The following is a 72,089-nucleotide window of genomic DNA, read 5'->3' as shown; positions in this document are numbered from 1 at the left end:
CCATTCCATTCCATTCCATTCCATTCCATTCCATTCCATTCCATTGCACTCCATACCATTCCATTCCATTCCATTCCATTAGATTCCATTCCATTCCATTCCGCTATACTCGGGATGATTCCATTCCATTCCATTCCATTCCATTCCATTCCACTCCGTTCTACTCGGGTAGATTCCATTCCATTCTATTCCATTCCATCGCATTGCATTCCAAACCATTCCACTCCATTCCATTCCATTCCATTCCATTCCATTCCATTGCTTTCCATTCCATTCCATTCCATTCCATTCCGTTCTACTCGGGTTGATTCCATTCCATTCCATTCCATTCCACTCTATTCCATTCCATTCCATTCCATTCCTTTCCGTTCTACTCGTGTTGAATCCGTTCCATTCCTTTCCATACCATTCCATTCCGTTCCATTCATTCCGTTCCATTCTAATCGGGTTGATTCCATTCAATCCCATTCCATTCCATTCCTTTCCTTTGCATTCCATGGCATTCCATTCTATTCCATTGCATACCATTCCATTCCGTTCCATTCATTCCATTCCATTCTAATCGGGTTGATTCCATTCCATACCATTCCATTCCATTCCATTCCATTGCATTCCATTCCATTCCTTTCCATTCCATTCCATTTCTCTCGGGTTGATTCCATTCCAATCCATTCCATTCCACACCGTTCCATTCTATTCCGTTCTACTCTGGTTGATTCCATTCCATTCCATTCCATTCCATTCCATTCCATTCCATTCCATTCCATTCCATCCCATTCCATTGTATTCCATTCCATTGCCTTCTATGCCATTCCATTCCATTCCATTCCATTCCATTCCATTCCATACCATTCCATTCCATTCCATTCCATTCTATTCCATTCCGTTCCACTCGAGTTGATTCCATTCCATTCCATTCCAATCCATTCCATTGCTTTCCATTCCGTTCCATTCCATTCTACTCGTGTTGAATACATTCCATTCCATTCCATTCCATTGCGTTGCATTCCATTCCATTCCATTCCATTCCATTCCATTCCATTCCATTCCATTTAATTCCATTCCATTCCATTCCATTCCATTCCGTTCTACTCGGGTGGATTGAATTCCATTCTATTCCGTTCCATTCCGTTCCATTCGGTTCCGTTCTACTCGGGTTGATTCAATTCCTTTCCATTCCATTCCATTCCATTCCATTCCAATTCTCTCCACTCTGGTTGATTCCATTCCATTCCATTCCATTCCATTCCATTCCATTCCATTCCATTCCTTTCATTCCATTCCATTCCATTCCATTCCATTCCATTCCATTCCATTCCATTCCATTCCATTCCTTTCCATTCCATTCCATTCCATTCCATTCCATTCTACTCGGGTGGATTCAGTTCCATTCTATTCCGTTCCGGGCCGTTCCATTCGTTTCCGTTCTACTCGGGTTGATTCAATTCAATTCCATTCCATTCCACTCTATTCCATTCCGTTCTTCTCGGGTTCATTTCTTTCCATTCCATTCCATTCCTTTCCATTCCATTCCATTCCATTCCTTTCCATTCCATTCCATTCCATTCCACTTGGGTTGACTCCTTTATATTCTATTCCATTCCATTAAATTCCATTCATTTCCATTCCGTTCTCCTCGGGCTGATTCCATTCTGTTCCATTCCTTTCCATTCCATTCCATTCCATTCCATTCCATTCCATTCCATTCCATTCCATTCCGTTCTACTCGGGTAGATTCCATTCCATTCCATTGCATTGCATTCCATACCATTCCATTCCATTCCTTTCCGTTCTACTCGTGTTGAATACATTCCATTCCATTCCATTCCATTGCGTTCCATTCCTTTGCATTCCATTCGATTCCATTCCATTCTATTTCATTCCGTTCTACCCTGGTTGATTCCATTATATTCCATTACATTCCATTCCATTACATTCCATTCTATCCCATTCCGTTCTACTCGGTTTGATTCCATTCCACTCCATTCCATTCCATTCAATTCCATTCCGTTCCATTCCATTCCGTTCTACTCTGGTTGATTCCATTCCATTCCATTCCATTCCATTCCATTCCATTCCATTCCATTCCATTCCATTCCATACCATTCCATTAAATTCCATTCCATTTCATTCTAGTCTACTCGGGTAGATTCCATTCCATTTTCTCCATTCCGTTGCATTGCATTCCATACCACACCATTCCATTCCATTCCATTCCATTCCATTCCATTCCATTCCATTCCATTCCATTCCATTCCATTCCATTCCATTCCATTCCGTTCCGTTCCACTCGGGATAGTTCCACTCCATTCTATTCCATTCCATTCCATTCCATTCCATTCCATTCCGTTCTACTCGGGTAAATTCCATTCCCTTCCATTCCCTTCCATTCCATTCCATTCCATTCCATTCCATTGCATTGCATTCCAAACCATTCCATTCCATTCCATTCCATTCAATTCCGTTCTACTCGGGTTGATTCCATTCCATTCCATTCCATTCCATTCCATTCCATTCCTTTCGATTCCTTTCCATTCTATTCCATTCCATTCCGCTCTTCTCGGGTAGATTCCATTCCATTCCATTCCATTCCATTCCATTCCATTCCATTCCATTCCATTCCATTCCAATTCTCTCCACTCTGGTTGATTCCATTCCATTCCATTCCAGTCCATTCCATTCCATTCCATTCCTTTCCATTCCATTACATTCCATTCCATTCCTTTCCATTCCATTCCATTCCATTCCATTCCTCTCGGGTTGATTCCATTCCAATCCATTCCCTTCCAATCCATTCCATTCTATTCCGTTCTACTCGGGTTGATTCCATTCCATTCCATTCCAGTCCATTCCATTCCATTCCATTCCTTTCCATTCCATTACATTCCATTCCATTCCTTTCCATTCCACTCCACTCCATTCCATTCTGTTCCGTTCCGTTCCATTCCATTGCATTCTACGCAGGTTCAGTCCAATCCATTCCATTCCATTCCATTCCATTCCATTCCATTCCATTCCATCCCATTCCATTCCATTCCATTCCATTGCCTTCCATGCCATTCCTTTCCATGCCATTCCATTCCATTCCTATCCATTCCATTCCATTCCATTCCATTCCATTCCATTCCATTCCATACCATTCCATTCCATTCCATTCCATTCCATTGCATTCCATTCCGTTCCTTTCCGTTCTACTCGTGTTGAATACATTCCATTCCATTCCATTCCATTGCTTTGCATTCCACTCCATTCCATTCCATTCTATTTCATTCCGTTCTACCCTTGTTTATTCCATTATTTTCCATTGCATTCCATTCCATTACATTCCATTCTATCCCATTCCGTTCTACTCGGTTTGATTCCATTCCACTCCATTCCATTCCATTCCATTCCGTTCCATTCCATTCCATTCTACTCTGGTTGATTCCATTCCATTCCATTCCATTCCATTCCATTCCATTCCATTCCATTGCACTCCATACCATTCCATTCCATTCCATTCCATTAGATTCCATTCCATTCCATTCCGCTATACTCGGGATGATTCCATTCCATTCCATTCCATTCCATTCCATTCCACTCCGTTCTACTCGGGTAGATTCCATTCCATTCTATTCCATTCCATCGCATTGCATTCCAAACCATTCCACTCCATTCCATTCCATTCCATTCCATTCCATTCCATTGCTTTCCATTCCATTCCATTCCATTCCATTCCGTTCTACTCGGGTTGATTCCATTCCATTCCATTCCATTCCACTCTATTCCATTCCATTCCATTCCATTCCTTTCCGTTCTACTCGTGTTGAATCCGTTCCATTCCTTTCCATACCATTCCATTCCGTTCCATTCATTCCGTTCCATTCTAATCGGGTTGATTCCATTCAATCCCATTCCATTCCATTCCTTTCCTTTGCATTCCATGGCATTCCATTCTATTCCATTGCATACCATTCCATTCCGTTCCATTCATTCCATTCCATTCTAATCGGGTTGATTCCATTCCATACCATTCCATTCCATTCCATTCCATTGCATTCCATTCCATTCCTTTCCATTCCATTCCATTTCTCTCGGGTTGATTCCATTCCAATCCATTCCATTCCACACCGTTCCATTCTATTCCGTTCTACTCTGGTTGATTCCATTCCATTCCATTCCATTCCATTCCATTCCATTCCATTCCATTCCATTCCATCCCATTCCATTGTATTCCATTCCATTGCCTTCTATGCCATTCCATTCCATTCCATTCCATTCCATTCCATTCCATACCATTCCATTCCATTCCATTCCATTCTATTCCATTCCGTTCCACTCGAGTTGATTCCATTCCATTCCATTCCAATCCATTCCATTGCTTTCCATTCCGTTCCATTCCATTCTACTCGTGTTGAATACATTCCATTCCATTCCATTCCATTGCGTTGCATTCCATTCCATTCCATTCCATTCCATTCCATTCCATTCCATTCCATTTAATTCCATTCCATTCCATTCCATTCCATTCCGTTCTACTCGGGTGGATTGAATTCCATTCTATTCCGTTCCATTCCGTTCCATTCGGTTCCGTTCTACTCGGGTTGATTCAATTCCTTTCCATTCCATTCCATTCCATTCCATTCCAATTCTCTCCACTCTGGTTGATTCCATTCCATTCCATTCCATTCCATTCCATTCCATTCCATTCCATTCCTTTCATTCCATTCCATTCCATTCCATTCCATTCCATTCCATTCCATTCCATTCCATTCCATTCCATTCCTTTCCATTCCATTCCATTCCATTCCATTCCATTCTACTCGGGTGGATTCAGTTCCATTCTATTCCGTTCCGGGCCGTTCCATTCGTTTCCGTTCTACTCGGGTTGATTCAATTCAATTCCATTCCATTCCACTCTATTCCATTCCGTTCTTCTCGGGTTCATTTCTTTCCATTCCATTCCATTCCTTTCCATTCCATTCCATTCCATTCCTTTCCATTCCATTCCATTCCATTCCACTTGGGTTGACTCCTTTATATTCTATTCCATTCCATTAAATTCCATTCATTTCCATTCCGTTCTCCTCGGGCTGATTCCATTCTGTTCCATTCCTTTCCATTCCATTCCATTCCATTCCATTCCATTCCATTCCATTCCATTCCATTCCGTTCTACTCGGGTAGATTCCATTCCATTCCATTGCATTGCATTCCATACCATTCCATTCCATTCCTTTCCGTTCTACTCGTGTTGAATACATTCCATTCCATTCCATTCCATTGCGTTCCATTCCTTTGCATTCCATTCGATTCCATTCCATTCTATTTCATTCCGTTCTACCCTGGTTGATTCCATTATATTCCATTACATTGCATTCCATTACATTCCATTCTATCCCATTCCGTTCTACTCGGTTTGATTCCATTCCACTCCATTCCATTCCATTCAATTCCATTCCGTTCCATTCCATTCCATTCTACTCTGGTTGATTCCATTCCATTCCATTCCATTCCATTCCATTCCATTCCATTCCATTCCATTCCATTCCATACCATTCCATTAAATTCCATTCCATTTCATTCTAGTCTACTCGGGTAGATTCCATTCCATTTTCTCCATTCCGTTGCATTGCATTCCATACCACACCATTCCATTCCATTCCATTCCATTCCATTCCATTCCATTCCATTCCATTCCATTCCGTTCCGTTCCACTCGGGATAGTTCCACTCCATTCTATTCCATTCCATTCCATTCCATTCCATTCCATTCCGTTCTACTCGGGTAAATTCCATTCCCTTCCATTCCCTTCCATTCCATTCCATTCCATTCCATTCCATTGCATTGCATTCCAAACCATTCCATTCCATTCCATTCCATTCAATTCCGTTCTACTCGGGTTGATTCCATTCCATTCCATTCCATTCCATTCTATTCCAATCCATTCCATTCCTTTCCGTTCTACTCGTGTTCAATCCATTCCATTCCCATCCATTCCATTCCATTCCATTCCATTGCATTCCATTCCATTCCATTCCATACCATTCCATTTCGTTCCATTCTAATCGGGTTGATTCCATTCCGTTCCATTCCATTCAATTCCATCCCATCCCATTCTTCTCCTTGGCATTCCATTCCATTCCATTCCATTCCATTCCATTCCATTCCATTCCATTCCATTCCTTTCCACTCTGTTCCTCTCGGGTGGAGTCCATTCCATTCCATTATATTCCATTCCATTCTATTACGTTCCATTCCATTCCATTCCATTCCATTCCATTCTATTCCATTGCATTCCATTCCATTCCATTCCATTTCATTCTATTCCATTCCATTCAACTCGGGATGATTACTTTCCATTCCTTTCCATTCCTTTCCATTCCATTCCATTCCATTCCATTCCATTCCATTCCATTCCATTCCATTCCATTCCACTCCATTGGATTCCATTCCATTCCTTTCCGTTCCACTTGGGTTGATTCCATTCCATTCCATTCCACTCCATTCCATTCCATTCCATTCCATTCCATTCCTTTCCATTCCATTCCTTTCCATCCAATTCCATTCCATTCTATTGCTTTCCATTCCATTCCACTCGGGTTGATTCTTTATATTCCATTCCATTCCATTAAATTCCATTCATTTCCATTCCGTTCTACTCGGGTTGATTCCATTCTGTTCCATTCCTTTCCATTCCATTCCATTCCATTCCATTCCATTCCATTCCGTTCTACTCGGGTAGATTCCATTCCATTCCATTGCATTGCATTCCATACCATTCCATTCCATTCCTTTCCGTTCTACTCGTGTTGAATACATTCCATTCCATTCCATTCCATTCCATTCCATTAATTTGCATTCCATTCCATTCCATTCCATTCTATATCATTCCGTTCTACCCTGGTTGATTCCATTATATTCCATTACATTCCATTCCATTACATTCCATTCTATCCCATTCCGTTCTACTCGGTTTGATTCCATTCCACTCCATTCCATTCCATTCCATTCCGTTCCATTCCATTCCGTTCTCCTCTGGTTGATTCCATTCCTTTCCATTCCATTCCATTCCATTCCATTCCATTCCATTCCATTCCATTCCATAACATTCCACTCCATTCCATTCCATTCCATTCCATTCCATTCCATTCCATTCCACTCGGATAGATTCCATTCCATTTCTTTCCATTCCATTGCATTGCATTCCATACCACTCCATTTCATTCCATTCCATTCCATTCCATTCCATTCCATTCCATTCCATTCCTTTCTACTCGGGTAGATTCCATTCCATTCCATTCCATTCCATTCCATTCCATTCCTTTCCATTGCATTGCATTCCAAACTATTCCATTCCATTCAAATCCGTTCTACTCGGGTTGATTCCATTCCATTCCATTCCATTCCATTCTATTCCAATCCATTCCATTCCTTTCCGTTCCACTCGTGTTCAATCCATTCCATTCCCTTCCATTCCATTCCATTCCATTCCGTTGCATTAAATTCCATTCCATTCCATACCATTCCATTTCGTTCCATTCTAATCGGGTTGATTCCATTCCATTCCATTCCATTCAATTCCATCCCATCCCATTCTTTTCCTTTGCATTCCATTCCATTCCATTCCATTCCATTCCATTCCATTCCATTCCATTCCATTCCATTCCTTTCCACTCTGTTCCTCTCGGGTGGAGTCCATTCCATTCCATTATATTCCATTCCATTCTACTACGTTGCATTCCATTCCATTCCATTCCATTCCATTCCATTCCATTCCATTCCATTCCATTCCATTCCATTGCATTCCATTCCATTCCATTCCATTCTATTCCATTCCATTCTACTCGGGATGATTACTTTCCATTCCTTTCCATTCCTTTCCATTCCATTCCATTCCATTCCATTCCATTCCATTCCATTCCATTCCATTCCTTTCCATTCCATTCCGTTCTACTCAGGTTGATTCCATTCCATTGCATTCCATTCCACTCCATTGGATTCCATTCCATTCCTTTCCGTTCTACTTGGGTTGATTCCATTTAATTCCATTTCACTCCATTCCTTTCCATTCCATTCCATTCCATTCCTTTCCATTCCATTCCTTTCCATCCAATTCCATTCCATTCCATTGCTTTCCATTCCATTCCATTCCATTCCATTCCATTCCATTCCATTCTACTCGGGTTGATTGAATTCAAAAGTATTCCATTCCACTTCATTCCATTCCATTCCATGCCATTCCATTCCATTCCTTTCCATTCCACTCTGGTTGATTCCATTCCATTCCGTTCCATTCAATTCCGCTGCATTCCATCCCATTCCATTCCATTCCATTCCATTCCATTCCATTCCATTCCATTCCATTCCATTCCATTCCATTCCTTTCCATTCCATTCCGTTCTACTCAGGTTGATTCCATTCCATTCCATTCCATTCCACTCCATTGGATTCCATTCCATTCCTTTCCGTTCTACTTGGGTTGATTCCATTCCATTCCATTCCATTCCATTCCTTTCCATTCCATTCCTTTCCATCCAATTCCATTCCATTCTATTGCTTTCCATTCCATTCCATTCCATTCCATTCCATTCCATTCCATTCCGTTCTACTCGGGTAGATTCCATTCCATTCCATTGCATTGCATTCCATACCATTCCATTCCATTCCTTTCCGTTCTACTCGTGTTGAATACATTCCATTCCATTCCATTCCATTCCGTTCCATTCCTTTGCATTCCATTCGATTCCATTCCATTCTATTTCATTCCGTTCTACCCTGGTTGATTCCATTATATTCCATTACATTCCATTCCATTACATTCCATTCTATCCCATTCCGTTCTACTCGGTTTGATTCCATTCCACTCCATTCCATTCCATTCAATTCCATTCCGTTCCATTCCATTCCGTTCTACTCTGGTTGATTCCATTCCATTCCATTCCATTCCATTCCATTCCATTCCATTCCATTCCATTCCATTCCATACCATTCCATTAAATTCCATTCCATTTAATTCCAGTCTACTCGGGTAGATTCCATTCCATTTTTTCCATTCCATTGCATTTCATTCCATACCACACCATTCCATTCCATTCCATTCCATTCCATTCCATTCCATTCCGTTCCGTTCCACTTGGGATGGTTCCACTCCATTCTATTCCATTCCATTCCATTCCATTCCGTTCTACTCGGGTAAATTCCATTCCCTTCCATTCCATTCCATTCCATTCCATTCCATTCCATTCCATTGCATTGCATTCCAAACCATTCCATTCCATTCCATTCCATTCAATTCCGTTCTACTCGGGTTGATTCCATTCCATTCCATTCCATTCCATTCTATTCCAATCCATTCCATTCCTTTCCGTTCTACTCGTGTTCAATCCATTCCATTCCCATCCATTCCCTTCCATTCCATTCCATTGCATTCCATTCCATTCCATTCCATACCGTTCCATTTCGTTCCATTCTAATCTGGTTGATTCCATTCCATTCCATTCCATTCAATTCCATCCCATCCCATTCTTCTCCTTGGCATTCCATTCCATTCCATTCCATTCCATTCCATTCCATTCCACTCTGTTCCTCTCGGGTGGAGTCCATTCCATTCCATTATATTCCATTCCATTCTATTACGTTCCATTCCATTCCATTCCATTCCATTCCATTCCATTCTATTCCATTGCATTCCATTCCATTCCATTCCATTCCATTCTATTCCATTCCATTCAACTCGGGATGATTACTTTCCATTCCTTTCCATTCCTTTCCATTCCATTCCATTCCATTCCATTCCATTTCATTCCATTCCATTCCATTCCATTCCATTCCTTTCCATTCCATTCCGTTCTACTCAGGTTGATTCCATTCCATTCCATTCCATTCCACTCCATTGGATTCCATTCCATTCCTTTCCGTTCCACTTGGGTTGATTCCATTCCATTCCATTCCACTCCATTCCATTCCATTCCATTCCATTCCATTCCATTCCTTTCCATTCCATTCCTTTCCATCCAATTCCATTCCATTCTATTGCTTTCCATTCCATTCCATTCCACTCGGGTTGATTCTTTATATTCCATTCCATTCCATTAAATTCCATTCATTTCCATTCCGTTCTACTCGGGTTGATTCCATTCTGTTCCATTCCTTTCCATTCCATTCCATTCCATTCCATTCCATTCCATTCCATTCCGTTCTACTCGGGTAGATTCCATTCCATACCATTGCATTGCATTCCATACCATTCCATTCCATTCCTTTCCGTTCTACTCGTGTTGAATACATTCCATTCCATTCCATTCCATTCCATTAATTTGCATTCCATTCCATTCCATTCCATTCTATATCATTCCGTTCTACCCTGGTTGATTCCATTATATTCCATTACATTCCATTCCATTACATTCCATTCTATCCCATTCCGTTCTATTCGGTTTGATTCCATTCCACTCCATTCCATTCCATTCCATTCCGTTCCATTCCATTCCGTTCTCCTCTGGTTGATTCCATTCCTTTCCATTCCATTCCATTCCATTCCATTCCATTCCATTCCATACCATTCCATTCCATTCCATTCCATTCCATTCCATTCCATTCCATTCCATTCCATTCCATTCCATTCCATTCTACTCGAATAGATTCCATTCCATTTCTTTCCATTCCATTGCATTGCATTGCATTCCATACCACTCCATTTCATTCAATTCCATTCCATTCCATTCCATTCCATTCCATTCCATTCCATTCCATTCCTTTCTACTTGGGTAGATTCCATTCCATTCCATTCCATTCCATTCCTTTCCATTGCATTGCATTCCAAACCATTCCATTCCATTCCATTCCATTCAAATCCGTTCTACTCGGGTTGATTCCATTCCATTCCATTCCATTCCATTCTATTCCAATCCATTCCATTCCTTTCCGTTCCACTCGTGTTCAATCCATTCCATTCCCTTCCATTCCATTCCATTCCATTCCGTTGCATTAAATTCCATTCCATTCCATACCATTCCATTTCGTTCCATTCTAATCGGGTTGATTCCATTCCATTCCATTCCATTCAATTCCATCCCATCCCATTCTTTTCCTTTGCATTCCATTCCATTCCATTCCATTCCATTCCATTCCATTCCTTTCCACTCTGTTCCTCTCGGGTGGAGTCCATTCCATTCCATTATATTCCATTCCATTCTACTACGTTGCATTCCATTCCATTCCATTCCATTCCATTCCATTCCATTCCATTCCATTGCATTCCATTCCATTCCATTCCATTCTATTCCATTCCATTCTACTCGGGATGATTACTTTCCATTCCTTTCCATTCCATTCCGTTCTACTCAGGTTGATTCCATTCCATTGCATTCCATTCCACTCCATTGGATTCCATTCCATTCCATTCCATTCTACTCGGGTTGATTGAATTCAAAAGTATTCCATTCCACTTCATTCCATTCCATTCCATGCCATTCCATTCCATTCCATTCCATTCCACTCTGGTTGATTCCATTCCATTCCGTTCCATTCAATTCCGCTGCATTCCATCCCATTCCATTCCATTCCATTCCATTCCATTCCATTCCATTCCATTCCATTCCTTTCCGTTCCATTCCGTTCTACTCAGGTTGATTCCATTCCATTCCATTCCATTCCACTCCATTGGATTCCATTCCATTCCTTTCCGTTCTACTTGGGTTGATTCCATTCCATTCCATTCCATTCCATTCCTTTCCATTCCATTCCTTTCCATCCAATTCCATTGCATTCTATTGCTTTCCATTCCATTCCATTCCATTCCATTCCATTCCACTCTGGTTGATTCTTTACATTCCATTCCATTCCATTAAATTCCATTCATTTCCATTCCGTTCTACTCGGGTTGATTCCATTCTGTTGCATTACTTTCCATTCCATTCCATTCCATTCCATTCCATTCCGTTCTACTCGGGTAGATTCCATTCCATTCCATTGCACTGCATTCCATACCATTCCATTCCATTCCTTTCCGTTCTACTCGTGTTGAATACATTCCATTCCATTCCATTCCATTCCATTCCATTCCATTCCTTTGCATTCCATTCGATTCCATTCCATTCTATTTCATTCCGTTCTACCCTGGTTGATTCCATTATATTCCATTACATTCCATTCCATTACTTTCCATTCTATCCCATTCCGTTCTCCTCGGTTTGATTCCATTCCACTCCATTCCATTCCATTCCATTCCATTCCATTCCATTCCGTTCTACTCTGGTTGATTCCATTCCATTCCATTCCATTCCATTCCATTCCATTCCATTCCATTCCATTCCATTGCATTCCATTCCATTCCATTCCATTCTATTCCATTCCATTCTACTCGGGATGATTACTTTCCATTCCTCTCCATTCTTTTCCATTCCATTCCATTCCATTCCATTCCATTCCATTCCATTCCTTTCCATTCCATTCCATTCCATTCCATTCCATTCCATTCCATTGCATTGCATTCCAAACCATTCCATTCCATTCCATTCCATTCAATTCCGTTCTACTCAGGTTGATTCCATTCCATTCCATTCCATTCCATTCTATTCCAATCCATTCCATTCCTTTCCGTTCTACTCGTGTTCAATCCATTCCATTCCCATCCATTCCATTCCATTCCATTCCATTGCATTCCTTTCCATTCCATTCCATACCATTCCATTTCGTTCCATTCTAATCGGGTTGATTCCATTCCATTCCATTCCATTCAATTCCATCCCATCCCATTCTTCTCCTTGGCATTCCATTCCATTCCATTCCATTCCATTCCATTCCATTCCATTCCTTTCCAATCTGTTCCTCTCGGGTGGAGTCCATTCCATTCCATTATATTCCATTCCATTCTATTACGTTCCATTCCATTCCATTCCATTCCATTCCATTCTATTCCATTGCATTCCATTCCATTCCATTCCATTCCATTCTATTCCATTCCATTCAACTCGGGATGATTACTTTCCATTCCTTTCCATTCCTTTCCATTCCATTCCATTCCATTCCATTCCATTCCATTCCATTCCATTCCATTCCATTCCTTTCCATTCCATTCCGTTCTACTCAGGTTGATTCCATTCCATTCCATTCCATTCCACTCCATTGGATTCCATTCCATTCCTTTCCGTTCCACTTGGGTTGATTCCATTCCATTCCATTCGACTCCATTCCATTCCATTCCATTCCATTCCATTCCTTTCCATTCCATTCCTTTCCATCCAATTCCATTCCATTCTATTGCTTTCCATTCCATTCCATTCCCCTCGGGTTGATTCTTTATATTCCATTCCATTCCATTAAATTCCATTCATTTCCATTCCGTTCTACTCGGGTTGATTCCATTCTGTTCCATTCCTTTCCATTCCATTCCATTCCATTCCATTCCATTCCATTCCATTCCATTCCGTTCTACTCGGGTAGATTCCATTCCATTCCATTGCATTGCATTCCATACCATTCCATTCCATTCCTTTCCGTTCTACTCGTGTTGAATACATTCCATTCCATTCCATTCCATTCCATTCCATTCCATTCCATTCCATTCCATTCCATTAATTTGCATTCCATTCCATTCCATTTCATTCTATATCATTCCGTTCTACCCTGGTTGATTCCATTATATTCCATTACATTCCATTCCATTACATTCCATTCTATCCCATTCCGTTCTATTCGGTTTGATTCCATTCCACTCCATTCCATTCCATTCCATTCCGTTCCATTCCATTCCGTTCTCCTCTGGTTGATTCCATTCCTTTCCATTCCATTCCATTCCATTCCATTCCATTCCATTCCATTCCATACCATTCCATTCCATTCCATTCCATTCCATTCCATTCCATTCCATTCCATTCCAATTCTTTCTACTCGGATAGATTCCATTCCATTTCTTTCCACTCCATTGCATTGCATTCCATACCACTCCATTTCATTCCATTCCATTCCATTCCATTCCATTCCATTCCATTCCATTCCATTCCATTCCATTCCATTCCTTTCTACTCGGGTAGATTCCATTCCATTCCATTCCATTCCATTCCTTTCCATTGCATTGCATTCCAAACCATTCCATTCCATTCCATTCCATTCAAATCCGTTCTACTCGGGTTGATTCCATTCCATTCCATTCCATTCCATTCTATTCCAATCCATTCCATTCCTTTCCGTTCCACTAGTGTTCAATCCATTCCATTCCCTTCCATTCCATTCCATTCCATTCCGTTGCATTAAATTCCATTCCATTCCATACCATTCCATTTCGTTCCATTCTAATCGGGTTGATTCCATTCCATTCCATTCCATTCAATTCCATCCCATCCCATTCTTCTCCTTTGCATTCCATTCCATTCCATTCCATTCCATTCCATTCCATTCCATTCCATTCCTTTCCACTCTGTTCCTCTCGGGTGGAGTCCATTCCATTCCATTATATTCCATTCCATTCTACTACGTTGCATTCCATTCCATTCCATTCCATTCCATTCCATTCCATTCCATTCCATTCCATTCCATTCCATTGCATTCCATTCCATTCAATTCCATTCTATTCCATTCCATTCTACTCGGGATGATTACTTTCCATTCCTTTCCATTCCTTTCCATTCCATTCCATTCCATTCCATTCCATTCCTTTCCATTCCATTCCGTTCTACTCAGGTTGATTCCATTCCATTGCATTCCATTCCACTCCATTGGATTCCATTCCATTCCTTTCCGTTCTACTTGGGTTGATTCCATTTAATTCCATTCCACTCCATTCCTTTCCTTTCCATTCCATTCCATTCCTTTCCATTCCATTCCTTTCCATCCAATTCCATTCCATTCCTTTGCTTTCCATTCCATTCCTTTCCATTCCATTCCATTCCATTCCATTCCATTCCATTCCATTCTACTCGGGTTGATTGAATTCAAAAGTATTCCATTCCACTTCATTCCATTCCATTCCATGCCATTCCATTCCATTCCATTCCATTCCACTCTGGTTGATTCCATTCCATTCCGTTCCATTCAATTCCGCTGCATTCCATCCCATTCCATTCCATTCCATTCCATTCCATTCCATTCCATTCCATTCCATTCCATTCCATTCCTTTCCATTCCATTCCGTTCTACTCAGGTTGATTCCATTCCATTCCATTCCATTCCACTCCATTGGATTCCATTCCATTCCTTTCCGTTCTACTTGGGTTGATTCCATTCCATTCCATTCCATTCCATTCCTTTCCATTCCATTCCTTTCCATCCAATTCCATTCCATTCTATTGCTTTCCATTCCATTCCATTCCATTCCATTCCATTCCATTCCATTCCGTTCTACTCGGGTAGATTCCATTCCATTCCATTGCATTGCATTCCATACCATTCCATTCCATTCCTTTCCGTTCTACTCGCGTTGAATACATTCCATTCCATTCCATTCCATTCCGTTCCATTCCTTTGCATTCCATTCGATTCCATTCCATTCTATTTCATTCCGTTCTACCCTGGTTGATTCCATTATATTCCATTACATTCCATTCCATTACATTCCATTCTATCCCATTCCGTTCTACTCGGTTTGATTCCATTCCACTCCATTCCATTCCATTCAATTCCATTCCGTTCCATTCCATTCCGTTCTACTCTGGTTGATTCCATTCCATTCCATTCCATTCCATTCCATTCCATTCCATTCCATTCCATACCATTCCATAAAATTCCATTCCATTTCATTCCAGTCTACTCGGGCAGATTCCATTCCATTTTTTCCATTCCATTGCATTTCATTCCATACCACACCATTCCATTCCATTCCATTCCATTCCATTCCATTCCATTCCATTCCGTTCCGTTCCACTCGGGATGGTTCCACTCCATTCTATTCCATTCCATTCCATTCCATTCCGTTCTACTCGGGTAAATTCCATTCCCTTCCATTCCATTCCATTCCATTCCATTCCATTCCATTGCATTGCATTCCAAACCATTCCATTCCATTCCATTCCATTCAATTCCGTTCTACTCGGGTTGATTCCATTCCATTCCATTCCATTCCATTCTATTCCAATCCATTCCATTCCTTTCCGTTCTACTCGTGTTCAATCCATTCCATTCCCATCCATTCCATTCCATTCCATTCCATTGCATTCCATTCCATTCCATTCCATACCATTCCATTTCGTTCCATTCTAATCGGGTTGATTCCATTCCATTCCATTCCATTCAATTCCATCCCATCCCATTCTTCTCCTTGGCATTCCATTCCATTCCATTCCATTCCATTCCATTCCATTCCATTCCATTCCATTCCTTTCCACTCTGTTCCTCTCGGGTGGAGTCCATTCCATTCCATTATATTCCATTCCATTCTATTACGTTCCATTCCATTCCATTCCATTCCATTCCATTCTATTCCATTGCATTCCATTCCATTCCATTCCATTCCATTCTATTCCATTCCATTCAACTCGGGATGATTACTTTCCATTCCTTTCCATTCCTTTCCATTCCATTCCATTCCATTCCATTCCATTCCATTCCATTCCTTTCCATTCCATTCCGTTCTACTCAGGTTGATTCCATTCCATTCCATTCCATTCCACTCCATTGGATTCCATTCCATTCCTTTCCGTTCCACTTGGGTTGATTCCATTCCATTCCATTCCACTCCATTCCATACCATTCCATTCCATTCCATTCCTTTCCATTCCATTCCTTTCCATCCAATTCCATTCCATTCTATTGCTTTCCATTCCATTCCATTCCATTCGGGTTGATTCTTTATATTCCATTCCATTCCATTAAATTCCATTCATTTCCATTCCGTTCTACTCGGGTTGATTCCATTCTGTTCCATTCCTTTCCATTCCATTCCATTCCATTCCATTCCATTCCATTCCATTCCGTTCTACTCGGGTAGATTCCATTCCATTCCATTGCATTGCATTCCATACCATTCCATTCCATTCCTTTCCGTTCTACTCGTGTTGAATACATTCCATTCCATTCCATTCCATTCCATTCCATTCCATTCCATTCCATTCCATTCCATTAATTTGCATTCCATTCCATTCCATTCCATTCTATATCATTCCGTTCTACCCTCGTTGATTCCATTATATTCCATTACATTCCATTCCATTACATTCCATTCTATCCCATTCCGTTCTATTCGGTTTGATTCCATTCCACTCCATTCCATTCCATTCCATTCCGTTCCATTCCATTCCGTTCTCCTCTGGTTGATTCCATTCCTTTCCATTCCATTCCATTCCATTCCATTCCATTCCATTCCATTCCATTCCATACCATTCCATTCCATTCCATTCCATTCCATTCCATTCCATTCCATTCCATTCCATTCCATTCTACTCGGATAGATTCCATTCCATTCCTTTCCATTCCATTGCATTGCATTCCATACCACTCCATTTCATTCCATTCCATTCCATTCCATTCCATTCCATTCCATTCCATTCCATTCCATTCCATTCCTTTCTACTCGGGTAGATTCCATTCCATTCCATTCCATTCCATTCCTTTCCATTGCATTGCATTCCAAACCATTCCATTCCATTCCATTCCATTCAAATCCATTCTACTCGGGTTGATTCCATTCCATTCCATTCCATTCCATTCTATTCCAATCCATTCCATTCCTTTCCGTTCCACTCGTGTTCAATCCATTCCATTCCCTTCCATTCCATTCCATTCCGTTCCGTTGCATTAAATTCCATTCCATTCCATACCATTCCATTTCGTTCCATTCTAATCGGGTTGATTCCATTCCATTCCATTCCATTCAATTCCATCCCATCCCATTCTTTTCCTTTGCATTCCATTCCATTCCATTCCATTCCATTCCATTCCATTCCATTCCTTTCCACTCTGTTCCTCTCGGGTGGAGTCCATTCCATTACATTATATTCCATTCCATTCTACTACGTTGCATTCCATTCCATTCCATTCCATTCCATTCCATTCCATTCCATTCCATTCCATTCCATTCCATTGCATTCCATTCCATTCCATTCCATTCTATTCCATTCCATTCTACTCGGGATGATTACTTTCCATTCCTTTCCATTCCTTTCCATTCCATTTCATTCCATTCCATTCCATTCCTTTCCATTCCATTCCGTTCTACTCAGGTTGATTCCATTCCATTGCATTCCATTCCACTCCATTGGATTCCATTCCATTCCTTTCCGTTCTACTTGGGTTGATTCCATTTAATTCCATTCCACTCCATTCCTTTCCATTCCATTCCATTCCATTCCTTTCCATTCCATTCCTTTCCATCCAATTCCATTCCATTCCTTTGCTTTCCATTCCATTCCATTCCATTCCATTCCATTCCATTCCATTCCATTCCATTCCATTCCATTCCATTCTACTCGGGTTGATTGAATTCAAAAGTATTCCATTCCACTTCATTCCATTCCATTCCATGCCATTCCATTTCATTCCATTCCATTCCACTCTGGTTGATTCCATTCCATTCCGTTCCATTCAATTCCGCTGCATTCCATCCCATTCCATTCCATTCCATTCCATTCCATTCCATTCCATTCCATTCCTTTCCATTCCATTCCGTTCTACTCAGGTTGATTCCATTCCATTCCATTCCATTCCACTCCATTGGATTCCATTCCATTCCTTTCCGTTCTACTTGGGTTGATTCCATTCCATTCCATTCCATTCCATTCCTTTCCATTCCATTCCTTTCCATCCAATTCCATTGCATTCTATTGCTTTCCATTCCATTCCATTCCATTCCATTCCATTCCATTCCACTCTGGTTGATTCTTTACATTCCATTCCATTCAATTAAATTCCATTCATTTCCATTCCGTTCTACTCGGGTTGATTCCATTCTGTTGCATTACTTTCCATTCCATTCCATTCCATTCCATTCCATTCCGTTCTACTCGGGTAGATTCCATTCCATTCCATTGCATTGCATTCCATACCATTCCATTCCATTCCTTTCCGTTCTACTCGTGTTGAATACATTCCATTCCATTCCATTCCATTCCATTCCATTCCATTCCATTCCTTTGCATTCCATTCCATTCCATTCCATTCTATTTCATTCCGTTCTACCCTGGTTGATTCCATTATATTCCATTACATTCCATTCCATTACTTTCCATTCTATCCCATTCCGTTCTACTCGGTTTGATTCCATTCCACTCCATTCCATTCCATTCCATTCCATTCCATTCCATTCCATTCCGTTCCATTCCATTCCATTGCATTCCATTCCATTCCATTCCATTCTATTCCATTCCATTCTACTCGGGATGATTACTTTCCATTCCTTTCCATTCTTTTCCATTCCATTCCATTCCATTTCATTCCATTCCATTCCATTCCTTTCCATTCCATTCCATTCCATTCCATTCCATTCCATTCCATTCCATTGCATTCCATTCCATTCCATTCCATTCTATTCCATTCCATTCTACTCGGGATGATTACTTTCCATTCCTTTCCATTCTTTTCCATTCCATTCCATTCCATTTCATTCCATTCCATTCCATTCCTTTCCATTCCATTCCATTCCATTCCATTCCATTCCATTGCATTGCATTCCAAACCATTCCATTCCATTCCATTCCATTCAATTCCGTTCTACTCAGGTTGATTCCATTCCATTCCATTCCATTCCATTCTATTCCAATCCATTCCATTCCTTTCCGTTCTACTCGTGTTCAATCCATTCCATTCCCATCCATTCCATTCCATTCCATTCCATTGCATTCCATTCCATTCCATTCCATACCATTCCATTTCGTTCCATTCTAATCGGGTAGATTCCATTCCATTCCATTCCATTCAATTCCATCCCATCCCATTCTTCTCCTTGGCATTCCATTCCATTCCATTCCATTCCATTCCATTCCATTCCATTCCATTCCTTTCCACTCTGTTCCTCTCGGGTGGAGTCCATTCCATTCCATTATATTCCATTCCATTCTATTACGTTCCATTCCATTCCATTCCATTCCATTCCATTCTATTCCATTGCATTCCATTCCATTCCATTCCATTCCATTCTATTCCATTCCATTCAACTCGGGATGATTACTTTCCATTCCTTTCCATTCCTTTCCATTCCATTCCATTCCATTCCATTCCATTCCATTCCATTCCATTCCATTCCATTCCATTCCATTCCTTTCCATTCCATTCCGTTCTACTCAGGTTGATTCCATTCCATTCCATTCCATTCCACTCCATTGGATTCCATTCCATTCCTTTCCGTTCCACTTGGGTTGATTCCATTCCATTCCATTCCACTCCATTCCATTCCATTCCATTCCATTCCATTCCTTTCCATTCCATTCCTTTCCATCCAATTCCATTCCATTCTATTGCTTTCCATTCCATTCCATTCCACTCGGGTTGATTCTTTATATTCCATTCCATTCCATTAAATTCCATTCATTTCCATTCCGTTCTACTCGGGTTGATTCCATTCTGTTCCATTCCTTTCCATTCCATTCCATTCCATTCCATTCCATTCCATTCCATTCCGTTCTACTCGGGTAGATTCCATTCCATTCCATTGCATTGCATTCCATACCATTCCATTCCATTCCTTTCCGTTCTACTCGTGTTGAATACATTCCATTCCATTCCATTCCATTCCATTCCATTCCATTCCATTCCATTCCATTAATTTGCATTCCATTCCATTCCATTTCATTCTATATCATTCCGTTCTACCCTGGTTGATTCCATTATATTCCATTACATTCCATTCCATTACATTCCATTCTATCCCATTCCGTTCTATTCGGTTTGATTCCATTCCACTCCATTCCATTCCATTCCATTCCGTTCCATTCCATTCCGTTCTCCTCTGGTTGATTCCATTCCTTTCCATTCCATTCCATTCCATTCCATTCCATTCCATTCCATTCCATTCCATACCATTCCATTCCATTCCCTTCCATTCCATTCCATTCCATTCCATTCCATTCCATTCCATTCCATTCCATTCCAATTCTTTCTACTCGGATAGATTCCATTCCATTTCTTTCCATTCCATTGTATTGCATTCCATACCACTCCATTTCATTCCATTCCATTCCATTCCATTCCATTCCATTCCATTCCATTCCATTCCATTCCATTCCTTTCTACTCGGGTAGATTCCATTCCATTCCATTCCATTCCATTCCTTTCCATTGCATTGCATTCCAAACCATTCCATTCCATTCCATTCCATTCAAATCCGTTCTACTCGGGTTGATTCCATTCCATTCCATTCCATTCCATTCTATTCCAATCCATTCCATTCCTTTCCGTTCCACTCGTGTTCAATCCATTCCATTCCCTTCCATTCCATTCCATTCCATTCCGTTGCATTAAATTCCATTCCATTCCATACCATTCCATTTCGTTCCATTCTAATCGGGTTGATTCCATTCCATTCCATTCCATTCAATTCCATCCCATCCCATTCTTTTCCTTTGCATTCCATTCCATTCCATTCCATTCCATTCCATTCCATTCCATTCCATTCCATTCCTTTCCATTCCATTCCTCTCCATCCAATTCCATTCCATTCTGTTGCTTTCCATTCCATTCCATTCCATTCCATTCCATTCCATTCTACTCGGGTTGATTGATTTCAAAAGTATTCCATTCCACTTCATTCCATTCCATTCCATGCCATTCCATTCCATTCCATTCCGTTCCACTCTGGTTGATTCCATTCCATTCCGCTCCATTCAATTCCGCTGCATTCCATCCCATTCCATTCCATTCCATCCCATTCCATTCCATTCCATTCCATTCCATTCCATTCCATTCCATTCCATTCCATTCCACTCCTTTCCTTTCTGTTCCATTGCATTCCATTCCGTTACATTCAATTACATTGAATTCCATTCCATTCTATTCCATTCAATTCCATTCCATTTTACTCGGGTTGATTCCATTCCATTCCATTGCATTCCATTCCATTCCATTCTTTCTATTCCATTCCTTTCCTTTCCATTGCATTCCATTCCATTACATTCCATTCCATTGAATTCCATTCCATTCTATTCCATTCTATTCCATTCCGTTGAATTCGGGTTGATTCCGTTCCATTCCATTGCATTCCATTCCATTCCATTCTAATCCATTCCTTTCTACTCGGGTTGATTCCATTCCATTCCATTCCATTCCATTCCATTCCATTCCTTTCCATTCTATTCCATTCCATTCCCCTCTACTCGGGTAGATTCCATTCCATTCCATTCCATTCCATTCCATTCCATTCTACTCGGGTGGATTGAATTCCATTCTATTCCGTTCCATTCCATTCCATTCGGTTACGTTCTACTCGGGTTGATTCAATTCCTTTCCATTCCATTCCATTCCATTCCATTCCATTCCATTCCATTCCATTCCAATTCTCTCCACTCTGGTTGATTCCATTCCTTTCCATTCCATTCCATTCCATTCCATTCCATTCCATTCCATTCCATTCCATTCCATTCCATTCCATTCCTTTCCATTCCATTCCATTCCATTCCATTCCATTCCATTCCATTCCATTCCATTCCATTACTTTCCATTCCATTCCATTCCATTCCACTCGGGTTGAATCCATTCCATTCCATTCCGCTCCATTCTATTCCATTTCTTTCCATTCCATTACATTCCATTCCATTGAATTCCATCACATTCTATTCCATTCAATTCCATTCCGTTGAATTCGGGTTGATTCCGTTCCATTCCATTGCATTCCATTCCATTCCATTCCATTCTGTTCCATTCCTTTCTACTCGGGTTGATTCCATTCCATTCCATTCCATTCCATTCCATTCCATTCCATTCCTTTCGATTCCTTTCCATTCTATTCCATTCCATTCCGCTCTTCTCGGGTAGATTCCATTCCATTCCATTCCATTCCATTCCATTCCATTCCATTCCATTCCATTCCATTCCATTCCAATTCTCTCCACTCTGGTTGATTCCATTCCATTCCATTCCTTTCCATTCCATTACATTCCATTCCATTCCTTTCCATTCCATTCCATTCCATTCCATTCCTCTCGGGTTGATTCCATTCCAATCCATTCCCTTCCAATCCATTCCATTCTATTCCGTTCTACTCGGGTTGATTCCATTCCATTCCATTCCAGTCCATTCCATTCCATTCCATTCCTTTCCATTCCATTACATTCCATTCCATTCCTTTCCATTCCATTCCACTCCATTCCATTCTGTTCCGTTCCGTTCCATTCCATTGCATTCTACGCAGGTTCAGTCCAATCCATTCCATTCCATTCCATTCCATTCCATTCCATTCCATCCCATTCCATTCCATTCCATTGCCTTCCATGCCATTCCTTTCCATGCCATTCCATTCCATTCCTATCCATTCCATTCCATTCCATTCCATTCCATTCCATTCCATACCATTCCATTCCATTCCATTCCATTCCATTGCATTCCATTCCGTTCCTTTCCGTTCTACTCGTGTTGAATACATTCCATTCCATTCCATTCCATTGCTTTGCATTCCACTCCATTCCATTCCATTCTATTTCATTCCGTTCTACCCTTGTTTATTCCATTATTTTCCATTGCATTCCATTCCATTACATTCCATTCTATCCCATTCCGTTCTACTCGGTTTGATTCCATTCCACTCCATTCCATTCCATTCCATTCCATTCCATTCCATTCCATTCTACTCTGGTTGATTCCATTCCATTCCATTCCATTCCATTCCATTCCATTCCATTCCATTGCACTCCATACCATTCCATTCCATTCCATTCCATTAGATTCCATTCCATTCCATTCCGCTATACTCGGGATGATTCCATTCCATTCCATTCCATTCCATTCCATTCCACTCCGTTCTACTCGGGTAGATTCCATTCCATTCTATTCCATTCCATCGCATTGCATTCCAAACCATTCCACTCCATTCCATTCCATTCCATTCCATTCCATTCCATTGCTTTCCATTCCATTCCATTCCATTCCATTCCGTTCTACTCGGGTTGATTCCATTCCATTCCATTCCATTCCACTCTATTCCATTCCATTCCATTCCATTCCTTTCCGTTCTACTCGTGTTGAATCCGTTCCATTCCTTTCCATACCATTCCATTCCGTTCCATTCATTCCGTTCCATTCTAATCGGGTTGATTCCATTCAATCCCATTCCATTCCATTCCTTTCCTTTGCATTCCATGGCATTCCATTCTATTCCATTGCATACCATTCCATTCCGTTCCATTCATTCCATTCCATTCTAATCGGGTTGATTCCATTCCATACCATTCCATTCCATTCCATTCCATTGCATTCCATTCCATTCCTTTCCATTCCATTCCATTTCTCTCGGGTTGATTCCATTCCAATCCATTCCATTCCACACCGTTCCATTCTATTCCGTTCTACTCTGGTTGATTCCAGTCCATTCCATTCCATTCCATTCCATTCCATTCCATTCCATTCCATCCCATTCCATTGTATTCCATTCCATTGCCTTCTATGCCATTCCATTCCATTCCATTCCATTCCATTCCATTCCATTCCATTCCATACCATTCCATTCCATTCCATTCCATTCTATTCCATTCCGTTCCACTCGAGTTGATTCCATTCCATTCCATTCCAATCCATTCCATTGCATTCCATTCCGTTCCATTCCATTCTACTCGTGTTGAATACATTCCATTCCATTCCATTCCATTGCTTTGCATTCCGCTCCATTCCATTCCATTCTACTTCATTCCGTTCTACCCTGGTTGATTCCATTATATTCCATTGCATTCCATTCCATTACATTCCATTCTATCCCATTCCGTTCTACTCGGTTTGATTCCATTCCACTCCATTCCATTCCATTCCATTCCGTTCCATTCCATTCCGTTCTACTCTGGTTGATTCCATTCCATTCCATTCCATTCCATTCCATTCCATTCCATTCCATTCCATTCCATTCCATTCCATTCCATTCCATTCCATTCCATTGCGTTGCATTCCATTCCATTCCATTCCATTCCATTCCATTCCATTCCATTCCGTTCTACTCGGGTGGATTGAATTCCATTCTATTCCGTTCCATTCCGTTCCATTCGGTTCCGTTCTACTCGGGTTGATTCAATTCCTTTCCATTCCATTCCATTCCATTCCATTCCAATTCTCTCCACTCTGGTTGATTCCATTCCATTCCATTCCATTCCATTCCATTCCATTCCATTCCATTCCTTTCATTCCATTCCATTCCATTCCATTCCATTCCATTCCATTCCATTCCATTCCATTCCATTCCATTCCATTCCTTTCCATTCCATTCCATTCCATTCCATTCCATTCTACTCGGGTGGATTCAGTTCCATTCTATTCCGTTCCGGGCCGTTCCATTCGTTTCCGTTCTACTCGGGTTGATTCAATTCAATTCCATTCCATTCCACTCTATTCCATTCCGTTCTTCTCGGGTTCATTTCTTTCCATTCCATTCCATTCCTTTCCATTCCATTCCATTCCATTCCTTTCCATTCCATTCCATTCCATTCCACTCGGGTTGACTCCTTTATATTCTATTCCATTCCATTAAATTCCATTCATTTCCATTCCGTTCTCCTCGGGCTGATTCCATTCTGTTCCATTCCTTTCCATTCCATTCCATTCCATTCCATTCCATTCCATTCCATTCCATTCCATTCCGTTCTACTCGGGTAGATTCCATTCCATTCCATTGCATTGCATTCCATACCATTCCATTCCATTCCTTTCCGTTCTACTCGTGTTGAATACATTCCATTCCATTCCATTCCATTGCGTTCCATTCCTTTGCATTCCATTCGATTCCATTCCATTCTATTTCATTCCGTTCTACCCTGGTTGATTCCATTATATTCCATTCCATTCCATTCCATTACATTCCATTCTATCCCATTCCGTTCTACTCGGTTTGATTCCATTCCACTCCATTCCATTCCATTCAATTCCATTCCGTTCCATTCCATTCCGTTCTACTCTGGTTGATTCCATTCCATTCCATTCCATTCCATTCCATTCCATTCCATTCCATTCCATACCATTCCATTAAATTCCATTCCATTTCATTCCAGTCTACTCGGGTAGATTCCATTCCATTTTCTCCATTCCGTTGCATTGCATTCCATACCACACCATTCCATTCCATTCCATTCCATTCCATTCCATTCCATTCCATTCCGTTCCGTTCCACTCGGGATAGTTCCACTCCATTCTATTCCATTCCATTCCATTCCATTCCGTTCTACTCGGGTAAATTCCATTCCCTTCCATTCCATTCCATTCCATTCCATTCCATTCCATTCCATTCCATTGCATTGCATTCCAAACCATTCCATTCCATTCCATTCCATTCAATTCCGTTCTACTCGGGTTGATTCCATTCCATTCCATTCCATTCCATTCTATTCCAATCCATTCCATTCCTTTCCGTTCTACTCGTGTTCAATCCATTCCATTCCCATCCATTCCATTCCATTCCATTCCATTGCATTCCATTCCATTCCATTCCATACCATTCCATTTCGTTCCATTCTAATCGGGTTGATTCCATTCCGTTCCATTCCATTCAATTCCATCCCATCCCATTCTTCTCCTTGGCATTCCATTCCATTCCATTCCATTCCATTCCATTCCATTCCATTCCATTCCATTCCATTCCTTTCCACTCTGTTCCTCTCCGGTGGAGTCCATTCCATTCCATTATATTCCATTCCATTCTATTACGTTCCATTCCATTCCATTCCATTCTATTCCATTGCATTCCATTCCATTCCATTCCATTCCATTCTATTCCATTCCATTCAACTCGGGATGATTACTTTCCATTCCTTTCCATTCCTTTCCATTCCATTCCATTCCATTCCATTCCATTCCATTCCATTCCATTCCACTCCATTGGATTCCATTCCATTCCTTTCCGTTCCACTTGGGTTGATTCCATTCCATTCCATTCCACTCCATTCCATTCCATTCCATTCCATTCCATTCCTTTCCATTCCATTCCTTTCCATCCAATTCCATTCCATTCTATTGCTTTCCATTCCATTCCACTCGGGTTGATTCTTTATATTCCATTCCATTCCATTAAATTCCATTCATTTCCATTCCGTTCTACTCGGGTTGATTCCATTCTGTTCCATTCCTTTCCATTCCATTCCATTCCATTCCATTCCATTCCATTCCATTCCGTTCTACTCGGGTAGATTCCATTCCATTCCATTGCATTGCATTCCATACCATTCCATTCCATTCCTTTCCGTTCTACTCGTGTTGAATACATTCCATTCCATTCCATTCCATTCCATTCCATTCCATTCCATTCCATTCCATTAATTTGCATTCCATTCCATTCCATTTCATTCTATATCATTCCGTTCTACCCTGGTTGATTCCATTATATTCCATTACATTCCATTCCATTACATTCCATTCTATCCCATTCCGTTCTATTCGGTTTGATTCCATTCCACTCCATTCCATTCCATTCCATTCCGTTCCATTCCATTCCGTTCTCCTCTGGTTGATTCCATTCCTTTCCATTCCATTCCATTCCATTCCATTCCATTCCATTCCATTCCATTCCATTCCATTCCATACCATTCCATTCCATTCCATTCCATTCCATTCCATTCCATTCCATTCCATTCCATTCCATTCCATTCCAATTCTTTCTACTCGGATAGATTCCATTCCATTTCTTTCCATTCCATTGCATTGCATTCCATACCACTCCATTTCATTCCATTCCATTCCATTCCATTCCATTCCATTCCATTCCATTCCATTCCATTCCATTCCTTTCTACTCGGGTAGATTCCATTCCATTCCATTCCATTCCATTCCTTTCCATTGCATTGCATTCCAAACCATTCCATTCCATTCCATTCCATTCAAATCCGTTCTACTCGGGTTGATTCCATTCCATTCCATTCCATTCCATTCTATTCCAATCCATTCCATTCCTTTCCGTTCCACTCGTGTTCAATCCATTCCATTCCCTTCCATTCCATTCCATTCCATTCCGTTGCATTAAATTCCATTCCATTCCATACCATTCCATTTCGTTCCATTCTAATCGGGTTGATTCCATTCCATTCCATTCCATTCAATTCCATCCCATCCCATTCTTCTCCTTTGCATTCCATTCCATTCCATTCCATTCCATTCCATTCCATTCCATTCCATTCCTTTCCACTCTGTTCCTCTCGGGTGGAGTCCATTCCATTCCATTATATTCCATTCCATTCTACTACGTTGCATTCCATTCCATTCCATTCCATTCCATTCCATTCCATTCCATTCCATTCCATTCCATTCCATTCCATTGCATTCCATTCCATTCAATTCCATTCTATTCCATTCCATTCTACTCGGGATGATTACTTTCCATTCCTTTCCATTCCTTTCCATTCCATTCCATTCCATTCCATTCCATTCCTTTCCATTCCATTCCGTTCTACTCAGGTTGATTCCATTCCATTGCATTCCATTCCACTCCATTGGATTCCATTCCATTCCTTTCCGTTCTACTTGGGTTGATTCCATTTAATTCCATTCCACTCCATTCCTTTCCATTCCATTCCATTCCATTCCTTTCCCTTCCATTCCTTTCCATCCAATTCCATTCCATTCCTTTGCTTTCCATTCCATTCCTTTCCATTACATTCCATTCCATTCCATTCCATTCCATTCCATTCCATTCTACTCGGGTTGATTGAATTCAAAAGTATTCCATTCCACTTCATTCCATTCCATTCCATGCCATTCCATTCCATTCCATTCCATTCCACTCTGGTTGATTCCATTCCATTCCGTTCCATTCAATTCCGCTGCATTCCATCCCATTCCATTCCATTCCATTCCATTCCATTCCATTCCATTCCATTCCATTCCATTCCATTCCATTCCATTCCTTTCCATTCCATTCCGTTCTACTCAGGTTGATTCCATTCCATTCCATTCCATTCCACTCCATTGGATTCCATTCCATTCCTTTCCGTTCTACTTGGGTTGATTCCGTTCCATTCCATTCCATTCCATTCCTTTCCATTCCATTCCTTTCCATCCAATTCCATTCCATTCTATTGCTTTCCATTCCATTCCATTCCATTCCATTCCATTCCATTCCTTTCCGTTCTACTCGGGTAGATTCCATTCCATTCCATTGCATTGCATTCCATACCATTCCATTCCATTCCTTTCCGTTCTACTCGTGTTGAATACATTCCATTCCATTCCATTCCATTCCGTTCCATTCCTTTGCATTCCATTCGATTCCATTCCATTCTATTTCATTCCGTTCTACCCTGGTTGATTCCATTATATTCCATTACATTCCATTCCATTACATTCCATTCTATCCCATTCCGTTCTACTCGGTTTGATTCCATTCCACTCCATTCCATTCCATTCAATTCCATTCCGTTCCATTCCATTCCGTTCTACTCTGGTTGATTCCATTCCATTCCATTCCATTCCATTCCATTCCATTCCATTCCATTCCATACCATTCCATAAAATTCCATTCCATTTCATTCCAGTCTACTCGGGCAGATTCCATTCCATTTTTTCCATTCCATTGCATTTCATTCCATACCACACCATTCCATTCCATTCCATTCCATTCCATTCCATTCCATTCCATTCCATTCCGTTCCGTTCCACTCGGGATGGTTCCACTCCATTCTATTCCATTCCATTCCATTCCATTCCGTTCTACTCGGGTAAATTCCATTCCCTTCCATTCCATTCCATTCCATTCCATTCCATTCCATTCCATTGCATTGCATTCCAAACCATTCCATTCCATTCCATTCCATTCAATTCCGTTCTACTCGGGTTGATTCCATTCCATTCCATTCCATTCCATTCTATTCCAATCCATTCCATTCCTTTCCGTTCTACTCGTGTTCAATCCATTCCATTCCCATCCATTCCATTCCATTCCATTCCATTGCATTCCATTCCATTCCATTCCATACCATTCCATTTCGTTCCATTCTAATCGGGTTGATTCCATTCCATTCCATTCCATTCAATTCCATCCCATCCCATTCTTCTCCTTGGCATTCCATTCCATTCCATTCCATTCCATTCCATTCCATTCCATTCCATTCCATTCCATTCCATTCCTTTCCACTCTGTTCCTCTCGGGTGGAGTCCATTCCATTCCATTATATTCCATTCCATTCTATTACGTTCCATTCCATTCCATTCCATTCCATTCCATTCTATTCCATTGCATTCCATTCCATTCCATTCCATTCCATTCTATTCCATTCCATTCAACTCGGGATGATTACTTTCCATTCCTTTCCATTCCTTTCCATTCCATTCCATTCCATTCCATTCCATTCCATTCCATTCCTTTCCATTCCATTCCGTTCTACTCAGGTTTATTCCATTCCATTCCATTCCATTCCACTCCATTGGATTCCATTCCATTCCTTTCCGTTCCACTTGGGTTGATTCCATTCCATTCCATTCCTCTCCATTCCATTCCATTCCATTCCATTCCATTCCATTCCTCTCCATTCCATTCCATTCCATTCCATTCCATTCCTTTCCATTCCATTCCTTTCCATCCAATTCCATTCCATTCTATTGCTTTCCATTCCATTCCATTCCATTCGGGTTGATTCTTTATATTCCATTCCATTCCATTAAATTCCATTCATTTCCATTCCGTTCTACTCGGGTTGATTCCATTCTGTTCCATTCCTTTCCATTCCATTCCATTCCATTCCATTCCATTCCATTCCATTCCGTTCTACTCGGGTAGATTCCATTCCATTCCATTGCATTGCATTCCATACCATTCCATTCCATTCCTTTCCATTCTACTCGTGTTGAATACATTCCATTCCATTCCATTCCATCCCATTCCATTCCATTAATTTGCATTCCATTCCATTCCATTCCATTCTATATCATTCCGTTCTACCCTCGTTGATTCCATTATATTCCATTACATTCCATTCCATTACATTCCATTCTATCCCATTCCGTTCTATTCGGTTTGATTCCATTCCACTCCATTCCATTCCATTCCATTCCGTTCCATTCCATTCCGTTCTCCTCTGGTTGATTCCATTCCTTTCCATTCCATTCCATTCCATTCCATTCCATTCCATTCCATTCCATTCCATTCCATTCCATTCTACTCGGATAGATTCCATTCCATTCCTTTCCATTCCATTGCATTGCATTCCATACCACTCCATTTCATTCCATTCCATTCCATTCCATTCCATTCCATTCCATTCCATTCCATTCCATTCCATTCCATTCCTTTCTACTCGGGTAGATTCCATTCCATTCCATTCCATTCCATTCCTTTCCATTGCATTGCATTCCAAACCATTCCATTCCATTCCATTCCATTCAAATCCATTCTACTCGGGTTGATTCCATTCCATTCCAATCCATTCCATTCTATTCCAATCCATTCCATTCCTTTCCGTTCCACTCGTGTTCAATCCATTCCATTCCCTTCCATTCCATTCCATTCCATTCCGTTGCATTAAATTCCATTCCATTCCATACCATTCCATTTCGTTCCATTCTAATCGGGTTGATTCCATTCCATTCCATTCCATTCAATTCCATCCCATCCCATTCTTTTCCTTTGCATTCCATTCCATTCCATTCCATTCCATTCCATTCCATTCCATTCCTTTCCACTCTGTTCCTCTCGGGTGGAGTCCATTCCATTACATTATATTCCATTCCATTCTACTACGTTCCATTCCATTCCATTCCATTCCATTCCATTCCATTCCATTTCATTCCATTCCATTCCATTCCATTCCATTCCATTGCATTCCATTCCATTCCATTCCATTCTATTCCATTCCATTCTACTCGGGATGATTACTTTCCATTCCTTTCCATTCCTTTCCATTCCATTCCATTCCATTCCATTCCATTCCTTTCCATTCCATTCCGTTCTACTCAGGTTGATTCCATTCCATTGCATTCCATTCCACTCCATTGGATTCCATTCCATTCCTTTCCGTTCTACTTGGGTTGATTCCATTTAATTCCATTCCACTCCATTCCTTTCCATTCCATTCCATTCCATTCCTTTCCATTCCATTCCTTTCCATCCAATTCCATTCCATTCCTTTGCTTTCCATTCCATTCCATTCCATTCCATTCCATTCCATTCCATTCCATTCCATTCCATTCTACTCGGGTTGATTGAATTCAAAAGTATTCCATTCCACTTCATTCCATTCCATTCCATGCCATTCCATTTCATTCCATTCCATTCCACTCTGGTTGATTCCATTCCATTCCGTTCCATTCAATTCCGCTGCATTCCATCCCATTCCATTCCATTCCATTCCATTCCATTCCATTCCATTCCATTCCATTCCATTCCATTCCATTCCTTTCCATTCCATTCCATTCCATTCCATTCCATTCCATTCCATTCCTTTCCATTCCATTCCGTTCTACTCAGGTTGATTCCATTCCATTCCATTCCATTCCACTCCATTGGATTCCATTCCATTCCTTTCCGTTCTACTTGGGTTGATTCCATTCCATTCCATTCCATTCCATTCCTTTCCATTCCATTCCTTTCCATCGAATTCCATTGCATTCTATTGCTTTCCATTCCATTCCATTCCATTCCATTCCATTCCACTCTGGTTGATTCTTTACATTCCATTCCATTCCATTAAATTCCATTCATTTCCATTCCGTTCTACTCGGGTTGATTCCATTCTGTTGCATTACTTTCCATTCCATTCCATTCCATTCCATTCCATTCCATTCCATTCCGTTCTACTCGGGTAGATTCCATTCCATTCCATTGCATTGCATTCCATACCATTCCATTCCATTCCTTTCCGTTCTACTCGTGTTGAATACATTCCATTCCATTCCATTCCATTCCATTCCATTCCATTCCTTTGCATTCCATTCCATTCCATTCCATTCTATTTCATTCCGTTCTACCCTGGTTGATTCCATTATATTCCATTACATTCCATTCCATTACTTTCCATTCTATCCCATTCCGTTCTACTCGGTTTGATTCCATTCCACTCCATTCCATTCCATTCCATTCCATTCCATTCCATTCCGTTCTACTCTGGTTGATTCCATTCCATTCCATTCCATTCCATTCCATTCCATTCCATTCCATTCCATTCCATTCCATTGCATTCCATTCCATTCCATTCCATTCTATTCCATTCCATTCTACTCGGGATGATTACTTTCCATTCCTTTCCATTCTTTTCCATTCCATTCCATTCCATTTCATTCCATTCCTTTCCATTCCATTCCATTCCATTCCATTCCATTCCATTGCATTGCATTCCAAACCATTCCATTCCATTCCATTCCATTCAATTCCGTTCTACTCAGGTTGATTCCATTCCATTCCATTCCATTCCATTCTATTCCAATCCATTCCATTCCTTTCCGTTCTACTCGTGTTCAATCCATTCCATTCCCATCCATTCCATTCCATTCCATTCCATTGCATTCCATTCCATTCCATTCCATACCATTCCATTTCGTTCCATTCTAATCGGGTTGATTCCATTCCATTCCATTCCATTCAATTCCATCCCATCCCATTCTTCTCCTTGGCATTCCATTCCATTCCATTCCATTCCATTCCATTCCATTCCATTCCATTCCTTTCCACTCTGTTCCTCTCGGGTGGAGTCCATTCCATTCCATTATATTCCATTCCATTCTATTACGTTCCATTCCATTCCATTCCATTCCATTCCATTCTATTCCATTGCATTCCATTCCATTCCATTCCATTCCATTCTATTCCATTCCATTCAACTCGGGATGATTACTTTCCATTCCTTTCCATTCCTTTCCATTCCATTCCATTCCATTCCATTCCATTCCATTCCATTCCATTCCATTCCATTCCATTCCTTTCCATTCCATTCCGTTCTACTCAGGTTGATTCCATTCCATTCCATTCCATTCCACTCCATTGGATTCCATTCCATTCCTTTCCGTTCCACTTGGGTTGATTCCATTCCATTCCATTCCACTCCATTCCATTCCATTCCATTCCATTCCATTCCTTTCCATTCCATTCCTTTCCATCCAATTCCATTCCATTCCATTGCGTTCCATTCCATTCCATTCCACTCCTTTCCATTCTGTTCCGTTCAGTTCCATTCCATTCCATTCTACGCAGGTTGATTCCAATGCATTCCATTCCATTCCATTCCATTCCATTCCATTCCATTCCATTCCATTCCATCCCATTCCATTCCTTTCCATTCCATTGCCTTCCATGCCATTCCTTTCCATTCCATTCCATTCCATTCCAATCCATTCCATTCCATTCCATTCCATTCCATTCCATTCCATTCCATTCCATTCCATACCATTCCATTCCATTCCATTCCATTCCATGCCATTCCATTCCATTCCGTTCTACTCGAGTTGATTCCATTCCATTCCATTCCATTCCATTGCATTCCATTCCATTCCATTCCGTTCTACTCGAGTTGATTCCGTTCCATTCCATTCCATTCCATTCCATTCCATCCCATTCCATTCCATTCCTTTCCTTTGCATTCCATGGCATTCCATTCCATTCCATTGCATTCCATTCCATTCCATTCTATTCCATTCCTTTCCACTCTGATCGTCTTGGGTGGATTCCGTTTCATTTCTTTATATTCCTTTCCATTCCATTCCGTTGCATTCCATTCCATTCCATTCCATTCCATTCCATTTCATTCCATTCCTTTCCATTCAAATTCTCTCCACTCTGGTTGATTCCGTTCCATTCCATTCCATTCCATTCCATTCCATTCCATTCCATTCTACTAGGGTGGATTCAATTCCATTCTATTCCGTTCCACTCCGTTCCATTCAGTTCCGTTCTACTCGGGTTGATTCCATTCCATTCCATTCCATGCCATTCCATTCCATTCCATTCCATTCCATTCCAATTCTCTCCACTCTGGTTGATAACATTCCATTCCATTCCATTACAATTCTCTCCACTCTGGTTGATAACATTCCATTCCATTCCATTCCATTCCATTCCTTTCCATTCCATTCCATTCCATTCCACTCCATTCCATTGCATTCCACGCCGTTCTTCTCGGGTTGATTCCATTCTATTCCATTCCGTTCCGTTGCATTCCTTTCCATTCTCTTCCGTTCCGTTCCGTTCAATTCCATTCCATTCCATTCCATTCTTCTGGGGTTGATTCCATTCCATTCCATTCCATTCCATTCTATTCCATTCCATTCCATTCCATTGCATTCCATTTCATTCCGTTCTTCTCGGGTTGATTCCATTTCATTCCATTCCATTCCATTCCACTCTGGTTGATTCCATTCCATTCCATTCCATTCCATTCCGCTGCATTCCATCCCATTTCATTCCATTCCATTCCATTCCATTCCATTCCATTCCATTCCTTTCCTTTCCATTGCATTCCATTTCGTTACATTCAATTCCATTGAATTTCATTCCATTCTATTCCATTCTATTCCATTCCGTTTTACTCGGGTTGATTCCATTCCATTCCATTGCGTTCCATTCCATTCCATTCCATTCTATTCCATTCCTTTCCTTTCCATTGCATTCCTTTCCATTACATTCCATTCCATTGAATTCCATCCCATTCTATTCCATTCTATTCGATTCCGTTGAATTCGGGTTGATTCCGTTCCATTCCATTGCTTTCCATTCCATTCCATTCCATTCTATTCCATTTCTTTCTACTCGGGTTGATTCCATTCCATTCCATTCCATTCCATTCCATTCCATTCCTTTCCATTCTATTCCATTCCATTCTGCTCTACTCGGATAGATTCCATTCCATTCCATTCCATTCCTTTCCATTCCATTCCATTCCATTCCATTCCATCCCATTCCATTCCATTCCATTCCATTGCCTTCCATTCCATTCCATTCCTTTCCATTCCATTCCCATCCATTCCTTTCCATTCCATTCCATTCCATTCAATTCCATACCATTCCATTCCATTCCATTCCATTCCATTCCATTCCTTTCCATTCCATTCTACTCGGGTGGATTGAATTCCATTCTATTCCGTTCCATTCCGTTCCATTCGGTTCCGTTCTACTCCGGTTGATTCAATTCCTTTCCATTCTATTCCATACCATTCCATTCCATTTCTTTACATTACATTCCTTTCCTTTCCATTGCATTCCATTCCATTCCATTCCATTCCATTGCATTCCATTCCATTCCATTCCATTCCGTTCCATTCCTTTCTACTCGGGTTGATTCCATTCCATTCCATTCCATTCCATTCCATTCCATTCCATTCCATTCCACTCCATTCCTTTCCTTTCCATTCAATTCCTTTCCATTCCATTCTACTCGTGTTGATTCAATTGCATTCAATTCCAATCCGTTGAGTTCCATTCCCTTCTGATCCGTTCCGTTCCGTTCTTCTCTGCTTGATTCAATTCCATTCTGTTCCGTTCCCTTCCGTTCCATTCCGTTCCATTCCGTTCCATTCTCCTCGGGTTGATTCAATTCCATTCTATTCCATTCCATTCCATTCCATTCCATTCCATTCCATTCAATTCCATTCCATTCCATTCCATTCCTTTCTTCTCGTGTTGATTCCATTCCATTCCATTCCATTCCGTTCTACTCGGGTAGATTCCATTCCATTCCATTCCATTCCATTCCATTGCATTGCAATCCATACCTTTCCATTCCATGCCATTCCATTGCATTGCATTCTATTCCATTCCATTCCATTCCATTTCATTCCATTCCATTCCATTCCATTGCATTCCATTCCATTCCATTCCATTGCATTCCATTCCATTCCATTCCATTCCATTGCATTCCATTCCATTCCGTTCCATTCCTTTCAACTCCTGTTGAATACATTCCATTCCATTCCATTCCATTCCATTGCATTCAATTACATACCAGTGCATTCCATTCCATTCCATTCCATTCCATTCCATTCCATTCCATTACATTACATTACATTACATTCCATTCCTTCCCATTCCATTCCATTCCTTTCCATTCCTTTCTTCTCAGGTTGATTCCATTCCATTTCCATTCCATTCCATTCCATTCCTTTCCATTCCGTTCTACACAGGTACATTCCATTCCATTCCATTGCATTGCATTCCATTCCATTCCATTCCATTCCATTCCATTCCATTCCATTCCATTCCATTCCATTCCATTCCATTCTACTCGGGTTGATTCCATTCCATTCCATCCATTCCATTCCATTCAATTCCATTCCATTCCATTCCGTTCCATTCCATTCCATTCCATTCCATTCCATTCCTTTCTTTTCCGTTCTACTCGTGTTGAATCCATTCCATTCCATTCCATTCCATTCCATTGCATTCCATTCCATTCCATTCCATGCTATTCCATTCCATTCTACTTGTGTTGATTCCATTCCATTCCATTCCATTCCATTCCATTCCATTCCATTCCATTCCATTCCATTCTATTCCTTTAAATTCCATTCCATTCCAATCCATTCCTTTCCGTTCTACTCGGGTTGATTCCATTCCATTCCGTTCCATTCCATTCCATTCCATGGCGTTCCGTTCCATTGAATTCCATTCCATTCCATTCCATTCCATTCCATTCCATTAAATTCCATTCCATTCCTATCCATTCCTTTCCGTTCTACTCGGGTTGATTCCATTCCATTCCGTTCCATTCCATTCCATTCAATTGCATTCCATTCCATTGAATTCCATTCCATTCCATTCCATTCCATTCCATTCCATTCCATTCCATCCCATTCCATTCCATTCCATTCCATTCCATTCCTTTCCATTCCATTCCATTCTATTCCATTCCATTCCATTCCATTGCATTCCATTTCATTCCGTTCTTCTCGGGTTGATTCCATTCCATTCCATTCCATTCCATTCCATTCCATTAAATTCCATCCCATTCCAATGCATTCATTTCCGTTCAACTCGGGTTGATTCCATTCCATTCCGTTCCATTTCATTCCATTCCATTGCATTCCATTCCATTGAATTCCATTCCATTCCGTTCCATTCCATTCCACTCCATTCCATTCCATTCCATTCCATTCCATTCCATTCCATTCCACTCCATTCCATTCCATTGCATTCCATTTCATTCCGTTCTTCTCGGGTTGATTCCATTCCATTCCATTCCATTCCATTCCATTCCATTCCATTCCATTCAACTCTGGTTGATTCCATTCCATTCTGTTCCATTCAATTCTGCTGCATTCCATCCCATTCCATTCCATTCCATTCCACTCCATTACTTTCCTTTCCTTTCCATTGCATTCCATTCCGTTACATTCAATTCCATTGAATTCCATTCCATTCTATTCCATTCTATTCCATTCCGTTTTACTCGGGTTGTTTCCATTCCATTAAATTGCATTCCATTCCATTCCATTCCATTCCATTCCTTTCTTTCCATTCCATTCCATTCCATTCCATTCCATTCCATTCCATTCCATTGCATTCCATTCCATTCCATTCCATTCCGTTCCATTCCTTTTTAATCGGGTTGATTCCATTCCATTCCATTCCATTCCATTCCATTCCATTCCATTCCATTCCATTCCATTCCTTTCCATTCCATTCTACTCGGGTGGATTGAATTCCATTCTATTCCGTTCCATTCCGTTCCATTCGGTTCCGTTCTACTCCGGTTGATTCAATTCCTTTCCATTCTATTCCATACCATTCCATTCCATTTCTTTACATTACATTCCTTTCCTTTCCATTGCATTCCATTCCATTCCATTCCATTCCATTGCATTCCATTCCATTCCATTCCATTCCGTTCCATTCCTTTCTACTCGGGTTGATTCCATTCCATTCCATTCCATTCCATTCCATTCCATTCCATTCCATTCCACTCCATTCCTTTCCTTTCCATTCAATTCCTTTCCATTCCATTCTACTCGTGTTGATTCAATTGCATTCAATTCCAATCCGTTGAGTTCCATTCCCTTCTGATCCGTTCCGTTCCGTTCTTCTCTGCTTGATTCAATTCCATTCTGTTCCGTTCCCTTCCGTTCCATTCCGTTCCATTCCGTTCCATTCTCCTCGGGTTGATTCAATTCCATTCTATTCCATTCCATTCCATTCCATTCCATTCCATTCCATTCAATTCCATTCCATTCCATTCCATTCCTTTCTTCTCGTGTTGATTCCATTCCATTCCATTCCATTCCGTTCTACTCGGGTAGATTCCATTCCATTCCATTCCATTCCATTCCATTGCATTGCAATCCATACCTTTCCATTCCATGCCATTCCATTGCATTGCATTCTATTCCATTCCATTCCATTCCATTTCATTCCATTCCATTCCATTCCATTGCATTCCATTCCATTCCATTCCATTGCATTCCATTCCATTCCATTCCATTCCATTGCATTCCATTCCATTCCGTTCCATTCCTTTCAACTCCTGTTGAATACATTCCATTCCATTCCATTCCATTCCATTGCATTCAATTACATACCAGTGCATTCCATTCCATTCCATTCCATTCCATTCCATTCCATTCCATTACATTACATTACATTACATTCCATTCCTTCCCATTCCATTCCATTCCTTTCCATTCCTTTCTTCTCAGGTTGATTCCATTCCATTTCCATTCCATTCCATTCCATTCCTTTCCATTCCGTTCTACACAGGTACATTCCATTCCATTCCATTGCATTGCATTCCATTCCATTCCATTCCATTCCATTCCATTCCATTCCATTCCATTCCATTCCATTCCATTCTACTCGGGTTGATTCCATTCCATTCCATCCATTCCATTCCATTCAATTCCATTCCATTCCATTCCGTTCCATTCCATTCCATTCCATTCCATTCCATTCCTTTCTTTTCCGTTCTACTCGTGTTGAATCCATTCCATTCCATTCCATTCCATTCCATTGCATTCCATTCCATTCCATTCCATGCTATTCCATTCCATTCTACTTGTGTTGATTCCATTCCATTCCATTCCATTCCATTCCATTCCATTCCATTCCATTCCATTCCATTCTATTCCTTTAAATTCCATTCCATTCCAATCCATTCCTTTCCGTTCTACTCGGGTTGATTCCATTCCATTCCGTTCCATTCCATTCCATTCCATGGCGTTCCGTTCCATTGAATTCCATTCCATTCCATTCCATTCCATTCCATTCCATTCCATTAAATTCCATTCCATTCCTATCCATTCCTTTCCGTTATACTCGGGTTGATTCCATTCCATTCCGTTCCATTCCATTCCATTCAATTGCATTCCATTCCATTGAATTCCATTCCATTCCATTCCATTCCATTCCATTCCATTCCATTCCATCCCATTCCATTCCATTCCATTCCATTCCATTCCTTTCCATTCCATTCCATTCTATTCCATTCCATTCCATTCCATTGCATTCCATTTCATTCCGTTCTTCTCGGGTTGATTCCATTCCATTCCATTCCATTCCATTCCATTCCATTAAATTCCATCCCATTCCAATGCATTCATTTCCGTTCAACTCGGGTTGATTCCATTCCATTCCGTTCCATTTCATTCCATTCCATTGCATTCCATTCCATTGAATTCCATTCCATTCCGTTCCATTCCATTCCACTCCATTCCATTCCATTCCATTCCATTCCATTCCATTCCATTCCACTCCATTCCATTCCATTGCATTCCATTTCATTCCGTTCTTCTCGGGTTGATTCCATTCCATTCCATTCCATTCCATTCCATTCCATTCCATTCCATTCAACTCTGGTTGATTCCATTCCATTCTGTTCCATTCAATTCTGCTGCATTCCATCCCATTCCATTCCATTCCATTCCACTCCATTACTTTCCTTTCCTTTCCATTGCATTCCATTCCGTTACATTCAATTCCATTGAATTCCATTCCATTCTATTCCATTCTATTCCATTCCGTTTTACTCGGGTTGTTTCCATTCCATTAAATTGCATTCCATTCCATTCCATTCCATTCCATTCCATTCCTTTCTTTCCATTCCATTCCATTCCATTCCATTCCATTCCATTCCATTCCATTGCATTCCATTCCATTCCATTCCATTCCGTTCCATTCCTTTTTAATCGGGTTGATTCCATTCCATTCCATTCCATTCCATTCCATTCCATTCCATTCCATTCCATTCCAATTCTCTCCACTCTTGTTGATTCCGTTCCATTCCATTCCAGTCCATTCCATTCCATTCCGTTCCATTCCATTCCATTCCATTCCAATTCTCTCCACGCTGGTTGATTCCATTCCATTCCATTCCAGTCCATTCCATTCCTTTCCATTCCATTCCATTCCATTCCATTCCTCTCGGGTTGATTCCATTCCAATCCATTCCCTTCCACTCCATTCCATTCTATTCCGTTCTACTCGGTTTGATTCCCTTCCATTCCATTCCATTCCATTCCATTCCATTCCACTCCTTTCCATTCCGTTCCGTTCAGTTCCATTCCATTCCATTCTACGCAGGTTGATTCCAATCAATTCCATTCCATTCCATTCCATTCCATTCCATTCCATTCCATTCCATCCCATTCCATTCCTTTCCATTCCATTGCCTTCCATGCCATTCCTTTCCATTCCATTCCATTCCATTCCAATCCATTCCATTCCATTCCATTCCATTCCATTCCATTACAAACCATTCCATTCCATTCCATTCCATTCCATGCCATTCCATTCCATTCCGTTCTACTCGAGTTGATTCCATTCCATTCCATTCCATTCCATTGCATTCCATTCCATTCCATTCCATTCTACTCGAGGTGATTCCGTTCCATTCCATTCCATTCCATTCCATTCCATTCCATCCCATTCCATTCCATTCCATTCCATTCCATCCCATTCCATTCCATTCCTTTCCTTTGCATTCCATTCCATTCCATTCCATTCCATTCCATTCCATTCCATTCCATTCCATTCCATTCCATTCCTTTCCACTCTGATCGTCTCGGGTGGATTCCGTTCCATTTCTTTATATTCCTTTCCATTCCATTCCGTTGCATTCCATGCCATTCCATTCCATTCCATTCCATTCCTTTCCATTCAATTTCTCTCCACTCTGGTTGATTCCGTTCCATTCCATTCCATTCCATTCCATTCCATTCCATTCTACTCGGGTGGATTCAATTCCATTCTATTCCGTTCCATTCCGTTCCATTCAGTTCCGTTCTACTCGGGTTGATTCCATTCCATTCCATTCCATGCCATTCCATTCCATTCCATTCCATTCCATTCCAGTTCTCTCCACTCTGGTTGATTACATTCCATTCCATTCCATTCCATTCCATTCCTTTCCATTCCATTCCATTCCTTTCCACTCCATTCCATTCCATTCCACGCCGTTCTTCTCGGGTTGATTCCATTCCATTCCATTCCGTTCCGTTGCATTCCTTTCCATTCTGTTCCGTTCCGTTCCGTTCAATTCCATTCCATTCCATTCCATTCTTCTGGGGTTGATTCCATTCCATTCCATTCCATTCCATTCCATTCTATTCCATTCCATTCCATTCCATTGCATTCCATTTCATTCCGTTCTTCTCGGGTTGATTCCATTTCATTCCATTCCATTCCATTCCACTCTGGTAGATTCCATTCCATTCCATTCCATTCAATTCCGCTGCATTCCATCCCATTCCATTCCATTCCATTCCATTCCATTCCATTCCATTCCATTCCATTCCATTCCTTTCCTTTCCATTGCATTCCATTTCGTTACATTCAATTCCATTGAATTCCATTCCATTCTATTCCATTCTATTCCATTCCGTTTTACTCGGGTTGATTCCATTCCATTCCATTGCGTTCCATTCCATTCCATTCCATTCTATTCCATTCCTTACCTTTCCATTGCATTCCATTCCATTACATTCCATTCCATTGAATTCCATCCCATTCTATTCCATTCTATTCCATTCCGTTGAATTCGGGTTGATTCCGTTCCATTCCATTGCATTCCATTCCATTCCATTCCATTCTATTCCATTCCTTTCTACTCGGGTTGATTCCATTCCATTCCATTCCATTCCATTCCATTCCATTCCATTCCTTTCCATTCTATTCCATTCCATTCTGCTCTACTCGGGTAGATTCCTTTCCATTCCATTCCATTCCGTTCCATTCCTTTTTAATCGGGTTGATTCCATTCCATTCCATTCCATTCCATTCCATTCCATTCCATTCCATTCCATTCCAATTCTCTCCACTCTTGTTGATTCCGTTCCATTCCATTCCAGTCCATTCCATTCCATTCCGTTCCATTCCATTCCATTCCATTCCAATTCTCTCCACGCTGGTTGATTCCATTCCATTCCATTCCAGTCCATTCCATTCCTTTCCATTCCATTCCATTCCATTCCATTCCTCTCGGGTTGATTCCATTCCAATCCATTCCCTTCCACTCCATTCCATTCTATTCCGTTCTACTCGGTTTGATTCCCTTCCATTCCATTCCATTCCATTCCATTCCATTCCACTCCTTTCCATTCCGTTCCGTTCAGTTCCATTCCATTCCATTCTACGCAGGTTGATTCCAATCAATTCCATTCCATTCCATTCCATTCCATTCCATTCCATTCCATTCCATCCCATTCCATTCCTTTCCATTCCATTGCCTTCCATGCCATTCCTTTCCATTCCATTCCATTCCATTCCAATCCATTCCATTCCATTCCATTCCATTCCATTCCATTACAAACCATTCCATTCCATTCCATTCCATTCCATGCCATTCCATTCCATTCCGTTCTACTCGAGTTGATTCCATTCCATTCCATTCCATTCCATTGCATTCCATTCCATTCCATTCCATTCTACTCGAGGTGATTCCGTTCCATTCCATTCCATTCCATTCCATTCCATTCCATCCCATTCCATTCCATTCCATTCCATTCCATCCCATTCCATTCCATTCCTTTCCTTTGCATTCCATTCCATTCCATTCCATTCCATTCCATTCCATTCCATTCCATTCCATTCCATTCCATTCCTTTCCACTCTGATCGTCTCGGGTGGATTCCGTTCCATTTCTTTATATTCCTTTCCATTCCATTCCGTTGCATTCCATGCCATTCCATTCCATTCCATTCCATTCCTTTCCATTCAATTTCTCTCCACTCTGGTTGATTCCGTTCCATTCCATTCCATTCCATTCCATTCCATTCCATTCTACTCGGGTGGATTCAATTCCATTCTATTCCGTTCCATTCCGTTCCATTCAGTTCCGTTCTACTCGGGTTGATTCCATTCCATTCCATTCCATGCCATTCCATTCCATTCCATTCCATTCCATTCCAGTTCTCTCCACTCTGGTTGATAACATTCCATTCCATTCCATTCCATTCCATTCCTTTCCATTCCATTCCATTCCTTTCCACTCCATTCCATTCCATTCCACGCCGTTCTTCTCGGGTTGATTCCATTCCATTCCATTCCGTTCCGTTGCATTCCTTTCCATTCTGTTCCGTTCCGTTCCGTTCAATTCCATTCCATTCCATTCCATTCTTCTGGGGTTGATTCCATTCCATTCCATTCCATTCCATTCCATTCTATTCCATTCCATTCCATTCCATTGCATTCCATTTCATTCCGTTCTTCTCGGGTTGATTCCATTTCATTCCATTCCATTCCATTCCACTCTGGTAGATTCCATTCCATTCCATTCCATTCAATTCCGCTGCATTCCATCCCATTCCATTCCATTCCATTCCATTCCATTCCATTCCATTCCATTCCATTCCATTCCTTTCCTTTCCATTGCATTCCATTTCGTTACATTCAATTCCATTGAATTCCATTCCATTCTATTCCATTCTATTCCATTCCGTTTTACTCGGGTTGATTCCATTCCATTCCATTGCGTTCCATTCCATTCCATTCCATTCTATTCCATTCCTTACCTTTCCATTGCATTCCATTCCATTACATTCCATTCCATTGAATTCCATCCCATTCTATTCCATTCTATTCCATTCCGTTGAATTCGGGTTGATTCCGTTCCATTCCATTGCATTCCATTCCATTCCATTCCATTCTATTCCATTCCTTTCTACTCGGGTTGATTCCATTCCATTCCATTCCATTCCATTCCATTCCATTCCATTCCTTTCCATTCTATTCCATTCCATTCTGCTCTACTCGGGTAGATTCCTTTCCATTCCATTCCATTCCGTTCCATTCCTTTTTAATCGGGTTGATTCCATTCCATTCCATTCCATTCCATTCCATTCCATTCCATTCCATTCCATTCCAATTCTCTCCACTCTTGTTGATTCCGTTCCATTCCATTCCAGTCCATTCCATTCCATTCCGTTCCATTCCATTCCATTCCATTCCAATTCTCTCCACGCTGGTTGATTCCATTCCATTCCATTCCAGTCCATTCCATTCCTTTCCATTCCATTCCATTCCATTCCATTCCTCTCGGGTTGATTCCATTCCAATCCATTCCCTTCCACTCCATTCCATTCTATTCCGTTCTACTCGGTTTGATTCCCTTCCATTCCATTCCATTCCATTCCATTCCATTCCACTCCTTTCCATTCCGTTCCGTTCAGTTCCATTCCATTCCATTCTACGCAGGTTGATTCCAATCAATTCCATTCCATTCCATTCCATTCCATTCCATTCCATTCCATTCCATCCCATTCCATTCCTTTCCATTCCATTGCCTTCCATGCCATTCCTTTCCATTCCATTCCATTCCATTCCAATCCATTCCATTCCATTCCATTCCATTCCATTCCATTACAAACCATTCCATTCCATTCCATTCCATTCCATGCCATTCCATTCCATTCCGTTCTACTCGAGTTGATTCCATTCCATTCCATTCCATTCCATTGCATTCCATTCCATTCCATTCCATTCTACTCGAGGTGATTCCGTTCCATTCCATTCCATTCCATTCCATTCCATTCCATCCCATTCCATTCCATTCCATTCCATTCCATCCCATTCCATTCCATTCCTTTCCTTTGCATTCCATTCCATTCCATTCCATTCCATTCCATTCCATTCCATTCCATTCCATTCCATTCCTTTCCACTCTGATCGTCTCGGGTGGATTCCGTTCCATTTCTTTATATTCCTTTCCATTCCATTCCGTTGCATTCCATGCCATTCCATTCCATTCCATTCCATTCCTTTCCATTCAATTTCTCTCCACTCTGGTTGATTCCGTTCCATTCCATTCCATTCCATTCCATTCCATTCCATTCTACTCGGGTGGATTCAATTCCATTCTATTCCGTTCCATTCCGTTCCATTCAGTTCCGTTCTACTCGGGTTGATTCCATTCCATTCCATTCCATGCCATTCCATTCCATTCCATTCCATTCCATTCCAGTTCTCTCCACTCTGGTTGATAACATTCCATTCCATTCCATTCCATTCCATTCCTTTCCATTCCATTCCATTCCTTTCCACTCCATTCCATTCCATTCCACGCCGTTCTTCTTGGGTTGATTCCATTCCATTCCATTCCGTTCCGTTGCATTCCTTTCCATTCTGTTCCGTTCCGTTCCGTTCAATTCCATTCCATTCCATTCCATTCTTCTGGGGTTGATTCCATTCCATTCCATTCCATTCCATTCCATTCTATTCCATTCCATTCCATTCCATTGCATTCCATTTCATTCCGTTCTTCTCGGGTTGATTCCATTTCATTCCATTCCATTCCATTCCACTCTGGTAGATTCCATTCCATTCCATTCCATTCAATTCCGCTGCATTCCATCCCATTCCATTCCATTCCATTCCATTCCATTCCATTCCATTCCATTCCATTCCATTCCTTTCCTTTCCATTGCATTCCATTTCTTTACATTCAATTCCATTGAATTCCATTCCATTCTATTCCATTCTATTCCATTCCGTTTTACTCGGGTTGATTCCATTCCATTCCATTGCGTTCCATTCCATTCCATTCCATTCTATTCCATTCCTTACCTTTCCATTGCATTCCATTCCATTACATTCCATTCCATTGAATTCCATCCCATTCTATTCCATTCTATTCCATTCCGTTGAATTCGGGTTGATTCCGTTCCATTCCATTGCATTCCATTCCATTCCATTCCATTCTATTCCATTCCTTTCTACTCGGGTTGATTCCATTCCATTCCATTCCATTCCATTCCATTCCATTCCATTCCTTTCCATTCTATTCCATTCCATTCTGCTCTACTCGGGTAGATTCCTTTCCATTCCATTCCATTCCATTCCATTCCATTCCATTCCATTCCATTCCATTCCATTCCATTCCATTCCAATTCTCTCCACCCTGGTTGATTCCATTCCATTCCAGTCCATTCCATTCCATTCCATTCCATTCCATTCCTTTCCATTCCATTCCATTCCAATTGTCTCCACTCTGGTTGATTCCATTCCATTCCATTCCAGTCCATTCCATTCCATTCCATTCCTTTCCATTGCATTCCATTCCATTCCATTCCTCTCGGGTTGATTCCATTCCAATCCATTCCCTTCCACTCCATTCCATTCTATTCCGTTCTACTCGGTTTGATTCCATTCCATTCCATTCCATTCCATTCCATTCCATTGCATTCCACTCCATTACATTCCGTTCAGTTCCGTTCCATTCCATTCCATTCTACGCAGGTTGATTCCAATCCATTCCATTCCATTCCATTCCATTCCATTCCATTCCATTCCATTCCATTCCATTCCTTTCCTTTCCTTTCCATTGCATTCCATTCCGTTACATTCAATTCCATTGAATTCCATTCCACTCTATTCCATTCTATTCCATTCCGTTTTACTCGGGTTGATTCCATTCCATTCCATTGCGTTCCATTCCATTCCATTCATTCTATTCCATTCCTTTCCTTTCCATTCCATTCCATTCCATTCCATTCCATTCCATTCCATTCTATTCCATTCCATTCCATTCCGTTGAATTCTGGATGATTCCGTTCCATTCCTTTGCATTCCATTCCATTCCATTCCATTCCTTTCTATTCCATTCCATTCCTCTCAGGTTGATTCCATTCCAATCCATTCCCTTCCACTCCATTCCATTCTATTCCGTTCTACTCGGGTTGATTCCATTCCATTCCATTCCATTCCATTCCATTCCACTCCATTCCATTCCGTTCTGTTCCGTTCCGTTCCATTCCATTCAATTCTACGCAGGTTGATTCCAATCCATTCCATTCCATTCCATTCCATTCCATTCCATTCCATTCCATTCCATTCCATTCCATTCCATCCCATTCCATTCCATTCCATTGCCTTCCATTCCATTCCATTCCTTTCCATTCCATTCCCATCCATTCCTTTCCATTCCATTCAATTCCATTCAATTCCATACCATTCCATTCCCTTCCATTCCATTCCATTCCATTCCATTCCATTCCGTTCTAATAGAGTTGATTCCATTCCATTCCATTCCATTCCATTCCATTCCATTCCATTCCATTCCATTCCATTCCATTCCATTGCATTCCATTCCGTTCCTTTCCGTTCTTCTCGTGTTGAATACATTCCATTCCATTCCATTCCATTGCTTTGCATTCCACTCCATTCCATTCCATTCTATTTCATTCCATTCTACCCTGGTTGATTCCATTATATTCCCTTGCATTCCATTCCATTACATTCCATTCTATCCCATTCCGTTCTACTCGGTTTGATTCAATTCCACTCCATTAGATTCCATTCCATTCCCTTCCATTCCATTCCATTCCATTCCATTCCATTCCACTCCATTCCTTTCCTTTCCTTTCCATTGCATTCCATTCCGTTACATTCAATTCCATTGAATTCCTTTCCATTCTATTCCATTCTATTCCATTCCTTTTTACTCGGGTTGTTTCCATTCCATTAAATTGCATTCCATTCCATTCCATTCCATTCCATTCCTTTCTTTCCTTTCCGTTCCATTCCATTCCATTCCATTCCATTGCATTCCATTCCATTCCATTCCATTCCGTTCCATTCCTTTCTACTCGGGGTGATTCCATTCCATTCCATTCCATTCCATTCCATTCCATTCCATTCGATTCCATTCCATTCCATTCCATTCCATTCCAATTCTCTCCACTCTGGTTGATTCCGTTCCATTCCATTCCAGTCCATTCCGTTCCATTCCATTCCATTCCATTCCATTCCATTCCATTCCATTCCAATTCTCTCCACTCTGGTTGATTCCATTCCATTCCATTCCAGACCATTCAATTCCATTCCTCTCGGGTTGATTCCATTCCAATCCATTCCCTTCAACTCCATTCCATTCTATTCCGTTCTACTCGGTTTGATTCCATTCCATTCCATTCCATTCCATTCCATTCCATTCCACTCCTTTCCATTCCGTTCCGTTCCGTTCCATTCCATTCCATTCTAAGCAGGTTGATTCCAATCCATTCCATTCCATTCCATTCCATTCCATTCCATTCCATTCCATTCCATTCCATTCCATTCCAATCCATTCCTTTCCATTCCATTCCATTCCATTCCATTCCATTCCATTCCATTCCATTCCATTCCATTCCGTTCTACTCGAGTTGATTCCATTCCATTCCATTCCATTCCATTCCATTCCATTCCATTCCGTTCTACTCGAGTTGATTCCATTCCATTCCATTCCATTCCATTCCATTCCATTCCATTCCATTCCGTTCTACTCGAGTTGATTCCATTCCATTCCATTCCATTCCATTCCTTTCCATTCCATCCCATTCCAGTCCTTTCCTTTCCTTTGCATTCCATGGCATTCCATTCCATTCCATTGCATTCCATTCCATTCCATTCCATTCCATTCCTTTCCACTCTGATCGTCTCGGGTGGATTCCGTTCCATTTCTTTATATTCCTTTCCATTCCATTCCGTTGCATTCCATTCCATTCCATTCCATTCCATTCCATTCCTTTCCATTCAATTTCTCTCCACTCTGGTTGATTCCGTTCCATTCCATTCCATTCCATTCCATTCCATTCCATTCCATTCCATTCCATTCTACTTGGGTGGATTCAATTCCATTCTATTCCGTTCCATTCCGTTCCATTCAGTTCTGTTCTACTCGGGTTGATTCCATTCCATTCCATTCCATTCCATTCCATTCCATTCCGTTCCGTTCCAATTCTCTCCACTCTGTTTGATAACATTCCATTCCATTCCATTCCATTCCTTACCATTCCATTCCATTCCATTTAATTCCACTCCATTCCATTTCATTCCACGCCGTTCTTCTCGGGTTGATTCCATTCCATTCCATTCCGTTCCGTTGCATTCCTTTTCATTCTGTTCCGTTCCGTTCCTTTCAATTCCATTCCATTCCATTCCATAATTCTGGGGTTGATTTCATTCCATTCCATTCCCTTCCACTCCATTCCAGTCTATTCCGTTCTACTCCGGTTGATTCCATTTCATTCCATTCCATTCCATTCCATTCCATTCCATTCCATTCCATTCCATTCCATTCCATTCCACTCCACTCCACTCCATTCAATTCTGTTCAGTTCTGTTCCATCCCATTCCATTCTACGCAGGTTGATTCCAATCCATTCCATTCCATTCCATTCCATTCCATTCCATTCCATTCCATTCCATTAAATTCCATTCCATTCCATCCCATTCCATTCCATTCCATTCCATTGCATTCCGTGCCATTCTATTCCATTCCATTCCATTCCTTTCCCTTCCATTCCATTCCATTCCATTCCATTGCATTCCATTTCATTCCGTTCTTCTCGGGTTGATTCCATTTCATTCCATTCCATTCCATTCCACTCTGGTTGATTCCATTCCATTCCATTCCATTCAATTCCGCTGCATCCCATCCCATTGCATTCCATTCCATTCCTTTCCTTTCCTTTCCATTGCATTCCATTCCGTTACATTCAATTCCATTGAATTCCATTCCACTCTATTCCATTCTATTCCATTCCGTTTTACTCAGGTTGATTCCATTCCATTCCATTGCGTTCCATTCCATTCCATTCATTCTATTCCATTCCTTTCCTTTCCATTGCATTCCATTCTATTACATTCCATTCCATTCTATTCCATTCCATTCCATTCCGTTGAATTCGGGTTGATTCCGTTCCATTCCTTTGCATTCCATTCCATTCCATTCCAATTCTCTCCACTCTGGTTGATAACATTCCATTACATTCCAGTCCATTCCATTCCATTCCATTACTTTCCATTCCATTCCATTCCATTCCATTCCTCTCAGGTTGACTCCATTCCAATCCATTCCCTTCCACTCCATTCCATTCTATTCTGTTCTACTCGGGTTGATTCCATTCCATTCCATTCCATTCCATTCCACTCCATTCCATTCCGTTCCATTCCGTTCCATTCCATTCAATTCTACGCAGGTTGATTCCAATCCATTCCATTCCATTCCATTCCATTCCATCCCATTCCATTCCATTCCATCCCATTCCATTCCATTCCATTCCATTGCCTTCCATGCCATTCCATTCCCTTCCATTCCATTCCCATCCATTCCATTCCATTCCATTCCATTCCATTTAATTCCAAACCATTCCATTCCATTCCATTCCATTCCATTCTCTTCCATTCCATTCCATTCCATTCCATTCCATTCCATTACATTCCGTTCTACTCGAGTTGATTCCATTCCATTCCATTCCATTCCATTCCATTCCATTCCATTCCATTCCATTGCATTCCATTCCATTCCTTTCCGTTCTACTCTTGTTGAATACATTCCATTCCATTCCATTCTATTGCTTTGCATTCCACTCCATTCCATTCCATTCTATTTCATTCCATTCTACCCTGGTTGATTCCATTATATTCCATTGCATTCCATTCCATTACATTCCATTCTATCCCATTCCGTTCTACTCGGTTTGATTCCATTCCACTCCATTAGATTCCATTCCATTCCGTTCCATTCCATTCCGTTCTACTCTGGTTGATTCCATTCCATTCCATTCCATTCCATTCCATTCCATTCCATTCCATTCCATTCCATTCCAATTCTCTCCACTCTGGTTGATAACATTCCATTCCATTCCATTCCATTCCATTCCTTACCATTCCATTCCATTCCATTCCATTCCATTCCATTCCACTCCATTCCATTCCATTCCACGCCGTTCTTCTCGGGTTGATTCCATTCCATTCCATTCCGTTCCATTGCATTCCTTTTCATTCTGTTCCGTTCCGTTCCTTTCAATTCCATTCCATTCCATTCCATAATTCTGGGGTTGATTTCATTCCATTCCATTCCCTTCCACTCCATTCCAGTCTATTCCGTTCTACTCGGGTTGATTCCATTTCATTCCATTCCATTCCATTCCATTCCATTCCATTCCATTCCGTTCCATTCCATTCCACTCCACTGCATTCCATTCCGTTCAGTTCTGTTCCATCCCATTCCATTCTACGCAGGTTGATTCCAATGCATTCCATTCCATTCCATTCCATTCCATTGAATTCCATTCCATTCCATCCCATTCCATTCCATTCCATTCCATTGCATTCCGTGCCATTCTATTCCATTCCATTCCATTCCATTCCCTTCCATTCCATTCCATTCCATTCCATTCCATTGCATTCCATTTCATTCCGTTCTTCTCGGGTTGATTCCAATTCATTCCATTCCATTCCATTCCACTCTGTTTGATTCCATTCCATTCCATTCCATTCAATTCCGCTGCATTCCATCCCATTCCATTCCATTCCATTCCTTTCCTTTCCTTTCCATTGCATTCCATTCCGTTACATTCAATTCCATTGAATTCCATTCCACTCTATTCCATTCTATTCCATTCCGTTTTACTCAGGTTGATTCCATTCCATTCCATTGCGTTCCATTCCCTTCCATTCATTCTATTCCATTCCTTTCCTTTCCATTGCATTCCATTCTATTCCATTCCATTCCATTCTATTCCATTCCATTCCATTCCGTTGAATTCGGGTTGATTCCGTTCCATTCCTTTGCATTCCATTCCATTCCATTCCAATTCTCTCCACTCTGGTTGATAACATTCCATTCCATTCCAGTCCATTCCATTCCATTCCATTCCTTTCCATTCCATTCCATTCCATTCCATTCCTCTCAGGTTGATTCCATTCCAATCCATTCCCTTCCACTCCATTCCATTCTATTCCGTTCTACTCGGGTTGATTCCATTCCATTCCATTCCATTCCATTCCACTCCATTCCATTCCGTTCCGTTCCGTTCCATTCCATTCAATTCTACGCAGGTTGATTCCAATCCATTGCATTCCATTCCATTCCATTCCATTCCATTCCATCCCATTCCATTCCATTCCATCCCATTCCATTCCATTCCATTCCATTGCCTTCCATGCCATTCCATTCCATTCCATTCCATTCCCATCCATTCCGTTCCATTCCATTCCATTCCATTTAATTCCAAACCATTCCATTCCATTCCATTCTATTCCATTCCATTCCATTCCATTCCATTCCATTCCATTCCATTCCATTCCGTTCTACTCGAGTTGATTCCATTCCATTCCATTCCATTCCATTCCATTCCATTCCATTGCATTCCATTCCGTTCCTTTCCGTTCTACTCTTGTTGAATACATTCCATTCCATTCCATTCTATTGCTTTGCATTCCACTCCATTCCCTTCCATTCTATTTCATTCCATTCTACCCTGGTTGATTCCATTATATTCCATTGCATTCCATTCCATTACATTCCATTCTATCCCATTCCGTTCTACTCGGTTTGATTCCATTCCACTCCATTAGATTCCATTCCATTCCGTTCCATTACATTCCGTTCTACTCTGGTTGATTCCATTCCATTCCATTCCATTCCATTCCATTCCATTCCATTCCATTCCATTCCATTCCATTCCACTGAATTGCATTCCATACCATTCCATTCCATTCCATTCCATTCCATTCCATTCCATTCCATTCCATTCCATTAGATTCCATTCCATTCCATTCCGTTATACTCGGGATGATTCCATTCCATTCCATTCAATTCCATTCCATTCCATTCCGTTCTATTCCATTCTATTCCATTCCATTGCGTTGCATTCCAAACCATTCCACTCCATTCCATTCCATCCCATTCCATTCCGTTCGTTTCCTTTGCATTCCATGGCATTCCATTCCATTCCATTGCATTCCATTCCATTGCATTGCATTCCATTCCATTCCATTCCATTCCATTCCATTCCATTCCATTCCATTCCATTCCTTTCCACTCTGTTCCTCTCGCGTGGATTCCATTCCATTCCATTATATTCTTTTCCATTCCATTCCGTTGAATTCCATTCCATTCCATTCCATTCCGTTCCATTCCATTCCATTCCATTCCATTCCATTCAATTTCTCTCCAATCTGGTTGATTCCGTTCCATTCCATTCCATTCCATTCCATTCCATTCCATTCCATTCCATTCCATTCCATTCCATTCCATTCTGCTCGGGTGTATTCAATTCCATTCTATTCCATTCCATTCCGTTCCATTCGGTTCCGTTCTACTCGGGTTGATTCCATTCCATTCCATTCCATTCCATTCCATTCCATTCCATTACATAACATTCCATTCCATTCCATTACATTCCATTCCAAATCTCTCCACTCTGTTTGATAACATTCCATTCCATTCCATTCCTTTCCATTCCTTTCCATTCCATTCCATTCCATTCCATTCCATTCTATTCCACGCGGTTCTTCTCGGGTTGATTCCATTCCATTCCATTCCGTTCCGTTCTATTCCTTTCCATTGTGTTCAGTTACCCTCCGTTCAATTACTTTCCATTCCATTGCATTCCTCTCGGGTTGATTCCATTCCATTCCATTCCCTTCCACTCCATTAAATTCTATTCCGTTCTACTCGGGTTGATTCCATTCCATTCCATTCCATTCCATTCCATTCCATTCCATTCCATTCCATCCCATTCCATTCCATTCCTTTCCTTTGCATTCCATGGCATTCCATTCCATTCCATTGCATTCCATTCCACTGCATTAAATTCCATTCCATTCCATTCCATTCCATTACATTCCATTCCATTCCATTCCATTCCATTCCATTCCATTCCATTCCTTTCCACTCTGTTCCTCTCGGGTGGATTCCATTCCATTCCATTATATTCTTTTCTATTCCATTCCGATGCATTCCATTCCATTCCATTCCATTCCATTCCATTCCATTCCATTCCATTCCATTCCATTCAATTTCTCTCCAATCTGGTTGATTCCGTTCCATTCCATTCCATTCCATTCCATTCCATTCCATTCCATTCCATTCCATTCCATTCTGCTCGGGTGGATTCAATTCCATTCTATTCCATTCCATTCCGTTCCATTCGGTTCCGTTCTACTCGGGTTGATGCCATTCCATTCCATTCCATTCCATTCCATTCCATTCCATTCCATTACATTACATTACATTCCATTCCATTCCATTCCAATTCTCTCCTCTCTGTTTGATATCATTCCATTCCATTCCATTCCTTTCCATTCCTTTCCATTCCATTCCATTCCATTCCATTCCATTCTATTCCACGCCGTTCTTCTCGGGTTGATTCCATTCCATTCCATTCCGTTCCGTTCTATTCCTTTCCATTCTGTTCAGTTACCTTCTGTTCAATTACTTTCCATTCCATTCCATTCCTCTCGGGTTGATTCCATTCCATTCCATTCACTTCCACTCCATTAAATTCTATTCCGTTCTACTCGGGTTGATTCCATTCCATTCCATTCCATTCCATTCCATTCCATTCCACTCCATTCCATTCCGTTCCGTTCCGTTCCTTTCCATTCCATTCTACGCAGGTTGATTCCAATCCGTTCCATCCCATTCCATTCCATTCCATCCCATTCCATTCCATTCCATTCCATTGCATTCCGTGCCATTCCATTCCATTCCATTCCATTCCATTCCCTTCCATTCCATTCCATTCCATTCCACCCAATTCCATTCTATTCCGTTCTACTCGGGTTGATTCCATTCCATTCCGTTCCATTCCATTCCATTCCAATCCATTCCATTCCATTCAGTTCTGTTCCATTCCATTCCATTCTACGCAGGTTGATTCCAATCCATTCCATTCCATTCCATTCCATTCCATTGCATTCCATTCCGTTCCTTTCCGTTCTACTCTTGTTGAATACATTCCATTCCATTCCATTCTATTGCTTTGCATTCCACTCCATTCCATTCCATTCTATTTCATTCCATTCTACCCTGGTTGATTCCATTATATTCCATTGCATTCCATTCCATTACTTTCCATTCTATCCCATTCCGTTCTACTCGGTTTGATTCCATTCCACTCCATTAGATTCCATTCCATTCCGTTCCATTACATTCCGTTCTACTCTGGTTGATTCCATTCCATTCCATTCCATTCCATTCCATTCCATTCCATTCCATTCCATTCCATTCCATTCTACTGAATTGCATTCCATACCATTCCATTCCATTCCATTCCATTCCATTCCATTCCATTCCATTCCATTCCATTCCATTAGATTCCATTCCATTCCATTCCGTTATACTCGGGATGATTCCATTCCATTCCATTCAATTCCATTCCATTCCATTCCGTTCTATTCCATTCTATTCCATTCCATTGCGTTGCTTTCCAAACCATTCCACTCCATTCCATTCCATCCCATTCCATTCCGTTCGTTTCCTTTGCATTCCATGGCATTCCATTCCATTCCATTGCATTCCATTCCATTGCATTGCATTCCATTCCATTCCATTCCATTCCATTCCATTCCATTCCATTCCATTCCATTCCATTCCTTTCCACTCTGTTCCTCTCGCGTGGATTCCATTCCATTCCATTATATTCTTTTCCATTCCATTCCGTTGAATTCCATTCCATTCCATTCCATTCCATTCCATTCCATTCCATTCCATTCCATTCCTTTCCACTCTGTTCCTTTCGGGTGGATTCCATTCCATTCCATTATATTCTTTTCCATTCCATTCCGTTGAATTCCGTTCCATTCCATTCCATTCCGTTCCATTCCATTCCATTCCATTCCATTCCATTCAATTTCTCTCCAATCTGGTTGATTCCGTTCCATTCCATTCCATTCCATTCCATTCCATTCCATTCCATTCCATTCCATTCCATTCCATTCCATTCTGCTCGGGTGTATTCAATTCCATTCTATTCCATTCCATTCCGTTCCATTCGGTTCCGTTCTACTCGGGTTGATTCCATTCCATTCCATTCCATTCCATTCCATTCCATTCCATTACATAACATTCCATTCCATTCCATTACATTCCATTCCAAATCTCTCCACTCTGTTTGATAACATTCCATTGCATTCCATTCCTTTCCATTCCTTTCCATTCCATTCCATTCCATTCCATTCCATTCTATTCCACGCGGTTCTTCTCGGGTTGATTCCATTCCATTCCATTCCGTTCCGTTCTATTCCTTTCCATTGTGTTCAGTTACCCTCCGTTCAATTACTTTCCATTCCATTGCATTCCTCTCGGGTTGATTCCATTCCATTCCATTCCCTTCCACTCCATTAAATTCTATTCCGTTCTACTCGGGTTGATTCCATTCCATTCCATTCCATTCCATTCCATTCCATTCCATTCCATCCCATTCCATTCCATTCCTTTCCTTTGCATTCCATGGCATTCCATTCCATTCCATTGCATTCCATTCCACTGCATTAAATTCCATTCCATTCCATTCCATTCCATTCCATTCCATTCCATTCCATTCCATTCCATTCCATTCCATTCCATTCCTTTCCACTCTGTTCCTCTCGGGTGGATTCCATTCCATTCCATTATATTCTTTTCTATTCCATTCCGATGCATTCCATTCCATTCCATTCCATTCCATTCCATTCCATTCCATTCCATTCCATTCCATTCCATTCCATTCCATTCCATTCAATTTCTCTCCAATCTGGTTGATTCCGTTCCATTCCATTCCATTCCATTCCATTCCATTCCATTCCATTCCATTCCATTCCATTCTGCTCGGGTGGATTCAATTCCATTCTATTCCATTCCATTCCGTTCCATTCGGTTCCGTTCTACTCGGGTTGATGCCATTCCATTCCATTCCATTCCATTCCATTCCATTACATTACATTACATTCCATTCCATTCCATTCCAATTCTCTCCTCTCTGTTTGATATCATTCCATTCCATTCCATTCCTTTCCATTCCTTTCCATTCCATTCCATTCCATTCCATTCCATTCTATTCCACGCCGTTCTTCTCGGGTTGATTCCATTCCATTCCATTCCGTTCCGTTCTATTCCTTTCCATTCTGTTCAGTTACCTTCTGTTCAATTACTTTCCATTCCATTCCATTCCTCTCGGGTTGATTCCATTCCATTCCATTCACTTCCACTCCATTAAATTCTATTCCGTTCTACTCGGGTTGATTCCATTCCATTCCATTCCATTCCATTCCATTCCATTCCATTCCACTCCATTCCATTCCGTTCCGTTCCGTTCCTTTCCATTCCATTCTACGCAGGTTGATTCCAATCCGTTCCATCCCATTCCATTCCATTCCATCCCATTCCATTCCATTCCATTCCATTGCATTCCGTGCCATTCCATTCCATTCCATTCCATTCCATTCCCTTCCATTCCATTCCATTCCATTCCACCCAATTCCATTCTATTCCGTTCTACTCGGGTTGATTCCATTCCATTCCGTTCCATTCCATTCCATTCCAATCCATTCCATTCCATTCAGTTCTGTTCCATTCCATTCCATTCTACGCAGGTTGATTCCAATCCATTCCATTCCATTCCATTCCATTCCATTGCATTCCATTCCGTTCCTTTCCGTTCTACTCTTGTTGAATACATTCCATTCCATTCCATTCTATTGCTTTGCATTCCACTCCATTCCATTCCATTCTATTTCATTCCATTCTACCCTGGTTGATTCCATTATATTCCATTGCATTCCATTCCATTACATTCCATTCTATCCCATTCCGTTCTACTCGGTTTGATTCCATTCCACTCCATTAGATTCCATTCCATTCCGATCCATTACATTCCGTTCTACTCTGGTTGATTCCATTCCATTCCATTCCATTCCATTCCATTCCATTCCATTCCATTCCATTCCATTCCATTCCACTGAATTGCATTCCATACCATTCCATTCCATTCCATTCCATTCCATTCCATTCCATTCCATTCCATTCCATTAGATTCCATTCCATTCCATTCCGTTATACTCGGGATGATTCCATTCCATTCCATTCAATTCCATTCCATTAAATTCCGTTCTATTCCATTCTATTCCATTCCATTGCGTTGCTTTCCAAACCATTCCACTCCATTCCATTCCATCCCATTCCATTCCGTTCGTTTCCTTTGCATTCCATGGCATTCCATTCCATTCCATTGCATTCCATTCCATTGCATTGCATTCCATTCCATTCCATTCCATTCCATTCCATTCCATTCCATTCCATTCCATTCCTTTCCACTCTGTTCCTCTCGGGTGGATTCCATTCCATTCCATTATATTCTTTTCCATTCCATTCCGTTGAATTCCATTCCATTCCATTCCATTCCGTTCCATTCCATTCCATTCCATTCCATTCCATTCAATTTCTCTCCAATCTGGTTGATTCCGTTCCATTCCATTCCATTCCATTCCATTCCATTCCATTCCATTCCATTCCATTCCATTCTGCTCGGGTGGATTCAATTCCATTCTATTCCATTCCATTCCGTTCCATTCGGTTCCGTTCTACTCGGGTTGATTCCATTCCATTCCATTCCATTCCATTCCATTCCATTCCATTACATAACATTCCATTCCATTCCATTACATTCCATTCCAAATCTCTCCACTCTGTTTGATAACATTCCATTCCATTCCATTCCTTTCCATTCCTTTCCATTCCATTCCATTCCATTCCATTCCATTCTATTCCACGCGGTTCTTCTCGGGTTGATTCCATTCCATTCCATTCCGTTCCGTTCTATTCCTTTCCATTGTGTTCAGTTACCTTCCGTTCAATTACTTTCCATTCCATTGCATTCCTCTCGGGTTGATTCCATTCCATTCCATTCCCTTCCACTCCATTAAATTCTATTCCGTTCTACTCGGGTTGATTCCATTCCATTCCATTCCATTCCATTCCATTCCATTCCATTCCATCCCATTCCATTCCATTCCTTTCCTTTGCATTCCATGGCATTCCATTCCATTCCATTGCATTCCATTCCACTGCATTAAATTCCATTCCATTCCATTCCATTCCATTCCATTCCATTCCATTCCATTCCATTCCATTCCATTCCATTCCATTCCTTTCCACTCTGTTCCTCTCGGGTGGATTCCATTCCATTCCATTATATTCTTTTCTATTCCATTCCGATGCATTCCATTCCATTCCATTCCATTCCATTCCATTCCATTCCATTCCATTCCATTCCATTCCATTCCATTCAATTTCTCTCCAATCTGGTTGATTCCGTTCCATTCCATTCCATTCCACTCCATTCCATTCCATTCCATTCCATTCCATTCCATTCCATTCCATTCTGCTCGGGTGGATTCAATTCCATTCTATTCCATTCCATTCCGTTCCATTCGGTTCCGTTCTACTCGGGTTGATGCCATTCCATTCCATTCCATTCCATTCCATTCCATTCCATTCCATTACATTACATTACATTACATTACATTCCATTCCAATTCTCTCCTCTCTGTTTGATATCATTCCATTCCATTCCATTCCTTTCCATTCCTTTCCATTCCATTCCATTCCATTCCATTCCATTCTATTCCACGCCGTTCTTCTCGGGTTGATTCCATTCCATTCCATTCCGTTCCGTTCTATTCCTTTCCATTCTGTTCAGTTACCTTCTGTTCAATTACTTTCCATTCCATTCCATTCCTCTCGGGTTGATTCCATTCCATTCCATTCACTTCCACTCCATTAAATTATATTCCGTTCTACTCGGGTTGATTCCATTCCATTCCATTCCATTCCATTCCATTCCATTCCACTCCATTCCATTCCGTTCCGTTCCGTTCCTTTCCATTCCATTCTACGCAGGTTGATTCCAATCCGTTCCATCCCATTCCATTCCATTCCATCCCATTCCATTCCATTCCATTCCATTGCATTCCGTGCCATTCCATTCCATTCCATTCCATTCCATTCCATTCCCTTCCATTCCATTCCATTCCATTCCACCCAATTCCATTCTATTCCGTTCTACTCGGGTTGATTCCATTCCATTCCGTTCCATTCCATTCCATTCCAATCCATTCCATTCCATTCAGTTCTGTTCCATTCCATTCCATTCTACGCAGGTTGATTCCAATCCATTCCATTCCATTCCATTCCATTCCATTCCATTCCATTCCATTCCATTCCATTCCTTTCCTTTCCATTCCATTCCATTGCATTCCGTGCCATTGTATTCCATTCCATTCCATTCCATTCCATTCCGTTCCATTCCATTCTATTCCATTCCACTCCATTCCATTGCATTCCATTTCATTCCGTTCTTGTCGGGTTGATTCCATTCCATTCCATTCCATTCCATTCGATTCCATTCCACTCTGATTGATTCCATTCCATTCCGTTCCATTAAATTCCGCTGCATTCCATCCCATTCCATTCCATTCCATTCCACTCCATTCCTTTCCTTTCCTTTCCATTGCTTTCCATTCCGTTACATTCAATTCCATTGAATTCCATTCCATTCTATTCCATTCTATTCCATTCCGTGTTACTCGGGTTGTTTCCATTCCATTAAATTCCATTCCATTCCATTCCATTCCATTCCTTTCCTTTCTTTCCATTCCATTCCATTCCATTCCATTCCATTCCATTCCATTCCATTGCATTCCATTCCATTCCATTCCATTCCGTTCCATTCCTTTCTACTCTGGTTGATTCCATTCCATTCCATTCAATTCCATTCCATTCCATTCCATTCCATTCCTTTCCATTCTATTCCATTCCATTCCGCTCTACTCGGGTAGATTCCATTCCATTCCATTCCATTCCATTCCATTCCATTCCATTCCATTCCATTCTACTCGGGTGGATTGAATTCCATTCTATTCCGTTCCATTCCGTTACGTTCGGTTCCGTTCTACTCGGATTGATTCAATTCCTTTCCATTCTATTCCATACCATTCCATTCCATTACATTACATTACATTCCTTTCCTTTCCATTGCATTCCATTCCATTCCATTCCATTCCATTGCATTCCATTCCATTCCATTCCATTCCGTTCCATTCCTTTCTACTCGGGTTGATTCCATTCCATTCCATTCCATTCCATTCCATTCCATTCCATTCCATTCCATTCCATTCCATTCTATTCCATTCTATTCCACTCTACTCGGGTAGATTCCATTCCATTCCATTCCATTCCATTCCATTCCATTCCATTCCATTCCATTCCATTCCATTCCTTTCCATTCCATTCCATTCCTTTCCACTCTGTTCCTCTCGGGTGGATTCCATTCCATTCCATTATATTCTTTTCTATTCCATTCCGATGCATTCCATTCCATTCCATTCCATTCCATTCCATTCCATTCCATTCAATTTCTCTCCAATCTGGTTGATTCCGTTCCATTCCATTCCATTCCATTCCATTCCATTCCATTCCATGCCATTCCATTCTGCTCGGGTGGATTCAATTCCATTCTATTCCATTCCATTCCGTTCCATTTGGTTCCGTTCTACTCGGGTTGATGCCATTCCATTCCATTCCATTCCATTCCATTCCATTCCATTACATTCCATTCCATTCCATTCCATTCCAATTCTCTCCTCTCTGTTTGATAACATTCCATTCCATTCCATTCCTTTCCATTCCTTTCCATTCCATTCCATTCCATTCCATTCCATTCCATTCTATTCCACGCCGTTCTTCTCGGGTTGATTCCATCCCATTCCATTCCGTTCCGTTCTATTCCTTTCCATTCTGTTCAGTTACCTTCCGTTCAATTACTTTCCATTCCATTCCATTCCTCTCGGGTTGATTCCATTCCATTCCATTCACTTCCACTCCATTAAATTATATTCCGTTCTACTCGGGTTGATTCCATTCCATTCCATTCCATTCCATTCCATTCCATTCCACTCCATTCCATTCCGTTCCGTTCCGTTCCTTTCCATTCCATTCTACGCAGGTTGATTCCAATCCGTTCCATCCCATTCCATTCCATTCCATCCCATTCCATTCCATTCCATTCCATTGCATTCCGTGCCATTCCATTCCATTCCATTCCATTCCATTCCCTTCCATTCCATTCCATTCCATTCCACCCAATTCCATTCTGTTCCGTTCTACTCGGGTTGATTCCATTCCATTCCGTTCCATTCCATTCCATTCCATTCCATTCCAATCCATTCCATTCCATTCAGTTCTGTTCCATTCCATTCCATTCTACGCAGGTTGATTCTAATCCATTCCATTCCTTTCCATTCCATTCCATTCCATTCCATTCCATTCCATTCCATTCCATTCCTTTCCTTTCCATTCCATTCCATTGCATTCCGTGCCATTCTATTCCATTCCATTCCATTCCATTCCATTCCGTTCCATTCCATTCTATTCCATTCCACTCCATTCCATTGCATTCCATTTCATTCCGTTCTTCTCGGGTTGATTCCATTCCATTCCATTCCATTCGATTCCATTCCACTCTGATTGATTCCATTCCATTCCGTTCCATTCAATTCCGCTGCATTCCATCCCATTCCATTCCATTCCATTCCACTCCATTCCTTTCCTTTCCTTTCCATTGCTTTCCATTCCGTTACATTCAATTCCATTGAATTCCATTCAATTCTATTCCATTCTATTCCATTCCGTGTTACTCGGGTTGTTTCCATTCCATTAAATTGCATTCCATTCCATTCCATTCCATTCCATTCCTTTGTTTCCATTCCATTCCATTCCATTCCATTCCATTCCATTCCATTCCATTGCATTCCATTCCATTCCATTCCATTCCGTTCCATTCCTTTCTACTCTGGTTGATTCCATTCCATTCCATTCCATTCCATTCCATTCCATTCCATTCCATTCCATTCCATTCCTTTCCATTCTATTCCATTCCATTCCGCTCTACTTGGGTAGATTCCATTCCATTCCATTCCATTCCATTCCATTCTACTCGGGTGGATTGAATTCCATTCTATTCCGTTCCATTCCGTTCCATTCGGTTCCGTTCTACTCGGATTGATTCAATTCCTTTCCATTCTATTCCATACCATTCCATTCCATTACATTACATTACATTCCTTTCCTTTCCATTGCATTCCATTCCATTCCATTCCATTCCATTGCATTCCATTCCATTCCATTCCATTCCGTTCCATTCCTTTCTACTCGGGTTGATTCCATTCCATTCCATTCCATTCCATTCCATTCCATTCCATTCCATTCCATTCCTTTCCATTCTATTCCATTCTATTCCGCTCTACTCGGGTAGATTCCATTCCATTCCATTCCATTCCATTCCATTCCATTCCATTCCATTCCATTCCATTCCATTCCATTCCTTTCCATTCCATTCTACTCGGGTGGATTGAATTCCATTCTATTCCGTTCCATTCCGTTCCATTCGGTTCCGTTCTACTCGGGTTGATTCAATTCCTTTCCATTCTATTCCATTCCATTTCATTCCATTCCGTTCCATTCCATTCAATTCCATTCCATTCCATTCCATTCCATTCCATTCCATTCCATTCCATTCCATTCCACTCCATTCCTTTCATTTCCATTCAATTCCATTCCATTCCCTTCTACTCGTGTTGATTCAATTCCATTCAATTCCAATCCGTTGCGTTCCATTCCCTTCTGATCCGTTCCGTTCCGTTCTTCTCTGCTTGATTCAATTCCATTCTGTTCCGTTCCCTTCCATTCCATTCCGTTGCGTTCCGTTCCATTCTCCTCGGGTTGATTCAATTCCATTCTATTCCATTCCATTCCATTCCATTCCATTCCATTCCATTCCTTTCTTCTCTTGTTGATTCCATTCCATTCCATTCCATTCCGTTCTACTCGGGTAGATTCCATTCCATTCCATTCCATTCCATTCCATTTCATTGCATTGCATTCCATACCATTCCATTCCATGCCATTCCATTGCATAGCATTCCATTCCATTCCATTCCATTCCATTACATTCTACTCGAGTTGATTCCATTCCATTCCATTCCATTCCATTGCATTCCATTCCATTCCATTCCATTCCATTGCATTCCATTCCATTCCTTTCCGTTCAACTCGTGTTGAATACATTCCATTCCATTCCATTCCATTCCATTGCATTCAATTCCATACCAGTGCATTCCATTCCATTCCATTCCATTCCATTCCATTCCATTCCTTCCCATTCCATTCCATTCCTTTCCATTCCTTTCTTCTCAGGTTGATTCCATTCCATTTCCATTCCATTCCATTCCATTCCTTTCCATTCCGTTCTACACAGGTACATTCCATTCCATTCCATTCCATTCCATTGCATTGCATTCCATTCCATTCCATTCCATTGCATTCCATTCCATTCCATTCCATTCCATTCCATTCCATTCCATTCTACTCGGGTTGATTCCATTCCATTCCATCCATTCCATTCCATTCAATTCCATTCCATTCCATTCCGTTCCATTCCGTTCCATTCCATTCCATTCCATTCCTTTCTTTTCCGTTCTACTCGTGTTGAATCCTTTCCATTCCATTCTCTTCCATTCCATACCATTCCATTCCGTTCCATTCCATTCTGTTCCGTTCTAAACGGGTTGGTTCCATTCCATTCCTTTCAATTCCATTCCATTCCATTCCATTCCATTCCATTCCATCCCATTCCATTCCTCTCCTTTGTATTCCATGCCATTCCATTAAATTCCATTCCATTCCATTCCATTACTTTCCACTCTGTTCCTCTCCTTTGTATTCCATGCCATTCCATTAAATTCCATTCCATTCCATTCCATTCCTTTCCACTCTGTTCCTCTCGGGTGTATTCCATTCCATTCCATTATATTCCATTCCATTCCATTCCATTCCATTCCATTCCATTCCATTCCATTCCATTGCATTCCATTCCATTCCATTCCATTCTATTCCATTCCATTCTACTTGTGTTGATTCCATTCCATGCCATTCCATTCCATTCCATTCCATTCCATTCCATTCCATTCCATTCTATTCCATTAAATTCCATTCCATTCCAATCCATTCCTTTCCGTTCTACTCGGGTTGATTCCATTCCATTACATTCCATTCCTTTCCATTCCATTGCATTCCGTTCCATTGAATTCCATTCCATTCCATTCCATTCCATTCCATTAAATTCCATTCCATTCCTATCCATTCCTTTCCGTTCTACTCGGGTTGATTCCATTCCATTCCGTTCCATTCCATTCCATTCAATTGCATTCCATTCCATTGAATTCCATTCCATTCCATTCCATTCCATTCCATTCCATTCCATCCCATTCCATTCCATTCCATTCCATTGCATTCCGTGCCATTCTATTCCATTCCATTCCATTCCATTCCATTCCATTCTATTCCATTCCATTCCATTCCATTGCATTCAATTTCATTCCGTTCTTCTCGGGTTGATTCCATTCCATTCCATTCCATTCCATTCCATTCCATTCCATTCCATTCCATTAAATTCCATCCCATTCCAATGCATTCCTTTCCGTTCAACTCGGGTTGATTCCATTCTATTCCGTTCCATTCCATTCCATTCCATTGCATTCCATTCCATTGAATTCCATTCCATTCCATTCCATTCCATTCCACTCCATTCCTTTCCATTCCATTCCATTCCATCCTATTCCATTCCATTCCATTCCATTGCATTCCATTTCATTCCGTTCTTCTCGGGTTGATTCCATTCCATTCCATTCCATTCCATTCCATTCCATTCCATTCCATTCCATTCCACTCTGGTTTATTCCATTCCATTCCGTTCCATTCAATTCCGCTGCATTCCATCCCATTCCATTCCATTCCATTCCAATCCATTCCTTTCCTTTCCTTTCCATTGCATTCCATTCCGTTACATTCAATTCAATTGAATTAAATTCCATTCTATTCCATTCTATTCCATTCCGTTTTACTCGGGTTGATTCCATTCCATTAAATTTCATTCCATTCCATTCCATTCCATTCCATTCCATTCCATTCCATTCCTTTCCATTGCATTCCATTCCATTACATTCCATTCCATTGAATTCCATTCCATTCTATTTCTTTCTATTCCATTCCGTTAAATTCGGGTTGATTCCGTTCCATTCCATTGCATTCCATTCCATTCCATTCCATTCTGTTCCATTCCTTTCTACTCGGGTTGATTCCATTCCATTCCATTCCATTCCATTCCATTCCATTCCATTCCATTCCTTTCCATTCTATTCCATTCCATTCCGCTCTACTCGGGTAGATTCCATTCCATTCCATTCCATTCCATTCCATTCCATTCCATTCCATTCCATTCCATTCCATTCTACTCGGGTGGATTGAATTCCATTCTATTCCGTTCCACTCCGTTCCATTCGGTTCCGTTCTACTCGGGTTGATTCAATTCCTTTCCATTCTATTCCATTCCATTCCATTTCATTCCATTCCATTCCATTCCATTCCATTCCATTCCGTTCCGTTCCATTCCATTCCATTCCATTCCTTTCCATTCCTTTCCATTCCATTCCATTCCATTCCATTCAATTCCATTCCATTCCATTCCACTCCATTCCTGTCCTTTCCATTCAATTCCATTCCATTCCCTTCTACTCGTGTTGATTCAATTCCATTCAATTCCAATCCGTTGTGTTCCATTCCCTTCTGTTCCTTTCCGGTCTTCTCTGCTTGATTCATTTCCATTCTGTTCCGTTCCCTTCCATTCCATTCCGCTCCGTTCCGTTCCATTCTACTCAGGCTGATTCAATTCCATTCTATTCCATACCATTCCATTCCATTCCATTCCATTCCATTCCATTCCATTCCATTCCATTCCATTCCTTTCTTCTCGGGTTGATTCCATTCCATTCCATTCCATTCCATTCCGTTCTACTCGGGTAGATTCCATTCCATTCCGTTCCATTCCATTGCATTGCATTCCATACCATTCCATTCCATGCCATTCCATTCCGTTCCATTCCATTCCATTCCATTCCATTCCATTACATTCCAATTCTCTCCACTCTGGTTGATAACATTCCATTCCATTCCATTCCATTCCTTTCCATTCCATTCCATTCCACTCCATTCCATTCCATTCCACGCCGCTCTTCTCGGTTTGATTCCATTCCATTCCATTCCGTTCCGTTGCATTCCTTTCCATTCTGTTCCGTTCCGTTCCGTTCAATTCCATTCCATTCCATTCCATTCCATTCTTCTGGGGTTGATTCCATTCCATTCCATTCCATTGGATTCCATTTCATTCCGTTCTTCTCGGGTTGATTCCATTTCATTCCATTCTATTCCATTCCACTCTGGTTGATTCCATTCCAGTCCATTCCATTCAATTCCTCTGCATTCCATCCCATTCCATTCCATTCCTTTCCATTCCATTCCTTTCCTTTCCATTGCATTCCATTTCGTTACATTCAATTCCATTGAATTCCATTCCATTCTATTCCATTCTATTCCATTCCGTTTTACTCGGGTTGATTCCATTCCATTCCATTGCGTTCCATTCCATTCCATTCCATTCTATTCCATTCCTTTCCTTTCCATTGCATTCCATTCCATTACATTCCATTCCATTGAATTCCATTCCATTCTATTCCATTCTATTCCATTCCGTTGAATTCGGGTTGATTCCGTTCCATTCCATTGCATTCCATTCCATTCCATTCCATTCTGTTCCATTCCTTTCTACTCGGGTTGATTCCATTCCATTCCATTCCATTCTATTCCATTCCATTCCATTCCATTCCATTCCATTCCATTCCATTCCATTCCATTCCTTTCGATTCCTTTCCATTCTATTCCATTCCATTCCGCTCTACTCGGGTAGATTCCATTCCATTCCATTCCATTCCATTCCGTTCCATTCCATTCCATTCCATTCCATTCCAATTCTCTCCACTCTGGTTGATTCCATTCCATTCCATTCCAGTCCATTCCATTCCATTCCATTCCTTTCCATTCCATTACATTCCATTCCATTCCTTTCCATTCCATTCCATTCCATTCCATTCCTCTCGGGTTGATTCCATTCCAATCCATTCCCTTCCAATCCATTCCATTCTATTCCGTTCTACTCGGGTTGATTCCATTCCATTCCATTCCATTAAATTCCATTCCATTCCACTCCATTCCATTCTGTTCCGTTCCGTTCCGTTCCATTGCATTCTACGCAGGTTCAGTCCAATCCATTCCATTCCATTCCATTCCACTCCATTCCATTCCGTTCCATTCCATTCCATCCCATTCCATTCCATTCCATTCCATTGCCTTCCATGCCATTCCTTTCCATGCCATTCCATTCCATTCCTATCCATTCCGTTCCATTCCATTCCATTCCATTCCATTCCATTCCATTCCATGCCGTTCTACTAGAGTTGATTCCATTCCATTCCATTCCATTCCATTCCATTCCATTCCATTCCATTGCATTCCATTCCGTTCCTTTCCGTTCTACTCGTGTTGAATACATTCCGTTCCATTCCATTCCATTGCTTTGCATTCCACTCCATTCCATTCCATTCTATTTCATTCCATTCTACCCTGGTTGATTCCATTATATTCCATTGCATTCCATTCCATTACATTCCATTCTATCCCATTCCGTTCTACTCGGTTTGATTCCATTTCACTCCATTCCATTCCATTTCATTCCGTTCCATTCCATTCCATTCTACTCTGGTTGATTCCATTCCATTCCATTCCATTCCATTCCATTCAATTCCATTCCATTCCATTCCATTCCATTGCGTTGCATTCCTTTCCATTCCATTCCATTCCATTCCATTCCATTCCATTCCATTCCATTCCATTTAATTCCATTCCATTCCATTCCATTCCATTCCATTCCGTTCTACTCGGGTGGATTGAATTCCATTCTATTCCGTTCCATTCCGTTCCATTCGGTTCCGTTCTACTCGGGTTGATTCAATTCCTTTCCATTCCATTCCATTCCATTCCATTCCAATTCTCTCCACTCTGGTTGATTCCATTCCATTCCATTCCATTCCATTCCATTCCATTCCATTCCATTCCATTCCATTCCATTCCTTTCATTCCATTCCATTCCATTCCATACCATTCCTTTCCATTCCATTCCATTCCATTCCATTCCATTCTACTCGGGTGGATTCAGTTCCATTCTATTCCGTTCCGGGCCGTTTCATTCGTTTCCGTTCTACTCGGGTTGATTCAATTCAATTCCATTCCATTCCACTCTATTCCATTCCGTTCTTCTCGGGTTCATTTCTTTCCATTCCATTCCATTCCTTTCCATTCCATTCCATTCCATTCCATTCCATTCCATTCCATTCCATTCCACTCGGGTTGACTCCTTTATATTCTATTCCATTCCATTAAATTCCATTCATTTCCATTCCGTTCTACTCGGGCTGATTCCATTCTGTTCAATTCCTTTCCATTCCATTCCATTCCATTCCATTCCATTCCATTCCATTCCATTCCGTTCTACTCGGGTAGATTCCATTCCATTCCATTGCATTGCATTCCGTACCATTCCATTCCATTCCTTTCCGTTCTACTCGTGTTGAATACATTCCATTCCATTCCATTCCATTCCGTTCCATTCCTTTGCTTTCCATTCGATTCCATTCCATTCTATTTCATTCCGTTCTACCCTGGTTGATTCCATTATATTCCATTACATTCCATTCCATTACATTCCATTCTATCCCATTCCGTTCTACTCGGTTTGATTCCATTCCACTCCATTCCATTCCATTCAATTCCATTCCGTTCCATTCCATTCCGTTCTACTCTGGTTGATTCCATTCCATTCCATTCCATTCCATTCCATTCCATACCATTCCATTAAATTCCATTCCATTTCATTCCAGTCTACTCGGGTAGATTCCATTCCATTTTTTCCATTCCATTGCATTGCATTCCATACCACACCATTCCATTCCATTCCATTCCATTCCATTCCATTCCATTCCATTCCATTCCATTCCATTCCGTTCCGTTCCACTCGGGATGGTTCCACTCCATTCTATTCCATTCCATTCCATTCCATTCCGTTCTACTCGGGTAAATTCCATTCCCTTCCATTCCATTCCATTCCATTCCATTCCATTCCATTCCATTCCATTGCATTGCATTCCAAACCATTCCATTCCATTCCATTCCATTCAATTCCGTTCTACTCGGGTTGATTCCATTCCATTCCATTCCATTCCATTCTATTCCAATCCATTCCATTCCTTTCCGTTCTACTCGTGTTCAATCCATTCCATTCCCATCCATTCCATTCCATTCCATTCCATTGCATTGCATTCCATTCCATTCCATACCATTCCATTTCGTTCCATTCTAATCGGGTTGATTCCATTCCATTCCATTCCATTCCATTCCATTCCATTCCATTCCATTCCATTCCATTCCATTCCATTCCATTCCTTTCCATTCTATTCCATTCTATTCCGCTCTACTCGGGTAGATTCCATTCCATTCCATTCCATTCCATTCCATTCCATTCCATTCCATTCCATTCCTTTCCATTCCATTCCATTCCTTTCCACACTGTTCCTCTCGGGTGGATTCCATTCCATTCCATTATAGTCTTTTCTATTCCATTCCGCTGCATTCCATTCCATTCCATTCCATTCCATTCCATTCCATTCCATTCAATTTCTCTCCAATCTGGTTGATTCCGTTCCATTCCATTCCATTCCATTCCATTCCATTCCATGCCATTCCATTCTGCTCGGGTGGATTCAATTCCATTCTATTCCATTCCATTCCGTTCCATTTGGTTCCGTTCTACTCGGGTTGATGCCATTCCATTCCATTCCATTCCATTCCATTCCATTCCATTACATTCCATTCCATTACATTCCATTCCAATTCTCTCCTCTCTGTTTGATAACAATCCATT

The sequence above is a fragment of the Gorilla gorilla genome, chromosome 4, assembly GCF_029281585.2.
Source record: "Gorilla gorilla gorilla isolate KB3781 chromosome 4, NHGRI_mGorGor1-v2.1_pri, whole genome shotgun sequence".
In the NCBI taxonomy this organism is placed as follows: Eukaryota; Metazoa; Chordata; class Mammalia; order Primates; family Hominidae; genus Gorilla; species Gorilla gorilla.
Note: the sequence above shows the minus strand (reverse complement) of the source record.